Raw genomic sequence first — 60,948 nt, 5'->3', positions numbered from 1 at the left:
GTGGCTGAGCGACTGGTTGTGCTGTAGGATTGTAATAACAGAATTGAGGGAACATTTCTTAAATTCAGTCTTAATTTGAAATAGAAAAAACATTTATTTTAAAGAACGGCACAAAATTGGCTTCTAAATTGAAACTGAATTTAAGATTTTTCCACAATCCTCAGTGATCGTAAATTTTAAGACAAAATGGTAAGACTGAGATGGACAGATGTTTGTTTGGTCAGGGTATCAAGGGATATGGGCAAGGAGGGTAATTGGAGTTGAGGTACAGATCAGCCTTGATCTTGTAGAATGGCGGAACAGACTCGAGGGGCTGAATAGCCTATGCCTGTTCCTATGTTTCTATATATTTCTATGTTTCTAAGCCTCAGATTCCTCTGATTTGAGGCCTGGACATGGCGATTCAGTTCCGCCGTGAACGAGCCAATTTTCCAGCTAACTGCATTACTGCACTGAGGCAATGAGTCAGTGCAGCCTTGGACATGTGTGGGTACGTGCCTGGGAGGGGAGGCTGCAGAAAGTAATCGTTCAGATATTTGGTCCATTACTCAACAAGAGACTGTAAATATGTAATGGCTAATTATAGTGACAGTCAGGGCTTTGTGTTTCAGGCCACATTTCTCCCTCCAGGGCAGAGATTGTGTCAAGCAAAGAAACACATCCTGTAAAGCAACAGAATCCAGGAACAAGTCTGATAGTGGCTCAATTTCCAAACATTTCCTGTGGGGAGACCAATACTTTCACCCCAATATAGTCAATTCTGTTTATAGTTATATTCTGTGAAACTCTTTGAGATGTCTCAATGATGTGATAAGCGCTTCACAAAATATACTGTAAAGTGAATTGACTATATTTTGTGGGCAAAACAATATTGCTACTGGTATCACTAGTATTATTAGTTTCCCTGGTAGAGCTAGTTTAGCTAGTATTATTACAAGTATTACTAGGTGCCCTGGTAGAGCCAGTTTACCTAGTATTATTACTAATGTTACTAGCCTCCCTGGTAGAGCCAACTAAACTAGTATTATTACTAGTATTATTAGTATTACTAGGCTCCCTGGTAGAGCCAGTTTAGCTAATATTGTTACTAGTATTACTAGTCTCCCTGGTAGAGCTAGTTTAGCTAATATTGTTACTAGTATCACTAGTATTACTAGCCTCTCTGGTAGAGCTAGTTTAGCTAGTATTATTGTTAGTATTATTAGTATCACTGGCCTCTCCGGTAGAGCTAGTTTAGCTAGTACTGGTACTCGCCTCACTCCTGGTAGAGGCGGCTCGGCTCAGCTGGTGGGGGTCAGTGTGGAGGCGAGGCCCCGCCCCCGGGCCGGGCGGCTCCCAGGATGCAGCGCGGGCGGGGCCGCTGGAGCCAAGATGGCGGATTTGGAAGAGCAGCAGTTGGGAGCCGAGGAGAAGGTGAGAGCGCGAAGGGGCGCCCGGCCCCGGCCCTCCCCCCGCGCCCTCCCCCCGCACCGCGCCGCCCGGCTCCGCGCTCCCACAGCGCCGCCACCCCGGCCTGAGCCCGGGGGGGGGGAGAGAGCGCGGGGGCTGGAGCTGAGCTGCCCCGCCCGCCCGCCGCCCGCCCGCGGGAGACACTCACTCACTCACTCACTCACTCGGGCCTTTCCCGCCGCCCCGGGCCCCGAGTTACAGGCACTGCCGCCGACCAGCAGCCACTCCGGGGCCACACTCGGCTCCGGCCCTGCGCCTCTCCCCACTGCTTCCGGGCCCCGCCCCGCCCTGGCCTGGCCTGTGCTCCGAGCGGCAAACGCAGCCTCGGGGGCGGGTACAGGCCGCTCCCTCCCGCCCTGACCCGGCTCCGCAGCCCCGCACAGCGAGCGGCCCAGCCCCGGCCCTCCTCAAGGGAAATCCCCGCCGTGTATCACAGGATCATCTGATGGCAGGAGATTCCACTGCAGCCGATGGCAATGTCTTCCTATTACTATTACTATTATTGTTATTATGATCATAACAATCCTCGCATTTGATAGAGTTTATGGTTATCACGTCTTCCAGACGTCTCGAGGCGCTTCACCGGATATACTGTAAAGTGTAGTGACTGTGCGGCTTTAGGCTGGTTTCTGTTTGTCTTTGTGAAAAAGTGGAACTTCTTTTTTCAAAAAAAAATCCCCCCCTCAAGTGGCACAGTGTTTCTAAATATTATTATTACTCAAGTAGTAGTATTAATTCTGGAGCTGGGAGCACAGGATGGTGCAAAGGGGGGGGTGGTGTGTATGTGTGGGTATGTGTATGTGCGAGGGGTGTGCGCGCGGGAGGGTACGTGCGAGGGGGGGTGTGCGCGGGTACGTGCAGAGGGGATGTGCGAAGGGGGCTGGGTGCGGGTAGGCGCGAGGGGGCTGGGTGCGGGTAGGCGCGAGGGGGCTGGGTGCGGGTAGGCGCGAGGGGGCTGGGTGCGGGTAGGCGCGAGGGGGCTGGGTGCGGGTAGGTGCGAGGGGTGGGGGGGTGCTGTGCGGGGTTGGTGGTTTGTATGTGAGGGTGTGCGTGGAGGGCGGGTGAATCCTTCCTCTTCTCACCTCAGTGACAAAGGTCCGACTGATAGGCTGATGTGGCCCCACACTTATCACCTGTGACATTTCGTCAGAATCTTCAGAGCTGTGATGACCTTTCTGAACGCTGTCCATGGGAGTTTTCCTGTTTTACTTTCCAAAGCTCTAGCTGTTGTTTTGATTGGTTTAAAAAATATCTTAATGCAATTTGTTATTGTCAGTAGATTTTCATCTTGTTTTTGCTAAAGTACCAACAAAGCATTGTGATAGTGTGGTAAAGGCAATATACAGCAAACTGGAAACATTAATCATTGAATGTTACAGGAAAGAATTGGGCCATTCAGCCCATCACACCTGTACTGGTGTTCTCTCCCTATGAGCCACCAAAACTAACGCCACTTTCCTGCTCACTCCCCATACCATTTAATATCCCTCTTTCAAGCATCTATTGAATTTCCTTTTAAAAATAATTGATGGACACTGCGTCAACTTCGCTTGTGGCAGAGAATTCCACATTCTAACCACCTGAAGTGTAAATATTATTTCTAACCTCGGATTTAATATGGCAATCCTGCATCCATTTATTTAACCCAGTGTACATTTTGTACTGGAAAAAGTATCTTAAAAATTCCTTGAACTTTCCTGTTTTCAAAAGTGCATGAGATGTATGTTTTTTCAAGGAAGTTTTCAAATATATATACAAATTGCAATTTACAGTACTTCCTTATATTTTAAGTCGAGAAGTTTGCACTGAAATCGCACTCTGTGACTGCCCGTTGTACTTCTGCTTTTGGAAATGAGTGGCTAAAATTTTGAAAGTAGAGTTTGCAATAGGATATCCACTAAACACTTGCTGACAATGAGCATCCCGGGTGGTGTTCACTCCAAATGATGGCGTAGAAAGTATGTGTGTTTTATGTAAAGCACTGTGACTGGAGGCAGTTGATAGTTCCTGTGGACAAACCCTGAAGCCCCGATTCTGTTGGCATAAGATTCCACATTGAGTGCACCTCAACTTGGATAATGAGCCACTAAGAGGTGGTGTTGGGTTTGAAGTAAACCCCATTTGTGTCTCTTAGAGGTTTTGACATTTTTTGAATAGGATTGATGAATTTTTTGTCTCGTTCTCTCAGTGTGGTACCTATAATTGATGGATTATAATAATAATCCTTGCATTTGATACAGCACCTTACCACCTTGGAAGGACAGATCAAACGCTTCAAAGCTTTTTCCTGTGAAATAGAATCCTTGTGTATTTAAATACTGAAGCCAATTTGCACACAGCAATGTCCCACAAACAGCCACAGAGTAAGTGACCATTTTTATTTGGGGGATTATTGTCCAAAACACCAGGAGAAACTCCCTTCTCTTTTCAAATAGCGCCATGGGATCTTTAACGTCCACCTAGGTCTAACATCTCATCCGAAGTATGGCACGTCCAACAATGCAACAGATGCCCAACACCGCAATAGAGTGTCAGTTTAGACTTGTGTGAGTTCAATGAAGAAAAGAAATACTTTTTTTTCTCAACAATTCACACCAGCTGATGTCATGCTATCCACAAACTGGAGGTTTTATATTTCAACAGATCATATCCGAGAAAATGCTGATAGTGCACACTGTACAATCAAATTGTGTAGAAAGGATTGGGGGAGGGGAATCCTGGATCGAGACCAGAACCAGTGTTTCGATAGTCAAATTCCTGTTCGGTTTAGTCCTGTTACATGCACCACCTGCAGGGATAAAGCAGCCGTTTGCACAACTTGATAACCTCTACAACTATTTCAAGTGTTTTACTAAACTTTATTTCCTGAATATTGGTATCGTGTTTGCAGTTGACAATACCTACAGTTGTATTGCAGCTTTACTGCAGATCACTGCTGCGGGTTTGTACTGTGATCCTCCACATTGGCACCACACATGTCTGGGGCGTGCTAGTGTGGGCTTGGGCTGAGAGGAAGCCATGCGGTGTGTGGGGGTGTAAATCTCCCTGAGATATTTGTGTGGTGCCCCTCCCTCTGGGGCAATGACACAAGAAAGGCAAACAGTAACAAATACTTGTTTAAAGGAATTTGTACCTTCAATAACAATACCCCAAATTTGTGAATTTAAAAAGCTAGAAGTGATAAGGATCAATGTCGTACAGAAACTGTGGGAGGGGAGTGTCAGAGATAAACACTTGTAAACCCTGTGACCCTAATGGATGTTCAGTAGCAAGGCGGGTCTGCCTGCTGTAATCATATTTTCTAGTCGTTGCTTCCTTCAAATTGGCTCCTAATCCAGCATAGTATATCAACAACAACTTGCATTTATATTGCGCCCTTCATATAGGGTGGGGTCCCAGAGTGTATATCTCCATGGCTTGGCACAGTGATGGTATATACTGCAGGACTATATTTACAATAACTACTCTTACCAGAGCTGTACACTACCAACACTGGGTGCGGCAGGATTTCTTTCACACCTGTACTGTAAGCTGTCATGTCAGTCTGGAGACGGGATAGGCAATATGTTGGAGCTATGATTCCCTGCATTGTGGAGTGAAGGTAACTTTCCTGTTCACATAGGCTGGTTGGGGTTTGAGTTCCAGCCTTTGTGAGTTATGTATATCTATGTATATCTGCCATGGCCTGACGGACGATAGCTACAGTGGAATGAGACTGCCATGGGATCCCTGCTTGGCAGTGGGTGTCGTGTCAAACTTCACTCGCTGCTAAACTCAATCCTTGCCCCTGCACTGCTGAGGATCTGTTACCGCTTTCTCAGCTCTATGTGCCAGCCTGTAATTTGTGCTGGCAACTTTGCCTAATAAGTTGGTAAAAATGAACCGCAGCGTGGAGGTCTTGATAAACTCAACAAATAGGAAACTATCTGGAGGAAGTTCCAGTACTTTGGTTTTTAATTCACATTTAGTTGTAAAATTTCTTTAAGAAACTTTCTCAATGTTTCCCCCTCTCCTGTGGCTTTCCTTGTCCTGGAGTACTTTCCCATCGGCTCAAGTGAATTTTTCCTGTGTGTGCGCGCAGGAACAAATCCTGGTAGATCATCCTCTCCCAAACAAAAGGGCACTGAGGCAGATTGCTGCCTCCTGACTGAGATTAGTAACTCACCACAGAGCTGGGATTAAACCTGCAAACAGTCTGTACGTGCACAAAGTGCTGGCTGTATCCACTTGTCTTTCAGAGGAACCAACTACAACCAGTTTTCTTTATGTATAACCATCAGAAAGTAACTATACTGCAGCATGTCTATCACTGTGATCTCACACCAGTGAAATGGAGGCGAGAGTAGATGGGGTTCAGGTTAAACTGATTGTTGCTATCAGAGTGTAGGTTTTTAATTGATGCGATTGTGAATTCTGTATGGAACTGGGAAGAGCTGCATTGTATGAAGTGCTTGTGATAAGGTGATAGATCAGATTTACTCCATATTATTTACTGTGGTTATAGAAACCCAGATCTGTACTTTTTTTTAAAAAAGCGCGTTATTTTAATGGAAACTTTCAAAGCTATAAAGTTTGCTTTCCCCAGATTGGGAATGAAATGGTTGTTAGGTTGGAGAGGAAATGAAAAGGGCTGTGCTCTAAATTTGTGAGTAACCTTTTATGGTTTGAAACATGACAAGTGCAGAATTTGGAACAAGAGGGAGGATGTGTTTAGTCGGATAGTTTTTATTTTTGAAAATGCAATCTTATAACTTCAACTGCGCCTTCAGTCACCTTCTACCTCTGCCCTCCACCCCTCCTGATCCCAATCCCCAGCTCGGGTCCAAATCCCTGATTGTCCGGAGCCTTGGGACATCCTCCTGACTTGAAAGGCACTGTGTAAATGTAATGTGTTGTTTCTGTTAAAATGTAATAAATCAGGTTTTGCTTTGAAAGGATACGTAATAGCTTTTCATTAAATTCTTTTCCATAATTCTTAATGAAGAGGAACTAAAAGTTTAATGCGTTGAAGATATTCAGTTATCAGTTTAAGCGAATAAAAATGTTTGTTTAATGGTTGCTTTGCTCTGATGATGTGAACATTTTGCTGCTGCTGCTGTTCAGTCATTGCACCAGTCAGCAAGGGGAAGTTGGGTTCTCGCTCAGCCCAGTGTCTTTACCTGAAATGGTAATTCTTGATGCGTTAGTCACAGACAGGAAGTTTTGTTCGTACATTATGTCCAAAAGCGGTAATGTTCTGAGCCGCGAAGCCATTGAGCAGCACTTAGCTTCTGGGTGCCTTTGTAGTGTTTCTCATGACAATAGATTGTCTATTTGTAAGTGTAAATTGCTCTTTTTTTCTAATTTCTTGCTTTCTTGGCTTCTCCTAATGGCATTTGCTCCTGCTGGTGTTGCATGGCTATTTGGCTGATCTAAATTCCTGTGTCAGTGCCGCCCTGAGCTCGCCTGATGCTGTGCTGTGCCAGACTGAGTGGAACTGGGTGTGGGCTGTGCCAGACTGCTATTACTCTCCAGGTTTGGTTCTTCCAGTTCCAGTTCGACACTGTATTTACAGAGTAGGTTTGATTGGCCCTCACAACTCTTGGCGCTCTGATTCCCAGCCCTTTGATGGCAGGGTTCGGCACTGGGTCAGGAGGATAACATCTGAGTGTGTGTGGGCAGACTCTGGAGCAGAATAAACCCTTGTTGTGCCTTGTCCCATCGATTCTTTTACTGAGGTTCATTTTCATTCACATCCAAGAAGTTCTGATGGTTTGGTCTACCCAGAGTTACCCAGGGAGCAGAATCTCCAGCTCCATGAGCAGGGCTCTCACTCCTGTTTAGTGCCCCTGCTGGAATTATATGTTTGATATTTTTATTCCTCTCTTTTCCCCTCACTCCCTCTTCCCCCCCAACCCATGATGAACAAGGGCCGGAACAGAAACAATGGGGAAAGAGAACAAGAAAATGGCGGTAGGCAGCTCCAGGGAGAGTGCTGGCACTATTCTGGAGTCCTGTAGCTCAGTGATTAGAGCACTCGCCTTGCAAGCGACAGGACCTGGGTTCGATTCCTAGTCAGACGAAACGTTGAGCAAATTTCCTTACTTCACACACCTCTGTACCCAGTAGTAAGTAGGAAGCTGTTGTCAGTCGATCGCTGTATCGCTTTTCTGGGGGTAATAATAAATTTGGTCACTCAATCCAAGACTGTATGTGGGACACTGTTTGCCCAATTGACTGTCGTGTTTCGCCCACAAAATATACAGTCAGTTCACTTCATGAAGCACTTTGAGACATCTCAAAGACATTATAAAGCGCTATATCAAATGCAAGGTTTCTTCTTATTTATTATTATTTTACACTTTGTACAGCAAATGTTTGAGAGGTGGAGAGAGTAGTGGAAAGAAAGGGGTGAAACCTGGGATTCTTACCTTAAACATTAAAGACTAGACTTGAGTGTCCAGAGGAAATGCTGTAGTTGAGTGGAGCTGCTGAATATAGTGCAAGCGCACTTTCAATTTTGCTGCAGAATCGCAGACTAAACCACAGTTACCATCAAGTGGTGCACAGGCATATTGTACTGTGGAATGATTGGTTATCGAGGTAGCACAATCTTGATTGATTTTCTGTATAGCAGAGTGTTCTTGTATGTGCACTGTAGCTTGTCTTTTTTTAAAAAAAACATCCTATTTGTGTTGTGGATCTCTGACTAGGACATGTACAGTACTGTGCAGCCCAAATACCCCAGAGACCAGTGCAGGTGACTTAATGGGGTCTGGTTTGCAAAATTTATCAACTACATTTTTCCATCAGTGTTGATTTCAAGTTTTCAAATATCAGATTTGCAAAGCAGCAAATCACATACTCTGAAATTTAGCAACGACTGAAAATGGACATTAGCAATGACATAACTGTTTTGTGAATGTAACTGTTTTGTGAATCTTGGAAACCAAGATATTCACAATCTTAAGTCGCAGTTAACACAATTTAGTTTCCAAATGTCACAACTTAGCCATAACTCTGTTCTCCAATGGCACCTGTTGGATATGTTGCTGAAGATTAGGAATAGCTTTTTCAGGAGCCTGGTTAGGCCTCACTCTTTCTGGTTGCCCCTCTGTGAGAGGAAAGGATGTAATGCTGACACTTATTTCCGTTAATGTGCTGTAGTTTGAAGATTGATGCACAGAGAGTCAACCACAACATTATGAGGTTCAAGCTTTAGACAGGATCGGGGATGGCTGGGGGAGGGGGGAGAGAGCAGAGAGAATTTAGCGAGAATGACTACAAGGTGCTCTTGTATACTTACTGTGACTGATAGAAAGAAGTTGTATTTTTCAAGCGTTTACGAGGGTTGTCATATAGTGACTGTTTTGTAGGCTAATGTCACTGTCATCTGGTAGGTGGGACCCAGCTTTAACCACACCTGAACAGACAGCCATGGAAATGTCATCACTTCAGTCAGTAACGTGAGATTAGCTGGCAGTTCTGCAGTGTCTTCATTTTCATTTTCAGGAAGAAGTTATTTTGGTCCTAAACTGGGTGGCTCGGTGGGTGGGTCAGTGGGGCTGATGAGTATCAGGATATAATGTCAGTTATCTGCACTGGCATGCACAAACCATTTTGTGCAAGATTGTCATTTTATTTCTGTCCTGTTTCTAAGTGCAGTTAGAGTCTAACTAACCAATGTGGAGGAACATGAAGATTGGAAGATTTATCATCGGTCAGACCTGCTACCTGCATGCAAAGGATATCTATCTGTATTTATGTACCTGTAGGTCGTAATAAGTCAAAGATCTGAAAGTGTCAGTGCAGTGATTGTGCAGTGGTGAGGGAATCTAGCATTGTGGCTGAGGATCTGAGCTGCTGCAACATTCTGTGTGCAATGTGGGGAAGATGCAGAAAGGTGGTCTTGATCTGTCTTGACCAAACGCCAAAGTTTTGCACAGATTCAGTAAGTTGGGAAGAGAGAGAGCCCAGGAAGGTTGAGGAAGTCTGAGCCAGGAGGAGGTGCTGGCAGGAGTGGAGGAAAATGGTCCATGTTTAACTGAAGGAAGTTGAGGCTCATCCAGGAGATAATGTTTTGACAGCCATCTTACATAAACATACATGATTGTTAATAGGATAGAGAAAGTCACAATCCCTTCAGATATGCCAAGGCAACGGCACAAAAGAGCACAAAATATAAATTTGTGAAAGGATTGTTGGTAGGCGATGCTGAGCTGCAGGCTGGGGAGCAGACTGCTGCAGTGTTGCAGGCCTGCACATACACGCCAGAGCTGACGACTCAGAAGGATTTCTGCAGCTCTTCTCTAACTCTGCTGTTCCTTCATCATCCTGGAAATCAGCTGCTTTTTCGTCATTTTCTTGGAGATTAGGAGAGCGGTGCAGAAAATGTCTCTCCATATAGCATGTCTGAACTCTACACTCTTCTAGCTTCATGGAAAAAGGAGTCTGAACACAGCCACAGAGGAGCTGTTGCTGCTTTGGGAGAGACTGCTCTGGGGTCATGTTCACACAAAGCCCCCTTGGAACTCCATCGCACAATCCCTTCACCTCGCTCCTTCCCTTGCCTCCTTCAAAGCCCGTCTCAAAGCCCTCCTCTTCGACTACGCTTTCGGCCACCCTCCCACTCCTACCCTCCACCCCTCCTGATCCTAATCCCCAGCTCAGGTCCAAATCTCTGACCGCCCAGCACCTTGGGATGTCCTCCCGAAGTGAAAGGCGCCGTGCAATTTGTAACTTGTTGCTGTCTGCCCCAAAGTTCTCCCAAATGGCCATAAAATACTAGGCGATTCCCCCCCCCCCCCCCCCCCCCCCCCGCTGCAGCGCAATAATCTGGGTCAGATACTGGCATTAAAATAACTGAAAGTCTGAACACTCATCCTGCTGCACCACTGCTCTTCTCTGACATACAGATTGAATGCTATCTCCTGAGGCCAAGTGACCTTGAGTGCAGATTCTTGCTTTCCATTACGGCACATTTATTGTGTAACACACAAAACACTCAGTTCCCACAAAATGGCTTTACAATGAGGAAGAAGATGTATGATGTGTGTTAGTTGTGTTAAACTTCACTAATACCTGTACATTGTGAGATTACGTTAGGCACCACATCACAGGCCACAGTATCTCAGGCAAACAAATGGTATGGAGGGTGATTTGATTTTTTTTCACTTAAAAGTACCAATTCTGATGCATTTCCTATTTGTAAACAGGATATCTTGCTTCTGCTTTTGGTCGAGCTGGTGCAAGTTTCCAGTGGCTGTGGCGTGACTTGTGACTTCATTTTTTGGGAGGCTGGGTATTTAAAGCTCACAGAAGTCCAGTGGCAGCATTTTATAGTGGCAGTAAAACTCCGATGAAACTTTCTGTTAAATGGAAACACAGCCACCATGTGGCACGTTCTGCTCTTTCAGGCTGGGTGTTGTGCGGAGTCAGGTCCTGCCTGTTTATATGGAGGCTGCACACTGTATGTTGTGTGCTACAGTGTACGTCAGATGAGTTTCCCTGATTCAGATGAAACTATGGTTACACGACACTAAAGTTATTTTTAGGACTTTACCAGAGCTATTAATGGCAGATGCAAGTGCGGAGATTCAGCAGTGGGTGTACTTGGTGAGTGTGTTCCATTTACTGAGGGATTCCTCTGGTTGCCTGTCGGTTCTCCCAGCTAAACTGTTAATTTAATGATGTCTCATCATTGTATTTGATGAGTTAACAGATTAAATCTTTTTGAATAATTTCTCCCTCGTTTTTCACACTCGCCTTTTTCTCCTAATATTGCAGACATACTGGGAATAGCTCTGTGTGTGTGTGTGTGTGTGTGTCTGGGGAGGGGGAGAACTCTGACCCTCGTCTAAGTGCCCATTTAGACTTGAGCTTTAGCCATGTTCAGCTGTGGGTGGCATTGATCCAGTTCTGCCCTTGCCATGTATCCATCCAAGTATGTCAACAGCAGTGATCAGGAGTCCCAGCTCCCCCCACCCGGCCTGACATCAGCAGTTCAAGGTTATAATCTGTGACCCCGGTGTCTGTATGGTTTAGTGGCTACATTTGATTATTGATGATCGTAATGACACAAAGGTCTATTCCTACATCTTGTAATCTCAATCTCACTAATGAAGGTGCTCCAATCACCAGTTACACACAGTGTGGGGGTGGAGAGGAGAAAATGTGAGCTTGTACCGTGGTTGAGAGGAGGATAGACTAATATCTGTAAATAGCTTACAATAACAGACATTCTCTGTGTGAAACCAGGGACATGATTATAACTTTTGGAAATCCTGACAAACTGTAGCACCTTTGCACACTGTGAGACCCCCAACTGACACGGAGGAGGGTGAGCTACTGGACGGCTCCTTGTGTGCACCTTATAATCTTAAGGTGCTGATGGCCTAATGATCAGGGACCCTGTTGCATTTCTGAAGCATTGAGATGTTGACAAATTTTCACTCTGCCTCGGTTCCTGGAATTGTGTGAAGATGTTTGTATTACTCTGGGACTCTGCCCTGCGTGAGGGGTGCTATATAAGTGCACGTTGTTGTTGTCTTACAGCGTATGTCTTTGGGAACATGGCTCAAGCAATCCTGGGAAGCTGTATGGAATTCCCATGCTGCATATGCCATAAATGTGGCGTAGGCTGCCATCTAGTGTGTTGAGCACTACCTTAGTGCATGTCTTCCAACAATTTACATATTCAACTTGGAGTACAGGGTTGTGGGATTGTTGTTGAGGCAAGAGGTGAAATAATCAGTTTAGATCCTCGATGTGTGTCTCAGTCCCTTCGTCCTCCCTGCTTGTGTCCTGTCTTTTGCCGAGGTGAAGTGCTCACATGCAGAGTCACTGCGAATGTGGCGTGAATTCCTGTTACTAACCGACGTTTCTGCTTTATCTCTAGGTTCGCATCGCAGCCAATTTCATCACCCACGCACCACCGGGAGAGTTCAACGAAGTGTTTAATGGTAAGTCGCTGAGCCTTCTTGTCTGCTCTAATATCTCGCATCATTGTAACCACAGCACTGCCACACCTGTCGCACGTTTGTGTTGAATATTAAAGTATTTACAAAAGTTCTAACATTTGCAGGTATACAGCGAATGCTTTCTCTAACAACGTCTGAAACCAATAATGATCCATCCTGCTAGCTGAAGGATATCCTTCCCAAAATGTGCATTAAAGATTGACAATGTTCCATCTCCTGTAGCATGAATTATTAAACAATATGGCATGATAAATACAGCTTAAAAGCTTTTGGTGAATGAATATAAAGTTGTTTTATTCTCAGTGCTGCTGTGCTGCAGGACTGCACGGGTGGTATTTGGTGACGTATGATTCGAGCTTAGCATCCGTATCCTTCACTTACCTCGTCACTGCCTCTCGTGGTTAGTAGAGTTTTAACCACAACTCAATGCAGATGGTAGTGCACAGTGTCTCCGAGTAGTGACGGCTGAGAGAATTCATTAATTAGGAAAGGAATCTAATGCTCGCCTTATAAAGTGAAAAGGAGCTCACATCTCCCACTGCTACAAAACGTGTTTCAAACTGAAGTAGGATTCGCGTCCAGTGCGGTGCTAATTACAGAGTCCATGTGCTGTTTGGCCAAAGAGTCTGCTCCAGAATTACTGTTTCTAAGCAAATGTTCTCTTTACAAGGGGGGAGTTGATTGGTGTTTTCCTGGAGTTACACTGGCTCTGTGGAGACCCTGATGAAACCAGGTATCTCCTCAGTATTCTAATGCACTGTTGCTGGTGACCAGCTTGTCTGACTAGTGAGATGAGGTGATGTAAATGTGTCCTCACACTGCGAGCCAAAGCCTGATATGTTGGGCGGTCCCAACTAGACACAATCCTGTGCGTTAATGAGTGCTTGTTGATATTTAGCTCAGAATGTTTCACCACAATTGGCTTTTTTTTAAACAGTAAAACTGTTTCCCGAAATCTTCTGTAAGTGCAGGTTCTTCCGTGCTATAAATATTCCATTGGCCGAGTCTGCCCTGGGTTCTGACACGTCCATTGATACAAATACTTTATCATTTTTTACTTTTCCTGTAGCTATGTATGAGCTTCCATGCGTGTGGTTTTGTGAATTGATTCTGGCAGTGAAGGGCATTTCCTTTAGTACAATACTGACCTGACTAAACAGCAGTTCTGATTTGTTTTGCAGATGTCCGGTTACTCCTCAACAATGATAATCTTCTCAGGGAAGGAGCCGCGCAGTAAGTGTCTAGGAGCCTCGTGGGCTTTCACATTGTCCAGTTATGGGAGCTCTGTCCCCAGCACAGATGTGATTTTCCTCATTACACAAAATGTCAGTTTGAGATCCGGGTCCTCACTTTCGAAGCCCTCTATGGCCTTGCTCCCCCTACCTGTACGACCTTCTAACCCCCTACCAACCTGCCCGCTCCCTCTGCTCAGCTGGCTCCAGCCTGCTTCACATCCCCCGCCTCACCTGCCCCACCATTGGTGGGCGGACCTTCAGCCACTCTGTCCCCACCCTCTGGAATTCTACCCCACAGTCCCTCCATGTTACCCCCTCCTTGCTTCTTCAAAATCCATTTCAAGACCCTCCTCTTCGACCGTGTCTTCGGTCGCCCTCCTTTTCCCAGCCTCTGCCCTCCACCCTCCCCAATCCCCAGCTCGGTTCCAAAACACTAATTGTCCAGCGTCTCCTGACGTGAAAGGCGCTGTAGGCATGTAATTTTGGTGATGTAAATGGCTTCAGACACTCCTGGGCTAGATGCAGAGTGAAACTCTTTTGTTTTGTCAGCTTTTCCATTAAAGATTCCACTTTTTCTGTAAACTGCGCTGCTCATCTGCATAATAGGGATGGGGCAGTACATTGGTGTGATTGCTGTCCAGTGGGTCATTTACTTACATGGAATGATACAGTGCGGATATAGGCCAATTAGTCTGTGCCGCAGACACTAATGTGCTGTTTCTTGTTGCAGTGCGTTTGCTCAGTATAATATGGACCAGTTCACTCCTGCCAAACTTGAGGGGTACGATGAACAGGTAAGAGGCAACTTGATAATTAGTCATGATGTGAAAAATGTTTGTGAGGTGCGTTTAGGACAGCTTCCTGCTGTTTAGCATTTATCTTACAGTAAGGTATGAAGGGCCTTCCCTTCAGGACCTGGATATGTTGGCCAAACTTTCCAGAAAACTGCCTGTCATCAGTATTTTTGTGGCACTTTGTTGTGCGAAAATTGGCTGCCGTATTTGCATACAAAATAAAGTCAGTACACTTACCTATGACATGCTTTGTGGTATTTTGAGTCAAGGTAATTACTATAAGATGCACAAGGAAAAAGAAAGAAAATGACAAAAGTTTTAAGGTTTGAATTCTTGCTTCCTCAGGTGCTGATCACGGAGCACGGTGATCTGGGCAACGGCAGGTTTTTTGACCCAAAGAATAAACTGTCATTCAAATTTGACCACTTGAGGAAAGACACCAGCGACGTGAGAACTCACGATGGGGAGAGCTCAATGGAATCGTGGAGGAGTGCCTGTGACAGTGCCCTACAGGCCTACGTCAAGGAACATTACCCCACAGGTGTTTGCACTGTAAGTGTAGCAGCCTCACCCATTCACTTCAGCAGCAAACATTGGGCAGCAATGAGCAATGAATTGTTTACTATCTTTCTGAAGTATGTTCCGGTTCTTTGTTTTAATAGGTTTATGGGAAAACCATAGATGGGCAGCAAACTATTATTGCTTGCATTGAAAATCACCAGTTTCAGCCAAAAAATTTCTGGTAAGTTTCATTTTTATGAACTGCAAATAAAGCTTTTTTTTTCTCATGAATGCACAATGAAAGTACAGCACCCAAGTGTTTGTGTGAGGTGTAGGCTAGCTAGGGGTGGTTTTCTGCGTGTGTATGTATGTGTGAGGCTATGTGTATTCCACTTTGACGTGAGGCATTCACTGGCTTATTGTCTGCTTAAAGGAATGGACGTTGGAGATCAGAGTGGAAATTCGCTATCACCCCAACTTCAGCTCAGGTCACTGGGGTCCTAAAGATCCAGGTGAGTGAAAGGCTGCCTCCTGTATATGTCTCTTATCTAGTACAGTCAGTAACTCCCAGAACGTCACTGCCTCACACCCTGTGCTTGTGTTCCAGGTACATTACTATGAGGATGGGAATGTCCAGCTGGTTAGTCACAAGGATGTCCAGGAATCCATCCAAATTACAGTAAGTCACTCGTCAAAGCATGTGGCTAAAATCCAGAGAGAAAGTGTTATGTACTGTCTTATCCTGTCCACTAATGAGCAATGCTGTCACTTAATGAACCCAGCCATGGGCCTTGCTGACACACAATGATAGGCTTTGGATGAGACAAATCAGGTCCTGTCTGCCTGTTTTAAATGATTGTTAAAGTTGCCTTGGTACTAAATAGCCACAAAGTGAATGATCGATGTCTCTGTTGCTCCGGCCACTGGGAGAAACTCCCTTCTCTTTTCCAATGCTGTTGGGTATCTGACACAACAACGACTTGTGTTTATATAGCGCCCCTCATGCAGGGTCAGAGGCAAGATTGCCACTGGCTGCACTAAGGTAACTTACTACTGTTGATGTGACTATTTTTTAAAGACATTCTTCACAGTTGTGAGATGAAGTATTTGCAATATTTAACCCTGACTTTTCTGACCCATTCAGAACGAAGCCCAAACTGCAAAGGAGTTGGTGAAAGTGATCGAGGCGGCAGAGAACGATTACCAGGTAAATGGTGGCTGTGGGGCGGGCAGTAAATAATGGAAAGAAAATGTGCTGAAGTGATTTTGATGTAGCTGTTGGGGTGGGGGCTGGGTGTGTGTGTGCGAGAGGTGGTGGTTCTGTCTTCCTTGCGGTATAACATGGTTGCTATCTGGTTTCAGACTGCCATCAACGAGAATTACCAAACCATGTCCGACACCACTTTCAAAGCCTTACGCCGGCAGCTGCCAGTCACCCGCATGAAGGTTACCTGGAACACGATCACCGGTTACCGGATCGGCAAAGAAGTGCAAAATTTCTAGAGCAGCTCAGGGTCTCTGCGCTGTGGCCAGCGTGTGGGGTGTGGTCTCACTGAATGTGGATTCAAAAGCTGTTCCTTCGCTCCAGTTTCTGCTTTCTTTCCGTTCTCCTCCCCCTCCCCCCCCCCAACCGTCCCCCAACCTCAACCCGTACAGTTTGTTAAAGGTTGGGGAAGCTCGCATTGTTCCTGACAACTTTTGACGTTGAGCCTTGTACACAAGTAATTCTCTTCCTCTTCCCCAACCGTTCTGACTGACGCATCTGTATAGATCGCTAGGTAGCAAAACACAGGTACCATCTTACCCCAATAGACTGACGGTCCTACCACGTGTGGGGTGGGAGTTAAACGGTTGCCGCTTTGGCTTCACAATTCCAGCCGCCCCCCCCACCACCACTTCGGTTTGGTTTTAAGTACAATGGTTTTTGATGTGTCAAATTCTGGTAATGATTGCACACACACACACGGTTACCTTCTGGGAATGCCCCTAGCTCAAAGCTGAAGCTTTCTGGCTGATAGGTGAATGAGCATAGGTGGTGCTGAAGTTGTTTCATGGCGACAAGTGGTTTGGAAAGGCAGCTTTGATATTGCTTGAGCTGTAGAGCTTTATCCCGGACATGGCTCCCTCCCGCCACCCCCCCCACCCCCATGTCCACTGCTCCTGTGAGATCGCACCTTCCCCGTCGCTGCCAGGAGGCAGGAGGCATGGGTTCTGCTTGAATAGCGCTGCTTGTGACAGAAGAAAGCTTGGAGCATTAGAAGGGTCTGAAAACGTCTCTTTGTCCCCCCCACCCACCCCCCCTCCCCACTGCCTCTTGTCCTCTCCAGTCCTCTTTCCCCCTTCCCACCATCCTTCTCCCCCCCTGCACCAGTAATTGTTATGAGTGACAGTTCTAATCATATGTACTATATTTCATGTCACATCCACATGGTCACATGTAAAGCGTTTCAGTGGATAATACACCCGAGTTCTGTAAAGCACCAGGTTCTCTATGTACTGACTGTACATAAAGTGAGAAGACAATAACAGACGCACATCAGAAGCTGTGGCAGGGAGTCATGGTGACCAGAAATGACCATCTTATTGTGAACAAAGACCAACTTGAGATTGATTTCTATAGATAAAAATACAGTAACTGTTATTCAGAGATGTTGTAAAGTACCTGTGGGAATGGCCATTTCCTGCTGTTGGGAAGGTTCACCATAAAAGGGTTTGGAAATGTGTTAACAAAAAACTGGGAATGTACAAATCTTTAAATCTACAGCTCACTGATCAGTTGGGGAGGGAAAAAAGGGATTAGAAAATGGTCACTCTTTATAGAGACATTTGACAAGGTTTACGCAGTCTTCCAGGCTAGCTCCGGCTCCAGGGCACCCTTCCTGTGGCTTCTTAATGAAAAAAATGCTTGCACAACTTGTAGCAAAGTTTACTGTAGTAATTTTACATCTAAGCCGATTTATCTGTTTCTCCAGTCATTGCCACATGCTCAGTACATTGATGTACTGGGTATGAGAGGTGTAACCTCAGGCAATGATGGACTCATCTCAACCTATCCCCATATTCCCCTGTCCATCACCTAATGGATCCATTTTGTCCATGGGTCACCTGCCATTGTCTACTGGCCACCTATCCCCTGTCACTACCAAAGGGTCATTGGCCATGTTCACCAGCCATTGCCTTTCACGCAGTGAATGGATGCCTCCAAACACCCAACAATCTGAAAACACCAGTCATGTGCGGCCTGAGTTTGGGTGGAGAATGGCAGCACTAGCATTGGTAGGTCTGAGAGGTGATTGATTGGAAGTTGAGATGTGATTTATTGGGTGTTTCACCTATTTGCTAAACAGACGGGCACCATATCTGAACTGGTGAAAGAACAAGCAAGACAGACGCAGACTAGTATTATCCATGCGATTATTTTTACAGAACTCTGTACTGGTAACTTTAAAAAAAAGGACAAGTTGTAATATAACACCCTATATTCTAATCTCCTAATGGCTGTCTGGCTTTCTTACTCTGAATTGATTTGCACTGTAATTTTCTCCTGTTTATAATGGAAAGTGTTTTGCTGCACAGCCACGGGCTGGGGGGGGGACAACAACAACAAGATTGCATTTATCGAGCGCCTCTCAGGACATGTCCCAATGATGCGGGGATGGTGGGCGTCAGACAGCTCATTCACACGCTGTTACATATCGGGTCTTCTCCATTGGATGGATCTTCACAGCTTCAGTGTCAGGAAGTGCCCGTGCAGCCAATCCTTTTATTTCTTCTCATTTCAATACAGTAAAAAATTAATTACATTAGCTGATTTTCCCGCCCAGTTATTTCTTTTTTTAAAAAAAATGATGACTCCGTGAGCAGGGGCTGCGGGTAATCGGGGAGCGAGGAGTGGGGGCTTGATCAATAACAGATACACCTGTGGAATTTATTCATTAAAAGTAACTTAAAAATAGAATTGCCAAGGCTGAAATCAGATGCAGAATAAGCCTGGCCCATAGTAAGCCTGGCCCATGACTTTAGTGGGAAACTGACTTTTCATATGTCCCTGTAGAAAGGAGCTGGGGTGTCCATTCCCCCTCCATTCTGGACAATCCGCCTCAGGGGCTTCCATGGGGAGGGAGGGATAGCTGTTCTGTTGTTCCAGTCACTGCTTCTCAATCGCAGACTCTATTTGTCTGGCTCCTAATCTAGTAGTTCTTACTTTCCCTGGACTTGTGAGCACAATGTTATTAAAAGCCTAACGGATATAATTTGTGCTAACTTCCCCCGTGGGCCCTTCTGGGAAGGAGGGAGAAGGGAGGGGTGTTTCCAATTCTCTCCTGCTCTTATCTGGGATACTGCCCACCTCCTCAGTGATTAATGTTACCCTGGGAGTACAAGTATGGAGAGCAGCACAGCTGAGCCCAATATCTTCCTCATTCCCCTCACGCCTTCCCCAGCCCAGGATTGAGGCTCAGTGTAGCTCTCAGGCTGGAATCCACTTGCTCAACACCAGGTGGTGCCATGACTCAGTGGGGACATGGTGTCAGACACAAGCCAATCATCACATCACTGGGATGTCAAGTCTCAAACATCTTGATGTCTGTTGCAGGAACTCTCCTATGGGAAATGCAACTGACTTTTGCTCAGGGTTTTCTGGGTTTGCTGACAGTGATGTAAGTACTCGCTGCAGCTCAGGGTAGCTGAGGCTGGGCTTCACCATTTGGAGATGCTGAGAATCCAACCAGAAGCTGCAGTTCCATGAATTTGCTTTAGAAATGTAGCACATGTTCGCCTGCAATGGTGCTGTGGATCATTAACTTACCGCAGCCTCCAGCATCGGCACAGTACATGGTCTCCAGTATTGAGGTGAATTGTCGATGGATTCAGTCACCAAAGTCATTAAAAATCACATTTTCTTGGCAGTATTGATTGTACACAAAGGCACGGTTACTGATCGCGAGAACAGAATGAGGAGTTTCTTCAAAGTGGAACCTTCTCATTGTCTTTCCTGACTGACTTTTCTGACTTTCAGTTGCTCCTCTTCACGTGTTTATACGTCTAAAGAAACACATCCCTCATGTGGTCTGGACACTCATCTGTTCAGGCACTGAAGAGAGGAGTGAATAGAAACAACATGAAGATTATACCATCTGTTTGTGGTCAACTGTCCCCACCAATCATTATCCAACTGTGTTACATTTTCTGTGTAATATTACCCAATTGGTATTCGCTTGCTATAATCCTTGCATTTCCATAACCACAAGATCATCAGGTTATCACTCACACCGAAACCACTTCATTATTTATGCATGTGAAGACTAGCTGGTTAATGCCTTTTAATGGCTTTTTTTGCCTCAGGTAAGACGTGAGATAACTACACAGATGTTAGATAATCATAGAACAGATCCTTCAAATAGATGCTGTGACTTAATTTCACAGTAATGACAGTGACTGAGGTACAATGTACTGCTTAGCAAAACAGTTCAGTTAAACCTGTCTTCAAAAACCTAAGGTGAACTTTATATAAGGGTAGCCTTTGAATAAGAGTTTGTGGACATCAATAATCTGACCAGGCCCTTTCTTCCAGGGTAGTTAACAGGGTTGATTGCTAAATGGACGTGGTTGCTTGAACAGGTTTGACTACATTTTTATGTCAAGAGAACTGACCCTCAATGCTTTCCCCACATTAGTGTGTGACTCGATCAGCAGCACAGGAGTGGTGAGAAGGAAACCTGCGGCCGAGTGACTCCAAGCTTTTTGAAAATATATATTTATAAATAGAATATTTAGTACAACAGAAATCCAAAACAAACACATCTTCTGTTACAATTTTTTCTTTTTCTCCTGATACAAAAAGAACATTCTGTGGTTTATGGTACATTGCTTTCCAGCGCACAGGTGCTGCACAAGGTTTTTGGGGCCGTTCCTTTTAAAACAGTCAGGAGTCGCCCCGTGTACCCCACATCCACCCGCACACACCCTGATCAGGTGCTTTTTCATCTATTCTGTACAGCTCCTTCTGTACCGTAGGTTTATTTCAGTCAGTTTTAGGTGCGTCATGGGCCACCTGGTGGGTTCGCCCTGAGCGGTTTGTGCCGGAGCGGCTCCTGCCTAGGTTTAAGCGCTCTGAGGCGCTACCCTGCGTAGAGGGCGCTATGTAAGTGCAAGTTGTTGTTGTTGTACTCGAACCAATAACAAGACAAACAAATACAACATTGGAGACAGAGAATTGATCCTCAACACCGACATCTAAATCTAGCGGCACTTTAACAAATGTTAGTAAATTAAAAACCAATCTTGACTTGGAGATCGTGCCTCTCAATCAGACACTTGTGGAGACCTGTAGCTCAGCGGTTAGAGCACTCGCCTTGCAAGCGAGACACTTGGGTTCAGTTCCAGGCAGGGGGAAACCTTGGGCAAGTTTCCTTACTCCACACACAGCCCTAATAATAATTCCTCTAAACAAAACAATAATAAATTGGTCATTTTCAATCTACGACTGTTTGTGGGACATTGCTGTGCGCAAATGGCTGCCAGGTTTCGTCCACAAATATACAGTCAATTCACTTTACAGTCTATTCTGTGAAGTGCTTTGAGACGTCGAGAAGATGTGAAAAGCGCTATATCAAATGCAAGGATTATTATTATTATTACTTACCCAGATGGTCACCAAAGCCCAGCAGCAATAGGTACAGATACTTCTAAATAAAAGGGTGGATGCTCCACCATCGGCAGCCGCACTTACAGCCACTACACCCCGAAACTCTGTCACTCTCTCCCAATCCCTCCGCCTTATCGCCTCCTTCCCCATTTTCAAATGGTGCCTGTCCTGATAGACATGTCTGCCTTCTTCCCCCCACCCCCGTCCCCCCCTCGGCTCAGCATCAGGCTCCGCCACTGTTAAGCGCCCCCGAGACGCTGCTCTGTGTGAAGGGTGCTGTGTAAATGAAAGTTGTTGTTGTTGTGTTGGGGTGGGTTGGGTCAATGTTGGCAGTTTGGGGCAGTGTCTCTCTGTCTCTCGTCAGATTTTACTCCGGTTATTTACAAAGAGGATGTTTAGTCCGGGTGGGGGGGGAGGGAGGATGTACCGGGTCAGTTGGTGGCTCTGAGACAGGCTGTGAGTGTGTCTTGGGGCCAAATGGACTCACAGACTAATAGGTTTGAGGCTTTCACTTTCGTTTCTTCGATGTCTTGTGTTTAGCAAATACCAGAAATTCCCAGTGTCTGACTCCTTCCCTACTCACACACACACACACACACAGAGCACAGGACACACACACACACACACACAGAGCACAGGACACACACACACAGAGCACAGGACACACACACACAGAGCACAGGACACACACACACAGAGCACAGGACACACACACACAGAGCACAGACACTGGAACGGTTCCTCTTTGGCTCCAGGTTTTCAGGAAGTTTATAATCTTTTGTATTTACTGAGTGTTTTCTGCTGTTTGCACTTTGCTGGGAAGCACATCAGTTGTGGGCGATGCCAGTCAGTCTGAAAGAGAAGCGAAGGGTCGGGCTGCAGTTCATTAAATATCTGCGGGAAACAGAACAGCAGGAGATCACCCTCAAGGACACCCTCAAAACCATCTACAATCTCGAATTCAGAGTCAGGTAACTTGCTTTACTCTCATCCTTCTCCCCGCAAACTACCCGCATTATGGGGGGGGAGTGTTTATTGTGTAAAATGTAGTGTAGAGTCAGTGTGTGTGTGTGTGTGTGAAAGGCAGTGGCAGAGGTTTACAGGTGTTTTTTTTACACAGTGAGTGCCCTCTCTATACACAGGCTCCTAACCCTAACTCTGGCTTAATCATTGTCCACACTTTCTCTACTCTCTTCAATAATATTTCTTTTCAAGTATACAATGTGCGTCTCTCTCGTCTTCCTTTTAATAATAATAATCGTTGCATTTAATATAGCGCCTTATTATGTTGTCGAGACATTTCAAATCGCTTCACAGGATACACTATAAAGTGTAATAACTGTGTGTTTTGTGGGCCAAACACGGCAGCCAATTGCGCCCAGCGACGTCCCCACAAACAGTCATGAGTTGAGTCACCAATTTGTTTAAACATCCTATTTGTTTCAGCCTGTGCCTTCCACACTCTCACACTCACTGTGACAAAATATTTCCAGTTTAGCATTAACTTTAAGTTGTGTCTTTATTGTGGATTCCCCTCCGGAGGGAAGAATTCAGTCAGATCCGCCCCAGCCCATTGTTGAGGGAAGATTCCCAGCTTCAGTCAGCCTCGTGTGACCTGGGTATTAATCTGCCGAAGGGTCTGTGGATTTGCTGCCAGGCCAGAGGGTGGAGGGTTTGCCCGAGGCAGGGCTGGGGGCTGTGGGGGGCACGGCTGGGGGCTGTGACCTCTGTGCCCTTACAGTGTTGGGTTTATGGATGGCCATCTCAACTGTGGCCAGAACAGACCAGATTATTCTGTTTTGGCCAAATTTTAAATCAGGAAAATCCGTGAACAGAGGTACTAAAGTACATTGTATTTTAAAGCTTGTTTACTTTCTTTGCATTAGTTGAATAAACCCAGTTACTGTCGTCCGGGAGACCACAGGCCTTATCGGCTATTACACTCATGTACAATGTGTCACTGTAATGATAATATCAAAGTTCATAACCAGTGGGCGTTTCTGGTTTCTCTCGCCTTTGGAATGTTGATAATAGAATTAAACGATGAATTAAAGACCAAATTAAAGACAGGCTGTCGTGGCCTGTTTCGTGTGGCAACTCGTGTTCTCTGTTGTTCAGACTGCTCTTCTCTTGTTTTTCTTCGAAGTTGTTGGAATCGCAGGAACCTTGAAAAGTCGGGGGTTGAGGGAGATTAAGGGAACACAATGATTTCCTCTCTCTCACTAGCTCGGTCCCCAACCACAGAGATAATCAGTCAGACTATATCTTAAGGGATATCTATGTTATCGTTGTATTTTGACACTGAGACGCGAGGCACTGGCTGCGGCCCAGCTGCGGGTGGTTTACAGGCCGGGACCCATGAGTTGATTCTAATTAAAACAACTTAATAATGAAGCAGAGAGCAGCACCGCAGCTGTGATAAACACACTCCTTCTGAACCAATTAAGCTCTCCACAGCACCACATTCTATCATTTCCTCATAACATTTTATCTGGAGTTTTACCAACCTACCCATAACATATGTCACTTTTAGGCATAAACTCTACCCTTCAGCTGAATCAGATTAGGATCCTAGTGTCTACAAGTCATTTCAATACGTGCCAACAAGTATAAGCAACCTTCACTCGATCAAACAAACCATTAATAATCAAGATTGTCATTCCACAGGTCGGCTAACAAGCAAACACAAGCATTTCTAACAGAACTCAAATAATATTTTAAGCAATAATATATTTCCGTTCACAACAGTAGAACAAAATGGGCAAGGATTTCCCCCTTCCCCGCGCCCCCTCCCTCAGCACGCCTCTCCCCCCTCCCACCCATGTCTCTAAAGCTGCCGTATGTCAGGATTTACGTTTTCTTTCCAGAGACGATGTTCTGAGCGTCAACTTCTCCAGCGTCATTTATGCTCTCAGAACCTCCAGACGAGCCTCGGTGTCAAACGGTCACATTCACTTCAAGGCCCAGGTAAGCGCGCTCGGGTGGGGGAGGTTTGTGGTGCCGTTGGTCTGATACCAGCCGCCCCCATGTCTGCCCTGTTGCTCCCCCCTCAACCCCCACAATGATACCCAGGCTGTTACCAGAACACATACCCCTCAGGCCTTGCCCCCCCCCACACACAGTTTGGCTTCCCCCTACCATCTCCATTGCCACCCCATAATCTTCCCCCAGCTCCCACCCGCTCTAACTAACATTTCTCGTGCAGGGATGGCGAGTGGTTTACACTAACCAGTACCGCACGGCATGGCAGGAACCCACGGACACCTCGAGCCCCCAGCGCCTGGTCACCGGGCGGCCAGAGTCCGGCAAGAAGGCCCGAACCAGGCACATCATTCAAACCCTGAAGAACAAGGATAAGAGGTAGAAAGCAGGTGTGGGGGGGAAGTTGTTGTTGGCTTCCAGTGTATGGGGCTGTGTGTAACGTGCCGTGTGTGGGGCTGTGTGTAATGTGCCGTGTGTGGGGCTGTGTGTAATGTGCTGTGTGTGGGGCTGTGTGTAAACTGCTGTGCATGGGGCTGTGTGTAATGTGCTGTGTGTGGGGCTGTGTGTAATGTACTGTGTGTGGGGCTCTGTGTAATGTGCTATGTGTGGGGCTGTGTGTAATGTGCTGTGTGTGTGTTCCAGGTTGCAGATGGTTCGTGACCAGGGAGGGGTGCGGATCTGGTCTGATTGTGACGTGGGCGAAGGAAGAATCCAGGCCTCAGTGTCTCTGAATGAAGCCAAATGTGTTGTTGTTCACATAGACAATGAGGGGAGTGAACCTGTCACTCTCCTGCGCTGTGAGCTTCTCCGCAGAATCAAAGTCTTCTCTCTCAGCGATTGCCAGGATGTGACCAAATCCAAACCCCATGAGCTCTGTGCAGGTAGAGGGAGCTTTACTGTGTCTCTAACCCTGACCTGGGAGTGTGGACGCACAGTGTAGAGGGAGCTTTACTGTGTCTCTGTGGCTGAAATGTTGGGGTGTACGGCCTATCTAGTTGAGGTTGTTGATGAACACTCTCCTCCCTAGGATTGAGCCATGAAGTGGAGGTGACCTGTCATATCTCTCAAGCCGGCTTTTTCCCGGGGACGCTGGTCTTTGAGTTCCAAGGTTGTGATTCGCAGCCGTTCCACATTGTCCGCTTCCTGACCGCTCGCTTGGTCAGCGATTTGGTGAACGAGCTGAAGCCCTCGTCCCCGTACAGACCTCACCAGCTGCCCATCAAGCCACCAGTCACTGAAGAGGTGGAAGAGGGTGTCCGGCCATGCAAGTAAGCTATGATTTCAGGGAACGTTACAGTGTGACGTCGGCGTTTATGCCCCACACGAACCTCTGCCCTTCTGCTCCACTTAGTTCCCTTTTCCCCCTCACTCTTTTCCGCCTCCCCTTCTACATGCCCCCATTCCCCCCCCCCCCCATCCCCCATTACTGACCAATGGCGTCTACTTATCTTTGCAGCTTCTCAAACTACCAACTGGAAAGAGAGATCCCCCTGCCCGCCAGTAAATACCTGCCAACACTCTTCAACCTCATCAAAAGAGGGCTGAAAGCAACCGGCTTGGATCCCAGATTGAGTCAGGAGCAACAGAGGGTGAAGTAGGTCTACAAATGGACTGGTGTTGTAGGTGGGGGGCGGGGGGAATGGTGGGGGAGGGGGTTTAGGGATGGTGGGGTGATAGGGGGATTGTGGGGGTGGGGGGCCCTGCATAATGAAATCAGCCCTGGGCGCTGAGAGACCACCCTCACACCCCCCAAGGGGGGAGTTTCTGATGCCCAGGGCCGATATCACGATGCAGTCAATGGACGGATAGTAATACCAGAAAGGTATTCCTTCTTGTATTAATCCGAGCTCAGCGTTTTGTCTAAGATCAAGTGTAGTTTCTGTTCCCATCAGTTACTCGTTGAGCTAAAGCGATGCTGGGAACCTTCATCTCCTGTTGAGATTGTCTTGTGTTGTTACCGGTACCCAAACCTCACCCAGACCTGGACATGGGGAGCATTGAGCTCCTCTTGGCTACAGCTCTGCTGTCCGACCGCTGCTGGTTGGGGTCGGTATTACAGCACTTCCCACCTGAGGACTGAGATCTGCCCTCACACACACACATGCACCCGCCTGCCCTCACACACACACACCCACACGCACCCGCCTGCCCTCACACACCTGCCCTTACACACACACCTGCCCTCACACACACACCTGCCCTCACACACACACCTGCCCTCACACACACCTGCCCTCACACACACACCTGCCCTCACACACACACACACACACCTGCCCTCACACATGCACACACACAGAGATCTGCCCACACACATACACACATCTACCCTCGCACTCACTGAGAGCTGGTGTTGCTGCTGTTGTGCCTGTTGTTGTTGGTGTTGCTGTTGATGGTCCCCATGTGTGTGTGTGTGTGACTGACTAGTTGTGTCCCTTCCCAGAGCATTGCTGGACTCGAAGTTGAGCTTCCAGAACTATCCTGAGCGCTTCTCGCTGCTGCTGCACCTGGAGGAGATGCAGATGGAGACGGACATCACCAAGTACAACATGACCGACGCCAGCATGCTCCGCGACCCCAGGAACCGTGAGCTCCTGGTCCTAGAGGTGGGTGTCTCTCTCCCTCAGCTCCTCCTTCGATGACGGGTTTGTTTGCGGCAGAGGTTGGGGTGTAACTGAGCCCCACGAGAGTGGCTGAGACACCCCCTCCCCCCTGCTCCCCCCCCCCCCCCCTCGCTCCCCCGTCCTCTAATAATTTGGTCACTCAAACCACGACTGTTTGTGGGGACGCTGCTGTGCACATTTGGCTGTCGCGTTTCGTCTGGAAAATATACAGTCACTACATTTTACAGTATGTTCTGAGAAGTGCTTTGAGACATTCCAGTGATACTGATACAGTGATTATTATTATCTTTAATATTATGGTTATTATTACTCTCAGGCCTCAGGCTGTAAGCTCGGGGCGGGGTGGGGGTGGGGTGTGTGTGTGAATATGAATTTATTAGGGTTTTTCTGCCCCCTTTTTCCCCAGGTGCCGGGTGTGGCTGAGAACAGACCCTCTGTGCTGCGGGGAGACCACCTTCTGGTGACGAGGAGCGCAGACCGACACCTGCCCGTCGTCACCCGCTACAAGGGCTACGTCCACAGCGTGGAGCTCGAGCAGCTCAAACTGGGCTTCTCCCACAAGTGGGTACCCGCCCCGCCTTACCCTTCCCACACCCTACCCTGTCCTCCCACTGCCCCCACCAAGCCCCCGCCCTGCTCACTGCCCCGTCCCGCCTCTGCCTTGCTCTCGACACCCTGCCCGCCGTTAACTCTGCCCCACCTCCTGTTCCACCTCTCGCTGCACTCCCCTGTCCCACCCATCCCTAACTCCCCCCAAGCACTACCCTGCCTTGGCCCTACCCACCCCCCACCCAACACTGGCCATCACAATATATAAACCAGTCAGTGTTTCCTGTGTTGTTGTGGACGTTCTCTGCTCTCTCCGCAGACTGGTCAGCACATTTATAGACAACATGAAGTTCAATGTTTCCTTCACCTTTAACCGGTTTCCGTTACAAATGCAACATCGAGCCGTGAAACTGAGCCGTGAACACAAACTCCAGCACCTGCTCTTCCCCTCCTTCTCCCACGGAGTCTCCATAATTCCCCTGGACCAGAGCCTGAGGTGGGAGTAACCCCCGTGACCTGTCCAGCCAGGACCACCTTCTCCCAGTGTCTCGGTGGAGGTGGGGGGATGTTGGGGGGGAGATGTCGGTGGTGGGGGAGATGTCGGTGGGGGGGATGTCAGTGGAAGGAGGGGATGTCGGTGGTGGAGGGGTGTCGGTGGGGGGGGGAGATGTCAGTGGTGGGGGATGTCAGTGGTGGGGGGGATGTCGGTGGTGGGGGGGGATGATGTCGGTGGGGGATGTCAGTGGAGGAAGGCGATGTCGGTGGTGGGGGTGGTATCTGTGGGGGTGGATGTTGGTGGTGGGGGGTATCGGTGGGGGGAGATGTCAGTGGTGGGAGGGGATGTCGGTGGGGAGGATGTCGGTGGTGTGGGGAGATGTCGGTGGGGGGGGATGAGGGGGATGTCAGCCTCAGGATGTCAGTGGATGGTCTCATGTTATTTCTCAGGCTTCATGATCGAGCGCTGGAGGAGAACCCAGAGCAGTTTGACGCTATTCGCTACATACTCTCGGGGCTGTCGCGCCCGGCTCCGTACCTGATCTTCGGGCCCCCGGGGACCGGCAAGACGGTCACGATAGTGGAGGCCATTAAGCAGGTGGTGGACCATATCCCCAACGCCCACATCCTGGCCTGCGCCCCCTCCAACAGTGCCACCGACCTGCTGTGTCAGCGCCTCCTCAAACACCTTGATAAGCAGAGCCTCTACCGTCTGAACGCCTTCTGCCGTGAGTGGAAACACATCCCGACCGATGTCCAGGTAAATCCCCCGTCAACCTCGTCTCCTCCCTTGGGTTACACGTTCGATACTGAACAACAGATAACCTGGAGTGGAGTATTGGAATCAAAGTTCATGTTATTATTATATTATTTTTATGATAATGTAAGGGTCGCATCAGGATTCTCTGACTGTTCTGCTTCCATGATTACTGGAAACCTCCCTTTCTTATACACTGGACTTGTTTACTACAGAACATCCCCTAATCACAAGGCTCCTACAAGACATCAAACTAATGTTATCAATGTCTAGGGTTTTTGCCAAGGATATCTTTATCTTTCCTTGAGCCTTTGTTTGCCAAGGACATCTTTCTAATTCACACACATTCCTGTAGTCTGCCCTGCACGGCGAGCAGATTACAGATCCCAGCTGGTCCATTTGTCTGTGGCCTTTCTCTGTGTCCACCTGGGATTAACTGTTGCATTGCTGCTCCCCCCAAGTGCGACTCTCTAACGCCTGTCTCGCTCTCTCTCTCTCGTGGCAGGAATGCAGTAACTGGGACAGCGCTGAGCAGACCTTTGTGTATCCGACCAAAGACTCACTGAGCAACTACCGTGTCATCATCACCACATTGATCACTGCTGGCAGGTGTGTTACTGTCTGTAACCGTGTGTGCAGGAGGTGTGTGAGTGTGTGCGGGGTGGGTGAGTGTGTGCGGGGGGTGTGCGGGGTGTGTGAGTGTGTGCGGGGTGTGTGTGAGTGTGCGCAGTGTGTGTGTTTGCGGTGTGTGTGTGTGTGCGGGGTGTGTGTGAGTGCGGGGGTGTGTGTGTGTGTGTGTATGCGGGGGGTGTGTGCGGGGTGTGTGTGTGCGGGGAACAGGTGTATATGTGTATGGTTTGTTACTCAGATGTCTCCTGTTCTCTCTGACAGACTAGCGTCGGCAAGGTTCCCGCGCGGACATTTCTCTCACGTGTTTATTGACGAGGCCGGACACGCGGTGGAGCCCGAGTGTGTCATCGCTGTCGCAGGTACAGCTCCCCCTACCCCCCACATGCTCCCCCTACTTCTCCTCTCCCCAGCTCCCCTCCCCTGCTGTGTGAGACCCTGTGATGAGCTGATCTTCTGCTCCCTGTCTCAGGGCTGTTGGACCCAATGGATTTGGAGAGTAACAGAGATGGGGGGCAGCTGGTCCTGGCCGGAGACCCCAAACAACTGGGCCCCATCCTCCGCTCACCTATCGCCATCGAACACGGGCTGGGTAAGTTTGGGGGGAAGGGGGGAACGAGAGGTGGGGAGGCGGGAAGGAGAGAGGGAGCAGGGAGGAAAGGGGACCTGTTTGACCGATGCTGTAACAATGTGAGCCGCGCTGACTGAGGACAGGAGATGAAATCCGGTGGAAACGCACTGGTTCAGGCTCTGATCTGACACTGGGGGGGCATGGGGAAGTGGGGGCCGCAGTGGGGGCGGACAGTGGGGACAGTGGGCTTCGGGTGAGAGTCTCTCCTCTCTGTGGCTGTTACTGACTCTTGGTTCCTTTCAGACCTGTCGCTACTCGAGAGGCTGATGAACAAGAATTCTCTGTACCAAAGGGATCCGGATTCTGGCTACAACAAACAGTTTGTAACCAAACTGCTGCGGAACTACAGGTATGATCTGCGCGAGGGTGGGGAGTGGGTGGGTGGGGGGGGGTTCAGGCACAGGTTGTGTGTATGCCAGGTGTGCTTGTTTATGCACATTTGTGTTCATGTTTATGTGAGTCTTTGTGGGCGTGTTTCTGCATCCGTGTGTGCATGCTGCGTGTTGCATGCGTGTGCGGGCGATAGACAGGAATAGAATATTGTACATTAACCGAACATGTGGCTGATTAAATTAATTTGGTCACTTCAATCCACGGTTGTTTGTGGGACGTTGCTGTACACAATTGGCTGCCACGTTTCACCCACAAAATATACAGCAAATCCATTTCCAATATATCCTGTGAAGCACCTTGAGACATCTCAACGATATGGTACGACGGTATATCAAATACAAGGATTATTATTATTATTATTTACAACCATGTGAGTGTGACTGCCTGTGTTCCAGGTCACACCGGCACATCCTGAAGTTGCCGAACGAGCTGTTCTACAACGAGGAGCTGCAGGAATATGCCAACGAGATCATCAGCAGTTCCTATTGCCGCTGGGAGCATTTAATAACACCGGTCAGTGTAGTAGGTGGGGCGGGGCTAGAGGGGCTGGGGGAGGGACAGAGGTGGGGTTGGGCAGAGGTGGAGGTTGGGTAGAGGGACGCTCACATCCCAATATTTGGATTTCCCAGGATTTTCCCATCATCTTTTATGGAGTTTCGGGAAAGGAGGAGCGAGAGGCGAACAGTCCGTCGTTCTTCAATGTGGAGGAGATCGAGGTGGTATTGTTGTACCTCCATAAACTCCTGACCAGCCAGGGCAAGAAGGGAATTGCCCGGATTTCACCCCGAGAGATCGGAGTCATCAGTCCCTACAGGAAGCAGGTATCAAACAGCGTTTCCAGCAAAGACGAGAATACCATATCCTTGCATTTTATATAGCGCCCGATCACGTCTCAGGCTGAGATTTGGTGGAATTTCCAACCTCTTGTTCCTGGTGCTGAACCTGTGGAATTGAAACAACTACTTTGTTTATCTTTCTCACAAGGTTGAAAAAATCAGGAGAGCAATAAACGGTTTGGACAAACAGCTTAAGAGCATGAAAGACATTAAGGAGCTGAAGGTGGGTACAGCGTGCACAACAACAACAAATTACATTTACACAGTACCTTTCATGTCGGGAGGCTGTCCCAAGGTGCTGGCCAGTCAGGCATTGGGACCATATTGTGCACAATATTGTAGCCAGGACTTGAGCAGAGTGGTTGCTCAATCTCACAGCATCTCATTTACATCGTATTCTCTAAAGTTAGTGTTGGATGTTAAAATTGGCTTCCAGTTGCAGATGTTCAGTAATAACCTGGGGCCCAATGTCCTCAATAACTGTTTTAACTTTGTTCCTTGGCTCTACGCCATTCATTTTACCTAAATTCAGCATTAAACTGCCTCCGCCACTAGCTGGTTGGCTCAGGTGCCAAAACTCTTCAGATTATCCTGATTCTGGTTATTTCTGAGCAAATGTGGTTGTATCACATTTACTGCAGCACAGGTGGCTGAACATGGTGATCCCAATGTTAATGATTAACATTCAGAGTGTGAGATGTTGCTGGTAGGGAGTGTTTGAGTGAGTGAGTGAGTCAATGAGGGAGGGAGGGAGGGAGTCAGTGAGAGAGGGAGTGAGTGTATGTGTGTGAGTGAGTGTATGTGTGAGTGAGTGTGTGTGTATGAGTGAGTCAGTGAGGGAGTCAGTGAATGAGTGAGTGAGTTTGTCAGTGAGTGAGAGGGCTATGTTTGTTGGTTGGCAGGTGGGATCAGTGGAGGAATTCCAGGGGCAGGAACGGAAGGTGATTCTCATTTCCACTGTGCGCAGCAGCTCGGAATATTTGCACGTGGACCAGGAATTCTGTCTGGGTTTCCTCAAAAACCCAAAGGTATGGCTCACACCCTTGCACTGCCACCCTCTGTTACTCACACACTCTCTGTTACTCACGGACTCGCTGTGTTACTCACGCACTCGCTCTTTTACATTCAGACACAGACTTGCTCCGGATCAATTGTGATCTTTTTTTTCTTTTTTAGCGGTTTAATGTTGCACTGACCAGAGCCAAATCCTTGCTAATAGTTGTGGGAAATCCTAGAATCCTCAACAAGGATTCCAACTGGAATAAGTAGGTCCCCCTCTCTCTTTTCCTCTCTCTGCCCTGCGTTTCTTAGTTCCACCTCTTTCCACTCCACCCACACACCCACCCACATACCCAAACTCACACCCACACACAACAGGACTTTAACCCTTGAGTCCCTGGTGAGGCTGTGTATAGTTGAGCAGTCCTGGTTCCCGAGCTCTGATGCTGGTGTGTATTTGTGGGCGACAGGTTCCTGAGTTTCTGTGTGAATAAATGCGGCTACACTGGGGCAGACTACGCTGATGACGAGGCTGAGGATGACGAGGCTGAGGATGACGAGGCTGAGGATGGTCTCGTTGATGGTCTGGTTTCACTGAACCTGGGACCAACAGGTAATTTCCAGACCATAAAGAAGTGATTGGATGTTAACAGCAACAAGAACAGTAACATTAGCGGTGACTGAAGGCATTAACTGCACCTGTTGTTCATGAAACCCAAAGCCAGGAGGAAACGGTAACTGTTTTGGCCTTTTACCCACTGTAAGTGGCAACTATCAACAACAGATTATATTTGTATAAACACAGATAGATGCCACTAACTTGGTGTAGAAACAGCGCTCTAGGAGGCTGGAGAAGCAGCTGCTGAGCTGCGGTTATTACTGTGATTGATGTAGTGACTGTTTCACTCTTTCCTGAAGGGTTTTTTGGTGACGTCAGCTCTGTCCAACACCAATTGGAGCCTGAGTGGAGAGGTGAAGTGTGACCTAAACCGGACTCTCAGATCACACCTGGAGCCTTGAAGTAACTGTTCTCCTCAATGTTCAAACCTAAAAACTCTTTAAAAGAAAAAGCTATATTAAGATTTTTGAAAAGAAAAAATTAACTCCTCTTAATTGACCAAAGTATCTTGTAAAATGTTCATTTCAGAATTGTAAACTTTTATACTATTTTTCTGTGTTTCGACCCAATTTGTAGTCTTTCGCCATTTATAGCTGCAGTAATACACCACGGCTTTCTCTCTCTCGTGTGGAGAGAGGCTTGGATTCAAACTCAATATCATCATTTTGTCATTTTATGAGGTGAATAAAGTGAGATCCCACGTGAATCTACATTAGCGAAAGTGCTTTAACGTGGGATTCCTTTACACAGAGACCAAAGGGGGAATCATTCCAGGAACTACAATTGACCTCAACCCAATCTGTAAGAACTTTGCTCTAAAGTTAGAGTGCTTCTGATTTCCTTATCAAAGAATCTAGTTACAAATTCCTGCCTTCAGGACACCTGTGTTTGCTGGTTTTATTCCTGTCTTATTTAGTGAATGTGCCTAAGTGCCCACTTCCTGTGGGACTAACTCTCCTGCCTGAACTTTGCTGTAATTTGCACTTTGCCAACAAGAGGTGTGGGTTATCCACACAGCACTGACTTTTCAGTCACTGGCACGTTTCCCAGTCAGCGGAGCTTACACTCTGGGTGTTCTTGCTCCTTGGTTGAAGACTAAAATAAGCCATCTTCATTTCCAGATCTTTCCAGCTTTTCACACATCAGTTGCCAGAATGGACTAATTTGCACATTGTGCTTTTGGTTTATTGTTATAAACAAGTGAAAGGGGGAAGTAGAGGTGCTCTTAATTACACATTTATAACTGATAAATGACTGTCATTTACAGACATTTACACGTTTAGCACAACCTGCAAACTAGACGTGTGTGTGTGTAGCCTAACATGGCTGCACATTACATTGCCTTCAAAATCTCACTCCACCGTGGGCGCTATCACTATATCCACCCAGCCCATAATGGTCTTATATGGGAATATGTGCAATGTGAAATGAAATGCTTCTAGCTTTACTTTACTTCTAAAGTTACTGATATTGTGCTTTACTATGTACATTACCTCCAGGTGTTTAATAAATTAGGAATATTGTTACAATACTCCTCAGTTTATCACAACACTGAATACGTGAACTTCTTTATCCTCTCTCCCTCCAATTGTGACCATTGAAATTAGTGAAACTATGCATCGAGTGAGATACCAACCCCCTCAGTGCTGCTCGACTCACCGTCTTTCTGTTCATCCATCTCTCTGTCCGTCTGTACGTCTGTTTCAGTGTTGAAGTGATTAGTCACTTGCTCATTGTATACCCAGCTACAGTTACAGGATTGAGGCCAAGACCTGCTTATTGGGTGGTTACAAATGTTCAGTAAATTTATTCTAGTATTTATACATTTGTTAAGTGCCGACTGTCTGAATACATTACAATTGCAGGACAAACGCACTTCACACAGTTAACCATCACCATAACACCAGCTGCTAAACACGGGACCCGCCAGAACCAGACACACTTTGCCAGCCACGAGCTTCCTCCGCAGCCACTTTTTATAAAATGTTTGTGTTCAGGAACATCCTCTTTGGAAATCGCTTCAGCAACATGAACAAGGCAATGTGTGGCAGCTCTAAACACACTACATTCATCATCCTGTGAGGCACAGCTTAGCTCAGGGCAGAGAAAGGTTCAGATGCAGAACACAGTTAGTGCTAAAAATCAGATATTATCCTTTATATAAATCTGAGCAAGTGAATACAATGAAGTCTACAAAACAAATCAGAATTGCCCAACGGATTGCTATTATACAGAAGCCAGGCTACACAAACAGGCAGAGGGAATGAGCAGCTCGCTCCCTGCATTTTCGGAACAGAAGGAAAGAATGCGGAGAGAATCTTCCATATAGAAATGGTTGTAGAGAATGTACAGGAATTAGATTTAAATGCTCATCAGGTTAGAAAACAGGAGTCCTTCATCCACATGTGTTCATGCTCCGAATATGAGGTATGTAATAGAACCCTGTGTGCAGTAGTTACTCTACTGATGATCTTTAGAACAAATACAACCAAAATAAACCTCTCCTTCACCCTCCCCAAGTGTGTGCCCCACCAGTAACTGACCAAGCTCCTGCACTGCTTAATTCCCATCGTGATCTGGACACTGATCATGTACACAAAGCCAAAGGCTCCAATCAAGAAAATACAAGTAAATTGGATTATTTAGAAAACAGACAGTGGAAGAGGCAGGAGGAAGAGTTTCCAATACACTGTAAAAAAGTTATTGTGTGAGAGATACATTTTGAAGGTGGGTAAATAACATTCTACAAAATCAGGCAAACTTTATTCTTCTTGGCCTTCTTAACTTGTAAGGCAGCCCGTGTGGCCATCTCAAAGACCTCGCGCACACCCTCCTTGGTCTTGGCAGAGCACTCCATGTAACCAAAAGCATTGATTCGGTTCGCCATGTCCCGGCCCTCATCTTGTTTCACAGGTTCCTGGCAAACAAACACTAGTATAAACAGCGGTGGAGACAACTGAACACTTTCCTTGGTGGTTTTACACATTTGAAATGCTGTCACTGTCCAGCGCCTTGGGACATCCTCCCGACGTGAAAGGCACGATACAAATGTAATCTTGTTATTGGAATAGAATGTTTTACCATTGCTAAAGGCAAGTCGCTAACATAAGGAAGTTGAACAAACATTTGGGTATAAAGGCAAGGAGGCTATTTCCATTCTTTAAGACCTTGCTCACCATTGCTGCTACTTTTAAGAGTCCAAAATGATTCAGCACCTACATGTGAGAGCAAAGTGTCGTGTACAGGGCTGTAGAAATTGATGGATTCTGTGAAACTTACACATGTAGGTACATTGAAGCAGTCACAACAGGAATGCCAGCACCTGCCTGTACATTGCCCCATAAATACGTACAATAGAGTCACACACCCTCTAGATTGCATTGAGAATGTTTCCACAAATAGAACAGGGCTGGTTTTACAAGTTACACTTTAACAAATCAATCCTGTTCACAAGGAAGCATTTGTTTCAGATCCAGGTCAGAGTTTAATGTCCTGTAAGCCACACAGAAACTTCCACAAGCCAAATTCTCACTAGAGCAGCTAATACACAGCTTTGTAATTAGTGCTGGGAGGGAGTACCTATGGAACAGTGAGAGGGGGTATGGGGAGGAGAGGAGGGAAGTTATACCAGTGCTCTGCATGCTGGGCAGCAAGTGCTCACTCTCACCTGTTTCATCTTCGCAAGCTCTCTCCGTGTGTGCTCATCATTTCTCAAGTCTTTCTTGTTGCCCACCAGAATAATAGGCACATTGGGACAGAAGTGCTTTACCTCTGGAGTCCATTTTTCAGGAATATTTTCTGTTGAATTACATATTCACAAGTTTACAACATTTGACAGCAGCTGATATCAAAACATCACAAAAATCACCAGAGGTTTCTGTAAAGTGGAGGATTGTATGAGAGGCCGTCGCAGCAGAATAATGTGCCCAGCAAAGCTCCTCAAGAACAAAAGGAGAACGACAGGGGATTGTTGGCAGGACATCAGGAGAAGCTCTTCCCTATGGGATTTTTAACATCCTGAACAGGTAGGGGGGACATTGGTCAGTTTAACATCTTATCTGAAGGATAATGCCTCAGACTATCCCCTATTATAATCCTTGCATTTGATACAGCAGCTTTCAGGCAAGCGGACTCTAGCACTGAATCACCCTAGACTGGGAGCTTAAAGTCCAGACATTGGGCTTAAACCCACAAATGAGGCAAAGGTGTTTCTAATTGAGCCAGGCTAGCAAGTTAGCAAAGAGCAGGTAAGTAAATTTGATAAGTACCAAAAGTTGCCAGAAAACAAATGAACATTATAGAAAACAAAAACAGAAGTTGCTGGGAACCCTCAGCAGGTCAGGCAGCATCTATGGAGAAAGGAAAGTGAGTCAACGTTTCGGGTCCACGACCCTTCGTCAGAACACAGATTTCCAGGATCTGCAATATTTTGTGTTTTGATTATAGAAAACATATTTAGCTTCAAGAACCAGACCAAAGCACTGGGGACTCAGGAGATTTCTCAAGTGCACGATTACCTGAAAGAGATACTCAAAAGGAATAGAGCGATTGACATACCTAAACTGTCTGGGCTGTCAATTGAGAAACACATTAAAATAACATCGGTGTCCGGATAGGAGAGCGGCCGCAGGCGGTCATAGTCTTCCTGCCCGGCTGTGTCCCACAGCGCGAGTTCAACCTGCAACAAAAATAGCTATGGTTTCCCAGCACAGAACAAGCTTCATATAAACCCCTTCACAACAAGTGCTGCCCCCCCTCACAATAAGTGAGCCTGAGTTGGAGTCAAGTCAATCCTGGGGCTCATACAGTTCCCCAACTCGGGGCCAGTATAATGTTTACAGCTACTTTAGCATAAGGTCACATTTCAAGTTGCCAAATAATTAGTCACAGAGAACAATGGTGAATGTTTAACCACCGATATTGTCCTGCCCAAAGCAACCAAAGTTTGACTCATTCACTTCTGGACTAAGCTTCAATGTGTTTCTAGCGGTTTCCACAGATAGACAATCTCACAATCCTGAGTGTCCAACTCACCTGTTTGGAATCCACTTCAATATCAGCAATGTAGTTTTCAAAGACTGTTGGGACATAAACTTCTGGGAACTGATCCTTGCTGAAGACAATCAGAAGGCACGTCTTGCCACAGGCTCCATCTCCAACAATAACCAGCTTTTTCCGAATTGCTGCCATCTCTGAAACAATCCAAACATTTATATTCAGTACAACAACAACACTACATTTGTAAAGTGCCTTTCACGTCGGGAGGGCATCCCAAGGCGCTGGACAGACCGAGTACGGACCTGAGCTAACAGTACAGAAACTCCTGCCCAATTTCCATTCCTCTAAACACTCCGTCTCCCTTTCTTCAGTTTCTTTTTATACTTCCCATAAATAGAAAATGCAATTCACATTTATACCTCACCTTTCACATCACAGCAAATAGCTTCGACAAAGCTAGATGAGCAAAAGTTTCCTCCCTAATGCAAATCCACTTAAAAATTTCAATTTAATTTGACTGCAGTATGATGTTCCTGCCACATTTGCCTAGCTTAATATTCTATATTAAACACCAAATTTCTTCATTTATTTCCAGATTCCCTTTGAAATCAAGTCATTAATTTAGGTCCCGTCTGCCTTGTGATTCTGTTGATCAAGGGCTCCTCTTCTCCCAGTACCCCACTCCTCCACTTTAGAGACATGATTTTCCCCCCTCCCCCTAATTATGTTGGTTTATACTCTCTCCTCATGCAAATTCACACCAAAATTCAAATTGAAGAAGCTTCAGGTGCAAGTAGTAAGACTGACTTTACTAGTCTGAAATGTAACAAATAAACATGCTAATAGAATGAAGCTTCAGTTATTAACAAATTAAAGTTTACCTAGTGAAGCTTAGTTGGAGGTCTAACAATCTACTAAAGCGCGTTAAAAAATATAAATAAACTCACCTAGTTACTGAAACACAATAAAGTTTAATCCCGGGAGGTGACAGTTTTAATTAGTCCGTCACTACAGCCAATTTGCCTTTCTGCAACACTTGCCAAACAAGATTGTGACTCATTGCTACTCAGAGTCAACTACTGAATGGATACCTGGAACTCACCTCAAATGGCTCACACACCTGCACCCACTAAAGCTGCTTCTGGAAACACCTTTATTTTGCTCTGTTCACATTAACCAGTGAGGAGAATACTCTCCGAAAGATCAGCAATGTTGATACAGATATGCACACACACACACACAGTAAACAAATCACTGAGCAGGAAATAGTGACAAAAAGGAAAGTTACTAATGAAGATCTAGAGCTGCCTCCTGCCCTAATTTCCCAGGACGTCAGCAATGAGCTCAAACATTCCCCACAAGGAGCAAGAAGAGGATTAAACCTCATAAACTTCCTGCAACGGAATCATCGACAGTCACATCCTCAATGGGATAGGAAAGACCCACAACGGGGGAGGAAAAAAGATTTTTTTAAAAGTAGATACACACACCCAAAGCTCACAGAAACTATAATATCTTAACTGGTCAATATTAGTTAATCGTGTCAGTGGACAAAGAATCTCCCCTCCTCCAGAGGCATCAAGCAAGACCAAAATTATGCAACACAGATTCCAGTCACACTTTTCTCAATCTCTCATCATACATCAGAGCCAAGAGAAGGCGAATTCCCAGACTTCTGCCTTAACAACATCAGCTAAGAATAGTCTGTGTGACTCAGCTTTGCCTCGAAGGACGGGGACGGAAAAGCACCTCCCCAAACAATACAATGGAGATCAAGAACAGACGACTGTGTGTGCACACAAGTGGCAAGTTTAAGTATGAATTTTTAAACCTCTTTGAACTGAACGATAATCCTGTCCTGACATTGGATATAATGCCTATAATGTTATATAATGCCTATACAGGTCAGACTCTGCCACTGTTAAGCGTTCCGGGACACTACCCAGCGTGAAGGGCGCTATATAAATGCAAGTTGTTGTGATGTTGCAATGCACTTCACAAATAATAGGACTGTTCGGGGGAACCAAATAGCAGGCATTTTGCTCCCATAAACAACTACAAATAAAGTTATCAATTAATCGATGTGATTGTTGGGCAAGACACCAGCAGTAATCTCCACCATTTCCAACAGTGTTACAAGAGTGTTAACTTAGATCTTGCATCTTAACCAGCAGCACCACAAAGGAACATTAGCCTCAATGTCACTTACCAATTAAAGTTAACAACAAAATTATATTTTCACTTCAGGAGGACTTCCCAACAGAGTGGCACCAGAATCTCAACAGATTCAAAACTGTCTTTAATAAAAAACAGCAACTTCCCAATTTTATTTTTAAAAAGCTGTAAATTCACCGGCACAAATTTCCTTGCCAAGATTGTTGGGGGAAAATTCCAACAAACTACTGTAATCCCACCCACCTAGACTTCTAACCAATTAATGATGATCAGGCTGCGAGGATTTCATAAAAGGAAATTCAACAACCCATGACATTTAGGCAGTGACTTTCACATTAGGAAGAAGTCCCAAGGCACTGGACCCGAGCTGGGAGGTTGGGATCAGGAGGGGTGGAGGGCGGGAAGGGTAGGGGTAGGAGGGTGACCGAAGGCATGGTCGAAGAAGGTCTTGAGTTGGGCCTTGAAGGAGGCAAAGGGACTGTGGGATGGAGTTCCAAAGAGACCAACACCAACAAGATTTCATTTATAGAGCGCCTTTCACGTCGGGAGGATGTCCCAAGGTGCTGGACAGTTGGGTCGGGACCCGAGCATTGGGGGGAAATGGTCAGGGTGAGGGGAGGGAGGGAGCGAGGAAGGGGAGAATGGTCAGGGTGAGGGGAGGGAAGGGAGGAAGCGAGGAGGGGGTAGAGAGTCGAGAGTGAAGCTGAAGACACAGTTGAAGAGAAAGGACTTGAGACCGGCCTTGAAGGAGGAAAGGGAGGAAGCGGCGAAGGCACCGGGGGATGGAGTTCCAGAGCCTCGGGGCTGAGAGGCTGAAGGCCCGACCACCGATGGTAGGGCGGTTGGGGCGGGGGATGTGGAGCAGACCGGAGCCGGAGGAACGGAGGGTACGGGCAGGTAGGTAGGGGGATAGTAGGGCGGAGAGGGAGGAGGGAGCGAGGCCGTGAATGGCCTTGTAGGTGAGGATGAGGATCTTGAATTCGATCCTCTGGGGGATGGGGAGCAGTGGAGGCGAGCGAAGGCGAGGGTGGGAGTGATGTGGTCGCGAACCAAAACACAATTAAAAATAAAAATTCCTTCTCTCGCTCTGGAACACATGTGCAACATACGGGACAATCAACAAGACTCTGTGGCTCAGCACTTCCTCTTTTCTCTCTGGCAAATGATGCCCTCAGTGACAGGTCCTCACACGGCCCCTTCCCCGCAGTCAGCCCTGAGGCTGGCGAACTGTCGCTTTGTCTAATCAACGCTGAACAGCAGAGAAGCAGCAGCAGCTTTTTACTCAGTACCTAATGTGAGGGGGTCGTCGCTGCCGTGTTCCACCCACAAATTACACAAGCAATTCACTTTACAGCATATCCTGTGAAGCGCTTCGAAACACCTCCAGGATTATTATTAGTTATTATTATTATTGCAGCAAACACATAGTGTTCAAAGGCAGAACAGGTTTCCCTAAAGCTGAGAACACTCTTATTCGACGTTGACGCTGAGAGAGAACAACAAGTTATATTTATAGCACATTTAACAACGTTCTTCACCGCCTGACACTGAGCGGAAACCGCCCCCCAACATCAACAGCCATAACTCCCCCCGGAAGAGCCCCCCACCCGCAAGAGCCCCCCGAAACATCCCACGCAAGAGCCCCCCCCAACCACCACACACCATCTCTGCTCAAACACCTTACTGCAGGCGGCCCCTCACCCCGTGGCGCGGAGCACAGGCTGCCCAGGACCCGGGAAACACAGGGCAGCGCCGGGGAGAAGCCCCACAACCTGAGCCTGAGCCCCCCCCCACAGCCTGAGCCCCCCCCCCACAGCCTGAGCCCCCCCCACAGCCTGAGCCCCCCCCCACAGCCTGAGCCCCCACAGCCTGAGCCCCCACAGCCTGAGCCCCCCCCCACACAGCCTGAGCCCCCCCCCCACAGCCTGAGCCCCCCCCCACAGCCTGAGCCCCCCCCCACAGCCTGAGCCCCCCCCCCAAGCCTGAGCCCCCCCCCCCCACAGCCTGAGCCCCCCCCCCACAGCCTGAGCCCCCCCCCCCCACAGCCTGAGCCCCCCCCCACAGCCTGAGCCCCCCCCCCCCACAGCCTGAGCCCCCCCCCCCACAGCCTGAGCCCCCCCCCACAGCCTGAGCCCCCCCCCCCACAGCCTGAGCCCCCCCCCACAGCCTGAGCCCCCACAGCCTGAGCCCCCCCCCACAGCCTGAGCCCCACAGCCTGAGCCCCCCCCCACAGCCAGGCCCCGCTCCCCCCGCCCCCACAGCCAGGCCCGGGCCCGGCTCAGGGCGAGGCCGGGACTCACTGCGAGCACAGCCCAGACGGCTGGGCCTGAGGCCGGGGCTTGGCTTGTGTGGGGTCGGGCCCGGGGGGGGTACCGGGGGGGGGGGGCCCGGGGGGGGGGTACCGGGGACCTACCCGCTGCTGCTCTCAGGCTGGTGCTCTCGGGGGCGGAGGGGGAACCGGAAATTGAGCAATTCCGCCACCCCCTCTCGCCTACTTTTGACGTCACCCTCCGCGGAGCATCACGGGAGACGCTCCTTCAAACCGCCATTTCCCGCCTCAGCTCTTAAAGGGGCCGCGACAGCGCTTTTGTCAAGTTGGTCACCTGATCAACGACCACTGTGGTGTGATTTCCATCTCCTGCACTGACTTCGGGGCTGAGACATTCTACTTTACCTATAATTCTGAGCATTGAGTAGTCCTGTGGCTCAGTAATAATAATAATAATCCTGGCATTTGATATAGCTCTTTTCACATCTTCTCGACATCTCAAAGCGCTTCACAGAATACACTGTAAAGTGAATTGACTGTATATTTGTGGGCGAACGCGGCGGCCAATTGCGCACAGCAATGTCCCAACAAACAGTCGTGGATTGAAAATGACCAAATTATTATTGTTTTGTTTTGGAGGATTATTATTAGGTGTGTGGAGTAAGGAAACTTGCCCAAGGTTTCCCCCTGTCGGGATTTGAACCCAGATGTTTCGTTTGCAAAACGAGTGCTCTAACCACTGAACTACAGGTCTATGGTTCATTGGTAGATTGCTTTTCCGGGGGTAATAATTCCTTCAAATAAATAATAAATTGGTCACTTCAATCCACGACTGTTTGTGGGACGCTGCTGTGTACTAATTGGCTGCCATGTTATGCCCTGAGAAAGACACAGTCGATTCACTTTAGAGTATATTCTGTGAATTGCTTTGCGATGTCTCGAAGATGTGATAAGGTGCAGTATCAAATGCAAGAATTATTATTACTATTATTAGTGTCAGCTGGAAACACAGTGACTCTGGGTCAGAAGGTTCTGGACTTAAGCTTTGTGTTGAGGAGCCTTGTTTGTCCTTGTGAGTCTCCTTCAGGTGAAGCATTAAATGAGGTCCTGCCTCTGTTTGTTCAAGTGGGCCTTAAAGATCTCATGACACTATTGGTAAAGATAAAACAGTTTCTCCTACGGTCCCGGCTAGCAATCCTCCAGATAAATTGTCATTGACCCTTGTCTCTGATGAGAACAAGTACAATTCCGTATACACATTCCTAAATTTAATATCCTTATATAATCAGCTCACAGGACACAACAACCCTGGTATAGAATGGAAGCAAAGATATTTTTGAGATCTGAAACGGGGACAGATTGCAAACCCATTGGTATGTAAGGGATGTAGGAAAGTGAAGATAATAAAAAAAAACTTAAAACCACAGCGGCCCAGATACAATGGACCGAATGACCTCCAGCGCTGAAAACTTCTACACTTTATATGAAGAGTGTTATAATAATAAGTGACTGTAATTGTAGGCAGACAGAGCAGTCGATTTGCAAACAGCAATATCCCACAAACAGTCATTAAGTGAATAGCCAATTTATGTTGTTTTGCCCATTGAGATATGTCAACAGGTCACTTTTTGAAAGCAGAATGAGTGAGCGAGCCTTTAGAGATGTGTTGCAACTGGAATGGATTTCCTTCTCTGATGTCAACCATGCACAATATATAATTTCATCACCGCTGGAGTCCTGTAATTGCACAACCAATGGCTGGGGCCAAGGCGAGGCACGGACCCAAAGCATCTTACTCAATATCGCTTAGAGTAAGAAATGCCTGAGAAACTTATGGTAAGCGTTGATTGGTGGAAGATGCGAACTGGCTGAAGATACACGAGTCTGAAGCAGGAATGTACGACCTTATACGGCTGCAATGGACTGGCTATTATTAGGCAAATATTCCGTGTTTGTCGCAGTTTGTAACCCGTCTGGTTCGTATTTGCAGCCACTGTGTTGCATTAGATAAGGTGAAATGATAAAGTGTCGGAGGTCACGGGGGGTGGGGGGGACGCGGCCCCTTTAAGGCAGCCGCTGATTGCAGCTGCTCGCGTGGTAGAAGGCCCCGCCCCCTACTTCCTATTGGCCGGGCCGCGGTGACTGGCAGCTGTCGGAGCCCGGCCTCGGTCTGCCATTGGTCGACTGTGGCGATTGACGGGCGTGGGAGCCGTCCTATTGGTCGCGGCGGATGTCAATCAGTCATTGAGCGACACGCCCCCTCCCGGGACCCGCCCACTGCTCCAGACGTCGCTCCCGAACCCTTTGTGCCGTTAAACGCATTTGTGGCGGTTTTGCTTTTCATTCCGATCCCCAAATACCAACAGACCTGAGAGGGGGAGAGGGAGAGGGGGGAGAGAGGGGGGAGAGGGGGAGAGGGGGGAGAGAGGGAGAGGGGGGAGAGAGGGGAGAGGGGGGGACAGGGGGGAGAGAGGGGGAGGGGGGAGAGAGGGAGGTGGGGGGGAGAGGGAGAGAGGGGGGGAGAGGGGGGAGAGGGGGAGAGGGATTTCCTTAACTTCAGGGTTTATTTGCTGTGAAGTTTAAATGGTGTCTATAATTCAATGTGAATGTTGCTTCTCCGTCCTCACCGCTTCCCGTGTGGATCCCGTGTGGATCTGAGCCAAAACTTACAGAAAACCAGGAATATTGTGTGTGTTTAAACAAAGCCGCTGTGACACGAATTATTCACAGGCGGAGCCGATGGGATAACAGTTGAATCTCCTTGTGACTTGGCTCAAGGTTTGTCGGTGTCATTGTGTGTTGGTGCTTTCTCTGAAGGTCATAAAAACCCACCAGTGAATAAGATTTATAATAATAATAATTCTGGCGTTTGATACAGCGCCTCATCACGTCTTCGAGATGTCTCAAAGCGCTTCAGAGAATAGACCGTAAAGTGAATTGACTGTTTATTTTGCTTAGAACGTGAGCTAAATCCATGTTCAGGCTTCACTCTCTTGTTCTCTGATCTTTATACAGTACCTACACGTAAACCCTAATTGTTGGGGATCACTGAGCTATAGAGAACCGGAGCTGAGTTTATTTCAGCCAAAGCGACAATCGGGAAACAAGATTTGGGAGGGAGTAAATGTTAATCATAACGTTTTTCAATGTTTCTTTTTCTCCAGTGTCTCACTGCCACCATCACTCGCTATACTGCAGACAACAACAATAACAGCCCTCATTTGTGCAGAGCCTTTCACGTTGGGAGGACATCCCAAGGTGCTGTTGGGGGGGTGGGGGAGGTGCGTGGCTGTGGACTGTGACACACGTGGCTGGGGAGAAGTTTTCCAGGAAATCGGAGACCAGGGTGTAGGATCGAGCTGTCAGTCCACTGCCAGAGGTAGTAGTTTGTGTAGTTTAAAAGGTTGTGACACCGCCTGGGAGATAACTATACAATCTACTGCCTTGCCAGTGCTGCTTCAGAGCTACAGGACGATGGGAATCAGTGTGTTGCTCTGTCACTGAGCTATGGCCACAATGTGTATTTGCTCATGTGTGTGTGTTGAGGGAAATGTTCTGTTCTCAGGTCTCCTTCAACCCCTCTGTGAGGAGATAACTCCTCTATATGTTAGAGCACGGGTGCTGTGTCACATGTTATGTAAGGGTGTGTTGCAAAGATGAGATGAGGTGAAGGGTTCCAGAGAAGCCAGTTACAGTGTTTAGATCTACTGCACGTGGCAAAATAAAAATAATTAAAAACACAACATGGGACATAAATCCTGAAACTAATGTTTTGTTATCAGTAACATTATTTCTATAAGGTGATAAACCAACATTATTGGTGACTGTGTTGTCTTTAAACACATACATAGATAAGGGTTGGAGACAGGTTCTTGCAGTTTCTATGTATTGATGTTAAACTGGTGCTTCTCTTGGCTTGAGCCTCACTGGAGCTGCGATCAGTAACTCATTGCTGATCAACAGCAGATCATTGCTGGAGCTTCCAGTCTGTGTCTCTAGTACTGTGTATCTCGGCTTTGCTCTCACTTCTCCCAAGGCTCCAATGTTTTTCCCAAAAACGTCATAAATGAGTTGCATCAAAATCAATGCTTGGGATCTGTTGTTGCTGCTCCCCACTGGAGCTCTGTAATCCCGTTCCTCAAACCCACCAGCTTGGTTGAGGGAGACCTTGTGCAACTGCCTCTTCCGATATAACGTGAATCAGTCAGGCTCTTATTCATCTCCAGAAAAGACTAAATTATTTAACAGCTCTTTGTGAACAAAAAAAACCCTACAGGGAATGTAACGCAAAGAACATATCTTACCATGTAGCTAGCAATGAACTGGAAAATCCAGTGAGAACAATGATCTGAAAAAAGGCCTGTGGGAGGAAATTAATTCACAAGGTCTGAGGGGCCGAGTGTGGCTCTGGTTACATGAGTAAGAGGGTGTGAGAAGTTGCTGAAGTAGAGGTGTTCTGTTCAGCTGTGTCCGGAGTTGGCATCGGATTATCTGGACACCTCAGACTGAGCAGCCACTGTCAGGTAAAATGTTGTGAAGACACTTGGAGAGTGAGGACTGCACACACACACACCACATGTCTGTCACTGTTTCTCACTGTTCATTCTCACACTTACGCTGTGAGTGTTTCTTTACTGCTTATCTGGATTATGAAGATAATCTATTGTGATTTAATGGTGGATTCTCACGGAACTTCACAGCCAAGCCTGTTCCTTTCTACATGTATGCATCTTCCAGCAGCAGGTACTAGATAACTAGGGCAATTTTTTCCTCCTTTGGGGAACTGAGCTCAATCATAGTCTGATCCCTGCAGCCACTGCACTCAGCTAACAGGTGAGCAAATGATCTGTATGATTCAGATTTAGCAGCTATGACCCTCTGTGCAAAATGTACATGTGCTGAAATATTAAAGTTCTGTATTCCAGAGAAATTACATTGCAGCTTCAAGTGAAATTGCAAAACACATTCAATAGATTTTTGCTCTTGAAAATCACAAAGTACTCAGAATTAAAGCGAACTAGAAACAAATGTGATGAATAATAATCCTTGTATTTGATATGGCACCTTATCACATCGACACCTCTCAAAGTGCTTCACACAAGTTATTGCTAAATGTCACACCTATCTTTGTAGATTTCTACAGCAATGTCCCCCAAAGGGCCAGGAGGTGAATGATCAATATTTGGAGGATTGTTGACTCAGACACTGGTAGAAACTCATTTTTTCAAATCGTGCCAGGGATCCCAGACAGGACTTCAGTTTAAGGAGACGCCTCCCGTTACCCAGTTCCCCAATGCATGACTGCGATGTCAATTTAGACCATATAGCTCTGGGGAATTAAAACCACAACCTCCTGCCCAGAGGTGAACATGTCACAAACCAAGCTGACACTGAGGATTCAGTCCCTGTGTCAACGCCCTTTACCATCAAACGCACTTGCAGCTCTTTTCTCACATCTACGGTGATCTCGGTTTATTCTGGTATCACTGCTGGAACTTTGGAGTTCACAGTGAAGGTTGACACTTCGGTGCAATGTTGGGAAACCCTTCATATCAAAGCAAACGCTTGGAAAGAATTTCTCCAACAGCTGTTTGGTGTGTCGCGAAGCGGCCACTGGAGGGCGCGCGAGCACCGCGGTAGCCGACTGGTGAGGAGCGCCGAGCGGCCACTGGAGGGCGCGCGAGCGCTGCTGTGGCGCTGAGAGCGGAGACGCAGCGAAGAACCGACTCACTCTCTGCGGAGTCTCCAGCGGACAGGACAGCGTCTGAAGCCGCTCCGGGAGCGAACTCCGAGCCCGCGGCGCAAACTCGAGGAACTGCAGCAATTCACAAAACAGTGTCAGGATTTATTCCGAAGAAACCGACCTTTTCTTTGCTTTTGTTTATTTGGAAATCTTCAGTCGAAAAACTGCGGAAAGTGCAGTTGGAGAAACCCGTGAACTGTGACTCAGTCCCGAGGACACGACGGCTTTCCTGAGAAAGTCTTCATGTGATCGGGAAAGAAAGTCCTGGAGCTGATTCAGGGGGTGAATGGCCTCAGAGAGGAGAGTGTCTCCAGTCCTGTCTGTCTGTCCATGTGGCGATGTTGGTGTTGGGAGGATCTAGAGGTTGATCCTGGAGACCATACACAGGTAGGACTGGGATTAGCCCCCAACCCCCAACCCCCAACCCCCAGCCCCCAACCCCCAGCCCCCAACCCCCAACCCCCAGCCCCAACCCCAACCCCAGCCCCCAGCCCCCAACCCCCAACCCCCAGCCCCCAACCCCCAGCCCCCAGCCCCCAGCCCCCAACCCCCAACCCCCAGCCCCAACCCCCAGCCCCCAACCCCCAGCCCCCACTCCCACCCCCAACCCCCAGCCCCCACCCCCAGCCCCCAACCCCCAGCCCCCAGCCCCCAGCCCCAGCCCCCAACCCCCAGCCCCCAACCCCAGCCCCCAAAACCCCAGCCCCCAACCACCAACCCCCAGCCCCCAACCCCCAGCCCCAACCCCAGCCCCCAACCCCCAGCCCCAACCCCCAACCCCCACCCCAACCCCAGCCCCAACCTCTAACCCACAGCCCCAACCCTCAACCCCCAACCCCCAGCCCCCAACCCCCAGCCCCCAGCCCCCAGCCCCCATTCCCCAACCCCCAAACCCCAACCCTCAGCCCCCAACCCCCAAACCCCAGCCCCCAACCCCCAGCCCAGCCCCCAACCCCCAGCCCCCAGCCCCCAACCCCCAGCCCCCAGCCCCCAACCCCCAGCCCCCAACCCCCAGCCCCCAACCCCAGCCCCCAACCCCCAACCCCAACCCCCAGCCCCCAACCCCCAGCCCCCAACCCCCAGCCCCCAACCCCCAGCCCCCAACCCCCAGCCCCCAGCCCCCAACCCCCAGCCCCCAACCCCCAGCCCCCAACCCCCAGCCCCAGCCCCCAACCCCCATTGATAGTTGCCGTTTTGTGGTCGAGCATTAAGTAGTAATTATTTAAATCGTGGTTTCTGGAGAGATGTGAAAAATCAAGTAGGAAGAACGAATAAAAAGTGTCATTACATAACCGACCCCTCCAGAAGGAAATGTCACAGCAATCGCCAGGGGACAGATTGCAGGTGATTGACAGTCTAACAGTAAGTGGAGTTTCGGGTCAAGTGGAGCAGAGATTGAGTGAAGGGAATGGAAACTCTTCAGATAAACCCATTTATCCAGATGTCAAACAGCAGTTATCAGGCGCTGAGTCCAACTCAGTGCAAAGTGCAGGAACTTTAATAGAATGTTTAGAATTTACTGAATGTTGTTGATTGAATATGATTAAAGTAAACTTCCAAGGCTGCACCATGTCCCTAAACCAAAGGACCCCCGAATCCCCCCACCCGCTCCCCCCAAATCAATGTTGGAGCCCAGGAGACTATCTTTCTGCCTTGTTTTATTCAGCAGAGCAAGTGATGGAGAGATTAACTTTAGGATTAGATCAAATGGGACAAAAGATCTTCATCGTGCGATCTGACTTTCCTATAATCAGAGTGTTTATCTTTGAATTTATTACAATTTGTTATAGAAAGGAATTACATTCTAAACATGGAATTTGACCTTTGCTGAAAGAGTTATCCATTTAATCCCATTTCCCTGTCCTTTCCCTTTTCCTGTTATATTTTTATTTTTCAAATTCTGTATTTATACAATTCCTCCCAAATCTATAATGGGTTCGGTTTCTCCCTATAGTAGATTCTATCTTTGGCAGGAAACGTAAGAGGAAAAAGGATTAAAAACAGAATAATTAAAGGGATTCATATTTTGGTTTGCCTTCAAATTACACGGTCGCCACTCTTTCCATAAAGTAAATCCCGTTAAGTCCATTGAGGCATTTTGCTGTAAAAGGAGCTGCATAAGATGTAAGGATTGCTATTTAGGATTAAATTAAGACTGCAACACTCATGGACAGTTGTGAGGAGATCCTGTAAGAGGCTGACAATCAGGAGTGTGCGGTGTGACATGTCCCAAACTGAGCTACAGCTCCGCCAATGACTAATTGTAAAGATTATTGTGTTCTTGAGATTTAATTCACGACCCTGAGAAAGGAGATTTTTCATCCTTAGTTGTACTTATTATTAATAATATTAATATTAAAAACTGGTGAAAGATAGAGAGGCCTTTTATAACAAAATTAAAAGAATATTTTAATCCTAACATTTAAGCCCGTGTTGGTGTAGCTGTGCTTCTACACCATGTCCTGTGTAAAGCTGGACAATTACCAGCAACAATAACTTTCACTTATATAATATATTTCATGGAGACTATAGGGAGCACTGAGGATTGAGATACAACAACAACTTGCACTTACATAGCGTCCTCCACGCAGGGTAGCGTCTCAGAGCGCTTAACAGTGGCAGAGCCTGACTCCGAGCCTGGGAGAGGGGGGGAGGTGGCTGTAACCAGCATGAAATATATCCTTAATTTGACAATAAAACAATTATTTCACAAGGTGCCTGCACAGCACCAGTAGCTAAAGCACAACTTTGTTATTATTAACAATTTCTTCTTATTATTAACAACAACAACAAAAGTACATTTATAGAGCGCTTTTCACATCAATTACATTAACTTTGATATTAACTTCGATCTGTAATGTGACGGAAAGTATTTGTCTGTTTCCACCCATGAACCATGTAACATGTAGAACATTTGAGACTAAATATTTGCCCTCACGGTATGTCAACAGACCCAGTGAGAAATAGAAATGTTTGTTTCCATGACCTGGGAGTACTGGATGGGACATTGCAGAGGGAACTTTAATCTGTATCTCTCTGTGCTGCAGTTCACTGTGAGTGTTGGATAGCGCAGTGCAGAAGGATCTTGAATTCCCAGCACTAATATCTTGAGAAGCACAGAATTAAATGTTATATTTTTGAACAGAGAAGATACTTATTTAATTTTGAGATCTCTGGTCTATGCTTGGCATTTTGTAGCTTTGCTACACGTTGTCTGTACTGTACAAATAATTGAGCCTCCAGCATAGGTTAGTGGGTGCAAATTGGATTGCTGAATAATTTTAAGAGTGAATGTACCATTGAGATATCTTGGGATAAAATTAAGTGACATTAGTCGAGGTAAGGCCTGTAAGCGAAATAGATATGCTCCCTCCCGTCTCTCCCTTCCACCTCTCACTCCTGCCCTCCATCCTTCCCTCCATTCCTCCCTCAACCTGGGGCTCAAGGCAGAATGCTGTAAGAATTGTAAGCACACCGAGGAGTGGATAATTGGAGGTGAAGTGACAGAGTGTTGAGAGCAAGAAAAGGTAAGTAGGGGCTGAACTAAGTATTCCTAAAGTTTATGATTTTAAGTTTAAGTTGTATAGAGGACTCATTTCTGCTAAAGATCCTTTTATGGACTTCAGGATATAGGCTCCTCCAGGCAAAGCTGGTAATAATAATAATAATCCTTTGATATGGTGCTTTTCACGTCTTTGAGACGTCTCAAAGCGTTTCACAGAATATACTGTAAAGTGCATTGACTATATTTGTGGGCAAAATGCTGCAGCCAATTGTGCACAGCAGTGTCCCCACAAACAATCGTGGATTGAAATGACCAATTTATTATTGTTTTGTTTTGGAGGGATTATTATTAGGTGTGTGGAGTAAAGAAACTTGCCCAAGGTTTCGCCCTGCTTGGAATTGAACCCAGGTGTCTCGCTTGCAAAGCGAGTGCTCTAACCACTGAGCTACAGGACTCTTAAATGCATTATGTGGCACCTAATTTTCCTAATGACATCACTCTCAACAGTGAGGTGAATGACTGATTCATTTGATTATTATTACTCTTTGAAAGTCATCTAGAAACACTCAATGACCAAAACCCACAGAGATAGCTTCTTCCATTTACTATCGGGGGATCTTTAACATCGACCTGAAGCACGATAACAGCCCTTTTGATGAAACTGGAGTGAGGCAGATTCTAGTTTGTCACATTTCAGGTGTTCCTCTGATTATGATTTTATATATTTGATAGCACTCTCTGTCTAGGTCTGTGTTAGAATTTACGAACAGCTGTTCCCGGGATTTTCTGTCCTGGCTTCAAATACAGTTTAATAGTTCATTTTAATGAATTCTTATTCAAGCCTAACTCAGTTATGAAAGGCTTTCTTCTCCTGCTGGTAAAACAGGGTTTTTATCAGTTTATTAATGTATTACCCTCCTGTGTATACAGTCTCTGGGTGTGAGCATGAGTTGGGGTTAGCATTTATTGTTTGTCACTCGGTGAGTCTAGGTTCCTCAAATTCAACAGCCAATTTTAACATCCACCTGAACAAGTAAATGGGACCTTAGTTTAATGTTTCAACTGAAGGACAGCACTTCCAACAATTCAACAACCCCCAGCACCTCAATAGAGCGTCAGCTTTGACTGTGTGATGCCAAGTCCCAATGTGGGGCTTGAACCCACAGCCTCAGAGGCGAGAGTGCTACCACTGTGCCAGGCTGACATTCAGATAGACATAGCATGCGTCAAGAAGATACCAATAAAGTGACTTTGTACTCAGCTACCATTTGGCATATAATTCCATTTAAAACAAGGTGGCCCAAGAGAGCAGAGAAATGCTGGGAAAACAGGCTGGCCTGAGGAGTAGAACATTCTGGGGATCTACTTTAGTTTTCCCAAGGAATGGTGCTTGCAGTAGTGACAGATTACTAGTGTGGAGCTCTGTGCTGCCCATTAATTCTGGTTATTGAATAATTATTTGAATAATTTGTGTTATTAGCGGGCACCATCAATTGAAATCAGATGCAATATCTAATTAGTTTTTTTGTTTCTTTCCACATTCCACACAATCACAAGTTCATTAGTAGGAAAAGTTGCACGTTAATCTTTTTATGGATGGCAATTTCTCTTTGAAATGCTAAAAAGTAATTTTACCTCCAGGGTAAGACAATTGCACAGTAACGTTTCCTGTCTCATTGTGTCATTCTGGAAATGAGAAACACTGCAGAATAGAAAACTGAGATGTTAGGGTCGCCAGTTCTTGATCAGCATTGATGTACGCAGTCTGCTGAGTACTGTATAACACTGAAGCTGGTGCTAGAGTTAACTCGAGGAGCTGTGGAGAGGACAGAGGGCTGGTTAGTTACAGCTTGGGTTACCTTAATCTTTAGAACTCTCTAAACTGACAATGTGCTGGACCAGATCTTCTGCACACAACCAGAGACCAGGCAGAAATTAGGCGTTATTCGGTATGGGGAAAAACAGCAATTATTCAAATAGGTGAAACCCGTGACACTTGTTCTCACGAAAAATAAGATAACTAATAATAATAATCCTTGCATTTGATACAGCGCCTTTTATGTCAGGAGCACATCTCAGAGTGCCTCAGAGGATTGACTGTTTAGCAATCCTAGTGACTGTACTTTGTAAGCGATACTGGCATCAGGTCTGAGGAATTTCTGGAGTTTAGATTCTGATTAGAGGGCACTGTGTACTGGGTGGTTTGTTGTCTAGTGGTGATCGTTGTGTGGCAGGGAGAATGAGCCCTAAAGCCAGCCTCACAGCTCCATAAAGCAGAGTAATGTATCCAAAATATTCCTCAAGTTATGCTGAAATTGGATTCAGTTTGAGATAGCAATATGATTGCCTGACATTTTCTCTGCTTAGACTTCGAATTCCAGATCCTCATCCTCATCCTCACCTACAAGGCCATTCACAGCCTTGCTCCCTCCTACCTCTCCGACCTACTATCCCCCTACTTACCTGCCCGTACCCTCCGTTCCTCTGCTCCACATCCCCCGCCCTAACCGCCCTACCATCGGTGGCCGGGCCTTCAGCCTCTCAGCCCTGAGGCTCTGGAACTCCGTCCCCCAATGCCTTCGCCGCTTCCTCCCTTTCCTCCTTCAAGGCCGGTCTCAAGACCTTTCTCTTCGACCGTGCCTTCAACTCCCCTCTCGACTCTCTACCCCCTCCTCGCTCCCTCCCTTCCCTCCCCTCACCCTGACCATTTCCCTCCTGCTCGGGTCCCGACCCAACTGTCCAGCGCCTTGGGACGTCCTCCCGACGTGAAAGGCGCTCTATAAATGAAATCTTGTTGTTGTTTGTCGATACATCATGGTGACCATGTGAGAGATGAGTGAGGGGAAATATTCACAAAATACCTGTGAGCCGAGATCAATATTACCCAAACTTTCAACATTATAACTTGTCTTGGATGGACACACAGCCTGGTGATTAGGGCAGTGCCGGTTGAGGGAATTGGTTGCTACCCTATATGAGGACGCTGTATAAATGCAAGTTGTTGTTGAATTGGGCTCCTGTGATGGAATGTATTATTTTCCAGTCAGAATTTCAACTTTGTAACAAACTGTAATGGAGCAGGTTTGGAATAAGAAAGGTTTCTGGCTCGAGCAATAACCAATAATAATCTTTCTTGTTGAAGCACCCATGTGTTTGCTGAGTTCTGGAGCCATTGAGTTGAGACTGTCTCGTTCCAACAGCAGAGCCGGGGTTTGCTAGCCACCTCCAGGTCAGTAATAAACCACGAACAGCTCAGTATAATGCATAAAGTGGATTCAATTATTTACCAGCAGAAAGTAAAACTACAGCTTGTTGCAACAACACGTACCGTGTTGCCCAGGTTGGCTCCAGAGCCTCATAAACACTGAAGGCAAAACTACGTTAGTTCATTTCCCAGGTAGCTCATCATGCCTGACTTTTTTTTGATTAAATTCAATTTTATAAAGAAATGAAAACTCAACGCCAGACAATCCATGTGGCCATCAATAGGTTAAATGATAAAGTCTCACCTGTGTTTTGTGGCAGAATGAGGGACCACGACATCCAGAACATGAGTAAATGGCTAATTGTGCTCAGTGTGTGTCTGATAACCATATGGGGAAGAATTACATTGGCCTCAAACCATCACAGAGGCCATTCAGGTATGTACGTGTTCTCCCGTCTGTTTACCTTCTCCTATATGTCTGATGACTGTGGTTGTTCCAGCTGATATTGTGTTGATTAATTTGGAATAAAACATTCTGGTAGAATGGGATAGATATGTTGAGATCAGATGTGCAGCGTGGAACAGGTGTTCAAACTGTGGAAATCAAGAAGTCAGGGCTGAAATGTGTGGAGTCCTGGCCGGTATCTCTGATTGTCTGCACTTTATCTCAGATTTTCAAATTAAATAGAATTTTTCAGCAGAAGAGACTAATCAGCTGATCACCCAATCAGTGTCTGAGTCAGTGCCCCGAGTATTTAATGAAGTTAAGGCACACAATGTTCGATAACCAAACCTCCGCTAGCTGGATGCATGGAATAGAGCAGATATCTCTTCAGTGTAGAAAAAATGCAAGAGCAAAATTATTACCAGTATCAAGTAGCCTGGGCCTAGCTCAGAGACTAGACTATGTTAACCCTCTGTGTTAACCATTCTGTGAGTTGCATCTGTTTCTAGGATCTTTCTATTTTTTAACTGAATTGTTAGGGATGGTTCAATTACTGTAACAAATTACTCTGTGATCTCAAGGCCTCATTTTACATTAGGTCTAATTTGCAATATTCACTAAAGGGCTAGGAAGTCAACTAGAGCTTCCTCAGTCAGGCTGAGAGGTCAGATTCGGGGTTAGCAATTTCAGAAAGTCACCGAGGTTCAAAGATCAGATGGGATTTCATCCCCTCTGTGATTATAAGTTAGACCTTATTATCTCTCAAGCTGCCAGTTCCACAAATCTCAGTTATTGTTCTGTTCCCACACACACACACACACACACACAAAGACATATGTTTTAAGTGAGGTGTCTTTCCAGTTCATTCTTCCACTGACTTACATCGTTTGCAATCCTGCAGTTCATTAGAAATGTAGTAAATTTATGTAGTTAAATCGGAATGGCCTAAGGTGTGTGAGAGGGTATATCTGCTGCTCTGTTATTTAATGAGAAAAACTGAATTTGAATTTTAGAAGCAGTCAGGTTTAATCCACCTGACACTGACCTCCTTTCTATCTCCTTAGTGGTATGACAGTATAATGGGAAGTCACTGTGGGTGGAGATGCCAAAGTCAGTATTTTCTGTTATTTCTCATTGATGGGTGGAATTCATGAGATTTTGTGAAGCTCAAGGCCAAGGAACAGGAGTCTGAGTGTTGCCTTGGGACACCCTCCTGAAGGCACACAGTGCCTTGGGACATCCTTCCAACATGAAAGGCACTTTACAAATATAATTTTGTTGATTTGTTGTGTAATGCATTGTTTGGGACAGAGACCTGGTTTGCTGTGTTTCTGTGACACTGGGATCTCTATGTGGGGTTCAAGTCTCTCCCACACAAAGGACCTGAGCCCACAGACCTAGCACTTACAAAGTGCTTCATGGCAACATAGTTCTGGTTGCTGCTGGTTACTGTTTTTGTAATCAATAAATGGAAGATCAAGTTTGACCGAGAGATTAATGAACCATTTGGAAATGACCTTCTTCTTTAAGGACCTACTCCTTTGATCTCAGTACTTTGATATCTCGCCAACTACGTGTTTGTGCTTTACAGAGAGAGAAAAGATTAAAGGTTTGAGATGAAAGGAGTTGCCTCTAACAGAACCTCTTAATCCTGAATGTGGTCCTTGACCCCCAAAGTGCCACTAGCATTTGAGAAGTGACAAGCTTAAACCATGTCTGTTTTATAGACACATTTTTGTGCTTGTTTAGGTGAGATGTTGCTGCTAAGAATGAACCAATGACACCTTTCAGCACTTCCCACAGGGTGCAGTGCAGTCGTGCATCAGGTTCCTGTGGTAGATGTCAGGTGCAGTGAATGCAGTGGGGTGCAGCACTCTAATGAATTCCTATATAGCACCAATACAATGGTTGTGTAGTGCACATCCCTGGTTGGATTTCATACAAGCAGATGGTGACAATGGCCAAAAGCTGCAATTTGCTGCCTCTAAAATGTGTTGCATTCCACCCTGTTGTTACAAAGCATAAGAGATTCACATGCAGTTAAAATCTATCCCACAGCCAAGAGACACAATAATCTGTGTTCTTCGGAACACGTGGAGAAAAAGTTTAATTGTGTGTGCACCTTACGTACAACACATGGACAGCAGGAAGGAAACAGCAAATTCATGAAATAAAAGATTTAATAAGATAGACAAGATCTTCAGAGGATTCTGCTTCCTCGGGTCAAGAACATCTGGTGGGTCTGGGCTGTGGCTGAGATGCTATGTTGTGATTTGGGGTTTAGGACTGACGTACTCTTTTCTCTACAGTTCACGTGAAGGCTGGAACGTGTGAGGTCATTGCTGCACACAGATGCTGCAATCAGAACAAGATTGAGGAGCGGTCCCAGACAGTGAAGTGCTCGTGTTTTCCTGGGCAGGTGGCAGGGACCACACAAGCTGCCCCCTCTTGTGTGGATGGTAGGACTTTGCTTTCATCATCTTTGAGTCATCAGTAATGTGGGTTGTCTGTGGAAAATGGCAGTGATGGAACCACAATCGCTAGTCTCTCAGTCCTACTTTGGGGAGAGTGAGACCCAGATTCCTTCTCTCTCTGCACAGTAATACATGAAGATAACTAATACGCTGGAGTCATTTCAAGGAAGTATTTTTATCTGAGGGTTTAGATGATGAACATGAAATGCTCGCCCTTCAGTCTCGTGGTTTCTGATGTTATCTGAACCCCTCTATTAAATTACTGGCTTTAACTCACTGACAGTCAGTCAATATCCTCTCGCTCTGTGATACTCGCTGGACACAGCCATTCCTGGTATTCCAGTGCAGATTGTTTCTTGGTAGAAGCAGCAGTAAATGATCCACAATCATTAATTTTTCTCATCTGAACATCTTTATTTCTCAAGGGCAAGGCGTGCTGACTGCTGGGGCTGTCCAAGCCACAGCTTTTAGGCAAATCCCAATTCTGTCCAATAGTCTAAAGTTCTGTCTTTAGTTTCTGTACTGGCAAAACCCTCCAATAAGAGTGTCCATGTCCCAGTAGTCTTTGTGCCGCTGTATTAAAGGAGTGAAAGGCACAGAAACGGAGCAGGATTGAGATCAAGTCCGTGAAAGGCATAAGCTGGGAATTGGTGCTGGTGAACACTATAGCCTGACTGTTACCAGAGGTAGATTTATCTTTGTTTTCTCTCTCCTGAAGATTCTAACTTGTGCTGGGGGAAGGTGAGGGATACACTCTCTTATCTTGTCTATTTGGTCATTTTGTGTGTGTGTGTGTGTGTGTGTGTGACCCCAGACACTAATATTCAACTGCAAGGTCATCAGGTCATCACAGCCAAGTGCTGTCACCTAACATCCTCCTGTATATTGGGGACCTCTCCACCCACCGCCCCACAGTAAGAAGCTTTTGTTGATGGTGAGTTTGGTTCAGTGTCAAGACTATTCCATCTCTGAGTCGCCCTGACTAAATGGGTGGGTCATACCACAACCCCCCCACCGTTCCGTGTCCCTGTACCGGCTGGTTATTTGGGATGATTTTGCTTTATCCTGGTGGGCAGGGAATTCCCTAGAGGATAGCACTGGTAGACATCCCCCAATGTGAAAGGTGCTATATGTATAACTGCAAGGATTATTATTATATAAATGCAATTTGTTTTTGTTGATAATCACAGGAGCTCGGCGATCCCTCTGGCGGCTTTGGTTACGATTTCAACCCACCCCCACCCCACCGCCACACTCCCTGCATCGCTAAAAAACGTCTGCCACCAATGCCCATGTGAAGCTTCAAGTGTGCCCCTGGATAGTGATTCGGAGCATATAACAGTTCTGGAACACAGATGAATTTGGTTCCAAAGCACAAGGAAATAAATGCCAGACTTTCTACTATTTGGCATGACATAAGCATACACACAGTCATTGGCAGGAGTCATCTGTGAATAAAATATCACAGTTTTGACACACTATGTTTATCATATTACTTAAACCTTTCTATCTCATCTTTTCTCTCACCTTGTCTCCAGCCTATATTGTTCTTCAGAAGTGGTGGTGCCAGATGCAGCCTTGTTTGGGGGACGAGGAGTGCAAGGTTCTGCCCGACCTGACCGGGTGGAGCTGTAGCACCGGAAACAAAGTAAAAACAACCAAGGTACATCGAGCTCCTTGCCAGTGCCTGCTCTAGCCTTGATACAGGAGTGAGAGGAAGGGGCGAGGGCTGAGTGCTATACAGTGCAGGGAATGCGGCCACACATCTGGTTCCTCACTCTACTGAGTGTCTGATCTCAACCATATGTTCAGGAGGGTAGGGAGGGAAAGGTCCCAATGTCCATAGTGATGTACTCAGAAAGAGCCGGTATTATACTCAGTGGGAAAGACAGTGTTGTTACCCAAGAAGTGGGGCAGAAAGGCAGGGAACCTGTCAGAGATGGAAAGCTAATGTTCGGGGCAAGAATGCTCTCTCAGGCTGCGCTGCATGTTTACATCTCACAGGAAAGGTCTGTGTATATAAGACATGACAAACAGTTTCAGGTTGGGGGGAGACCTTTATTCAATTCCCTTGTGTTTTTCAGGTGACTCGATAGCCTTTCAGGAATAAAAGAAGCATTTTGTTTACCCGCAAAGTTGAAAAGTGCTGATCTTTCTGCCCCGCCAGGCACACCAGGACGAGTCACCTTCCCCACAGTGATGTCGGAACCAGAATTACTTCAGGATTTGTGGAAGCATTAGCCAGGATTTTAAAAGCAGAAACTTCAGCATCATATGCACCGCAAGAGCCCAGTGAGGTCATTTTGAGTGGCTCTGACACTAAATCGGCAGCTTCTGTTTTACCTGCACTGAACTGGCATTGCCAAAGCTCATTTCCCAACTCCAGCTCAAACCTCGGTTTACAAAGATGCAAAGCTAAGTCTGTGGTTCAAAAATTAACACAATAATTAAAAAATGCAGACAGAGGCTGATGGCCACTTTCACAGAAAACAGAGCTGTTTACTTTGCATCCTTTCACGTACTTAGAGCAGCTAACATTAACAATGTGGAGTGTGGCTGCCTGTTCAAATGGAGGGAAAAGCCATCGACCGAAAGCTTGGTCTTGAGCTACATGGAGCTGGTGTGACAGGCAGAGAGCGACCACATCACAAAAAACGACAGTTGTTCTTGGAACTCATTGAAATCTCATTTTCATTTATAATCTGACACCAACTGCACAGAGCGGGTGCTGATGATTTTATCTAACCAGCAGACCCCGGTTTGCTGCTGTTAAAGTGACCATCACCTTCGCCCCTCCTCAGTTGCTGGTTATTGGCAGGAATCTCTCTCGTTATGTGCACGGGGCCGGATGGTGGCTTGTCTCCACTGGAGAAACCAAGAGGCTGGCCCCTGGCTGTCAGGACAACTCGTATTTAGAGATAGAATGATCTGTAGCTGTGAGAATATGTTAATTACTTCAAAAGTATGTTTTTCTGAATAAAACTAAGTGAGCTGTTCGCTAGGTCCGAACTTGTCTACTAAATATATAAATAATTGTTT

At 46.8% G+C, this 60,948-nt stretch overlaps 4 protein-coding genes across 7 annotated transcripts; 3 read left to right on the top strand and 1 right to left on the bottom strand.

The window, feature by feature from the left end:
* The first annotated feature begins 1,323 nt into the window (after positions 1-1,323).
* LOC103182528 (capping actin protein of muscle Z-line subunit alpha 1) lies at positions 1,324-17,221 on the top strand. Its single transcript, XM_042342130.1, has 10 exons — positions 1,324-1,413; positions 12,326-12,389; positions 13,589-13,640; positions 14,373-14,436; positions 14,782-14,988; positions 15,099-15,178; positions 15,371-15,449; positions 15,545-15,616; positions 16,082-16,144; positions 16,300-17,221. Exons 1-10 carry the CDS (start codon positions 1,372-1,374, stop codon positions 16,438-16,440), a joined length of 864 nt encoding a protein of 287 aa, XP_042198064.1. The 5' UTR covers positions 1,324-1,371; the 3' UTR covers positions 16,441-17,221.
* Positions 17,222-21,933: 4,712 nt separating this feature from the next.
* LOC103182402 (putative helicase MOV-10) lies at positions 21,934-34,644 on the top strand. The gene is made up of 22 exons (XM_007899410.2): positions 21,934-22,080; positions 22,407-22,554; positions 24,451-24,550; positions 24,789-24,943; positions 25,208-25,446; positions 25,593-25,833; positions 26,022-26,159; positions 27,009-27,171; positions 27,596-27,750; positions 28,058-28,234; positions 28,684-28,993; positions 29,496-29,599; positions 29,882-29,979; positions 30,090-30,209; positions 30,492-30,597; positions 31,037-31,154; positions 31,271-31,462; positions 31,626-31,700; positions 32,380-32,505; positions 32,654-32,742; positions 32,947-33,089; positions 33,395-34,644. The coding sequence occupies exons 2-22, from the start codon at positions 22,424-22,426 to the stop codon at positions 33,457-33,459; spliced, it is 3,045 nt and encodes a 1,014-aa protein (XP_007897601.2). The 5' UTR covers positions 21,934-22,080; positions 22,407-22,423; the 3' UTR covers positions 33,460-34,644.
* Positions 34,645-34,874: 230 nt separating this feature from the next.
* Positions 34,875-42,765, bottom strand: LOC103182401 (rho-related GTP-binding protein RhoA-D). Of its 3 annotated transcripts, none has more exons than XM_007899404.2 (5): positions 42,682-42,765; positions 38,130-38,287; positions 37,653-37,773; positions 36,763-36,893; positions 34,875-36,012 (listed from the first exon to the last, which is right to left on the bottom strand). In XM_007899404.2, the coding sequence occupies exons 2-5, from the start codon at positions 38,283-38,285 to the stop codon at positions 35,839-35,841; spliced, it is 582 nt and encodes a 193-aa protein (XP_007897595.1). In that variant the 5' UTR covers positions 38,286-38,287; positions 42,682-42,765; the 3' UTR covers positions 34,875-35,838. The 3 variants fall into 3 exon arrangements, with proteins under 3 accessions (XP_007897595.1, XP_007897596.1, XP_007897598.1); XM_007899405.2 differs by lacking the exon at positions 42,682-42,765 and adding an exon at positions 39,196-39,221; XM_007899407.2 differs by lacking the exon at positions 42,682-42,765 and adding an exon at positions 38,396-38,416.
* A 5,523-nt stretch (positions 42,766-48,288) lies between these two features.
* Positions 48,289-60,905, top strand: tafa3 (TAFA chemokine like family member 3). Of its 2 annotated transcripts, XM_007899402.2 has the most exons (7): positions 48,289-48,667; positions 51,731-51,807; positions 54,928-55,014; positions 55,311-55,426; positions 57,745-57,894; positions 59,448-59,572; positions 59,994-60,905. In XM_007899402.2, the coding sequence occupies exons 4-7, from the start codon at positions 55,312-55,314 to the stop codon at positions 60,003-60,005; spliced, it is 402 nt and encodes a 133-aa protein (XP_007897593.1). In that variant the 5' UTR covers positions 48,289-48,667; positions 51,731-51,807; positions 54,928-55,014; position 55,311; the 3' UTR covers positions 60,006-60,905. The 2 variants fall into 2 exon arrangements, with proteins under 2 accessions (XP_007897593.1, XP_007897594.1); XM_007899403.2 differs by lacking the exon at positions 51,731-51,807.
* The last annotated feature ends 43 nt before the right edge of the window (positions 60,906-60,948 follow it).

Source organism: Callorhinchus milii, unplaced genomic scaffold (genome assembly GCF_018977255.1).
Source record: "Callorhinchus milii isolate IMCB2004 unplaced genomic scaffold, IMCB_Cmil_1.0 Scaffold19, whole genome shotgun sequence".
Classification (NCBI taxonomy): domain Eukaryota; kingdom Metazoa; phylum Chordata; class Chondrichthyes; order Chimaeriformes; family Callorhinchidae; genus Callorhinchus; species Callorhinchus milii.
The sequence above is the reverse complement of the archived record's forward strand: the minus strand, read 5'-3'. Positions and strand labels throughout refer to the sequence as shown.

What these genes read in the sequence shown, in the direction of transcription:
- LOC103182528 (XM_042342130.1), top strand. Translation starts at nt 1,372, where the DNA reads ATGGCGGATTTGGAAGAGCAGCAGTTGGGAGCCGAGGAGAAG. An exon ending in AGGAATCCATCCAAATTACA is followed by an intron (nt 15,617 to 16,081) that starts GTAAGTCACTCG and finishes TGACCCATTCAG; the next exon opens with AACGAAGCCCAAACTGCAAA. An exon ending in CGGCAGAGAACGATTACCAG is followed by an intron (nt 16,145 to 16,299) that starts GTAAATGGTGGC and finishes ATCTGGTTTCAG; the next exon opens with ACTGCCATCAACGAGAATTA.
- LOC103182402 (XM_007899410.2), top strand. Translation starts at nt 22,424, where the DNA reads ATGCCAGTCAGTCTGAAAGAGAAGCGAAGGGTCGGGCTGCAGTTCATT. An exon ending in CCCCTGGACCAGAGCCTGAG is followed by an intron (nt 28,235 to 28,683) that starts GTGGGAGTAACC and finishes GTTATTTCTCAG; the next exon opens with GCTTCATGATCGAGCGCTGG. An exon ending in AAGACATTAAGGAGCTGAAG is followed by an intron (nt 31,701 to 32,379) that starts GTGGGTACAGCG and finishes GTTGGTTGGCAG; the next exon opens with GTGGGATCAGTGGAGGAATT.
- LOC103182401 (XM_007899404.2), bottom strand. Translation starts at nt 38,285, where the DNA reads ATGGCAGCAATTCGGAAAAAGCTGGTTATTGTTGGAGATGGAGCCTGT. An exon ending in TGACAGCCCAGACAGTTTAG is followed by an intron (nt 36,894 to 37,652) that starts GTATGTCAATCG and finishes GTAATTCAACAG; the next exon opens with AAAATATTCCTGAAAAATGG. An exon ending in AGCTTGCGAAGATGAAACAG is followed by an intron (nt 36,013 to 36,762) that starts GTGAGAGTGAGC and finishes TTTGTTTGCCAG; the next exon opens with GAACCTGTGAAACAAGATGA.
- tafa3 (XM_007899403.2), top strand. Translation starts at nt 55,312, where the DNA reads ATGAGGGACCACGACATCCAGAACATGAGTAAATGGCTAATTGTGCTC. An exon ending in CCATCACAGAGGCCATTCAG is followed by an intron (nt 55,427 to 57,744) that starts GTATGTACGTGT and finishes TTTTCTCTACAG; the next exon opens with TTCACGTGAAGGCTGGAACG. An exon ending in TGCCCCCTCTTGTGTGGATG is followed by an intron (nt 57,895 to 59,447) that starts GTAGGACTTTGC and finishes CCTTGTCTCCAG; the next exon opens with CCTATATTGTTCTTCAGAAG.